The 72089-nt window shown below is 45.5% G+C and overlaps 1 long non-coding RNA gene across 1 annotated transcript; it reads right to left on the bottom strand.

The window, feature by feature from the left end:
• Positions 1-38343: 38343 nt before the first annotated feature.
• Positions 38344-68695, bottom strand: LOC119399449 (uncharacterized). Its single transcript, XR_005184865.2, has 4 exons — positions 68602-68695; positions 66856-66956; positions 45017-45143; positions 38344-38609 (listed from the first exon to the last, which is right to left on the bottom strand). It is a non-coding gene; the product is annotated as an uncharacterized LOC119399449 (long non-coding RNA).
• Between the last annotated feature and the right edge of the window lie 3394 nt (positions 68696-72089).

Here is a 72089-nt window from a genome sequence, read left to right as displayed (position 1 = left end):
TTGTATGGTCGCCCATTTGATGTCGTCGCCGACCATCATGCACTATGCTGGCTGTCGTCATTGAAGGATCTCTCAGGCCGTCTCGCCCGCTGGGCACTTCGCCTGCAGGACTACGACATCCGCGTGCTGTACCGCAATGGACGCCAGCATGCTGGCGTCCATTGCGGTACAGCCCCCTGCTCAGTATCTCACATAGCTGTTGCTTCAATCAGCGTTCACACCATCGCTACCGAACAGCGCAAGGATAAATGGATCGCCTCGCTGATCGACTTGCTCACTGATCCGACGGCAACACCATCCACTCGCGCGTTACGTCGTCAAGCCCACCATTTCGCTGTTCGTGACGACCTCCTGCACCGACGCAATTACAACGCCGACGGCCGCCAGTGGCTACTTGTGATACCCCGCAGTCTGCGTTCTGATATATGCGAGGCCTTCCACTCCGACCCGCAATGCGCGCACTCTGGGGTTTCCAAAACTTACCACCGCATTCGACAACGATACTTCTGGCGAGGGATGTACCGCTACGTGCAGAAGTTCGTTCGCTCCTGCCTCGATTGCCAACGCCGAAAGCCTGCAACGCACGTGTCGCCAGCAGGTCTACAACCATTACCTTGCCCTAACCGTCCGTTTGGACGCGTGGGCATCGATTTGTATGGACCACTTCCTCTGAGTTCGGCTGGTAACCGCTGGGTCATCGTCGCTGTTGACCATCTAACGCGATACGCCGAAACCGCCGCCCTCCCAGCGGCTACAGCGGGCGATGTTGCCTCCTTCCTACTACACCGATTCATACTGCGTCACGGTCCACCCCAAGAGCTTCTCAGCGACCGAGGCCGTGTCTTCTTATCGGAAGTCGTGGAAGCCGTTCTGAAAGAGTGCCATGCTGTTCACCGCAAAACTACTGCTTACCACCCGCAGACGAATGGCCTAACCGAACGCTTTAACCGCACGCTCGGTGACATGCTGTCTATGTACGTCGCCGCCGATCACACCAATTGGGATGTCATTCTGCCCTTCGTCACCTACGCCTATAACACCGCCCCTCAGAGCACTACTGGTTTTTCACCGTTCTTCTTACTGTACGGAAGGCACCCGTCGCGCACCATCGACATGATACTTCCATACAAGCCGGATTCATCTGAGTGTGCGCCTATTTCTGACACAGCCAGGCTCGCTGAAGAGTGTCGCGAGCTTGCCAAGACATTTACGACGCAGGAACAAGAGCTGCAGAAGAGCATTCGCGATGGCACCACCACTTCTGAACCCATGTTCCTTCCTGGAGCGCTCGTATGGCTCTCGGTCCCTACCACTGCAAGTGGCCTTTCTTCAAAACTGCTGCCGAAATACGAAGGCCCATACCGGGTCGTCGAGCGCACATCCCCGGTCAACTACTTGATCGAACCCATCGAAACCAGCTTCGGACATGCGCCGTCGAGGGCGCGACATTGTCAACGTGGAGCGCCTCAAGGCCTACTATGACCCACTCATAGTGACGAGCTGTTAGGTCGCCGGACGGCTACCTTTTCGTACCCGGGGTAATTGTAGAGAAGCCTTGGGATATGGTAATGAGTTACCCTCTCCAGCGCCTTCTAGTGGGTCATCCTCTTTGGTTGCTTGAAGAAAGAACGCCGCTCGCGCAGGGAGTTCGTGCCTTGCCGTGACTGTCGCCATTACTCATTGTCGTTGAGTGCTGTCTACTAAACACCTTAACACTGCACCCACATTTCTCTGTGTTTTCTCAAAAATACCGTAAAACATTTCTTCTCTGGGTTGCAAATGGTCCTGGCAAAATATGATTATACGCACTGTTTATGTTAGCACTATGATAGGAAGTAATTCTGACAGGAATGCAACTGTTCGATCAAACGATATGGATGTACAGACGCCCAAAAAGAACTATTGCGCTGCTAGAGCCCCATACAGATTATAATGATAGTGGGTGCACATAAAATGCTATAATGTAGGATCGTCAACTGCCCAAGTATTGCAATTGCCGTTAGGCACCGTTATCCGAAACATTAAAGAAAAACAGCAGTGACTAAGATAAAAAAAAATGCTCCCACCTCCCCGAAGGGAATCGTGAGGAAATGCGAATGCATTTCTTGCGCCGAGAGTACACGGCGTAGTAATTTTAATGGCGTAAAGCTGGACACATGGACGCGCTCAAGTGTCTCCCTTTTGGGCGCCTCTTTCAACGAACGCTTCCTACGTGCGTTCGTAACCACCTCAGGGATGTTGCCACCGCCTTCAATGCAGCGCAAACGCGTTTAGAACGCGCTGTTTTCAGGCTGTGCCAAGACAGCACAAACGCTACAAACGCGTTTCAAACGCACTGCATTGAGGCGGTGGCGCAGGGAGGAGAGAGAGCGAACGGCGAGAGAAGGAGCGGCGAAGCGCTGCACCTACCCTCTCCTACACTTTCTCCACACACGCCAGAGCGCGCTCTTCCTCTCCACTCACTCTCCGCTACTCCGCCCGCACCACCTGCTCCGGTTGCTAGGGGCGGGGATAAGTGCGCGAGCCCGCAGCTGTTGCTATGGGAGAGGGAGTGAGAGCGCAGAGGCGCGCGGACAACGCCGGATGCCTTATATAGCCCAACTAAGAAATGCGTTCGCATTTAAAATTTGTAGGAGACATGGGCGTAGAGCCTATATGCCTACATTTTTCACTATTTCAAGCACATTTCACATACGCGAGTTTCCAAATATATACCTTTACTCTCTTGACAAAGGAACCATATTGAAGAGTAAGTATTTTCGGCAGAGGTAGGAATGTTGTTGCTTTGTACAGAATGTGTAAATCTATGACGTGCGAATAATTCCTGTAAGATAATTATGAATTCCAAGTGGTGCTCCAGGAAATGTACTTCCGTTTCACTTCTGCTTCGAGGAATTTCTGTTCTTTAGGCGTGTTTTCTGTTTTCGGCTTGAGCAAAAAGTGAACTGTGGAACGGTTTTTTAGATCATCTGAGTGCGTCATTTGATTCTCTAGAAGCAAAATGAAATATTCGTCTTGTTTTCTCTGGAATAAATTACAGACACTTCACTTGTTTATTTTCCTGTCGAGAGGCTCTAAATAATAAACACGGAAGTTATTGCTTGCTGGCCTTTGGTTTGCCATTTTGGCTTTCGTGCTGCGGGAATCATAACTAAGCGTCTACCTGTTTTCTTTCATATTTTTGTGTCTTCCACTCCTTCTAGGATATCTTGAGACTAAACAATTCAGGTTACCAGAATATTCGAATAATCTTGAAGCGGAATTAATGGGAATCATTAAAGCATTGGAGTTTATTATTACATAAAGCGAAACAAAATATATCAAATCATTCCAGATAGTTTATTTGCATTACAAGCTATCAGCAACTCTGGCAACTTAAACCCATTGCTTGATAAATAAAAAAGGTTTAATTAAAGAAATAAACATAGGTCATAAACTAATTCTCACCCACGTTAAAGGACATAATGGGATTTCCGCGAATGAATTGGCTGACGAATTGGCAGCAAAGACGGGGACATGTGGAGATAAAATTTTGTATCAACAGAATCAGAGAAGGAAGCTAAAAGAAGAAAGATTAACGATTGGAGTAACAATAGAACAAATTCTGGTAGCTCATCTTACTTGGATTCGAACATTAGTGGGACAACCAAAAGGATATATCGCGAACCATTTTAGTTCGCAGTTTTTCAGCGATCACCGCCGATCCCCCCACTACCTCCACTGGTTCAAAATTGGAAACAACAATGTGTATGCATGCCAGCAACCGGCCACATCATTCGACCACTATTTAACCGGCTGAACCCGAAAGAAAAAATACCAAGACAAATTGAAAGTAAAGTTTGCAAACAAGTTTACTGAAAAGACACATATGCTCAACAACGAAAACGCAATTAAAGTATTGGAGGAAATGGTAGAAGCAATAATACCAAAATATAAATCACGTACCATTTCAAAAGCCAATTAATACAACTGCATTCGGCCAACTTACTTTCTCCTGGGGAGGATTTCGTCGCAAGAGGGGGGTGGTTGTCAGTGGTGGACACACCACTGAAACACTGGACACACCCCAAAGAGTGAGGAATTCTCAAGTGAAACCAATATGGACTTGCACCCAGCATAACAGAGAAGAATGTCCTTCCCACAAAATAAATAGAGTAGTGGCCGATAACTCCATCCTTTCTCTATTACCACTTTCCCACAACAGGGATACGGCATGGCGCAACAGGAAGGAGAATGGATAGCACATCAATCCTCTACCAGGTAAAGTTCACATAAGGAGTCATTCATGAAAGACAGTCGGAAGAATTCCTCAGCAGTAGGGGCACACCGTTATCGGTGAGAGAGGAACCTTGCTAAAAGGTTAAAAGAACTCTGACTTTGATGAGCCAGACAGATGCAGAGAGTCCTGGGAGTCCTTGCTACTCAACGAAGAGGAAAATGCTCAACGGCAAGTCATCGGTCTCGCCCTAACTGCCACCACGTCCCAAGGGATCCCGGTCGACGGTTAGGGAGGATGAGGGTGGGTTTAGGCTGACGCCTCTACCCCGTCATCTATTTGACGGGTGCCAATAAAGTTACTTCTCTCTCTCTCTCTCAAAATCGTCTCCCAGCAAAGGCATGTTCGCACTTTGGAGAAGCTATGAATATTTGGGAATAAAATTTTTTTGACCAACGTAAATTCATCCACCATATCCTCTTTTAAACAAAATGTCGAAACATGGTTATTTTCATAGACAAAATGACGATTTTAACAATTATAGTTTCAATTCATATCAGCCCTATAATGTATTAATCTATATACTATAAAAGAGAGAGAGAAAAAAAAGAAAGAAGAGAAAAAAATAAAAAAGGATATGAAAAGAGAGAACAGAAAATAATACAGAAAATATTGAGAGAGAGAGAGAAGAAAAAACAGAAAAACAGAAAAGAGGCAAAAATTAAGGAAAGATAGCAAGGAAGGAAAAATAAACAAACATGAAAATGAAAAGAAACATAACAAATGAAACATATACTGAGCGTATTGTTCCCAATCATTACCATCAATACGAGATGGTCAATTTGGCTAGAATTAAACGATTGAATTTGTGTAATTTTATTGTATGTACTTGTTGATGTAATTTGAGGCCGATACAGGGTTATATTTATTGCGTTATGATATTTATATAATCTCTCAATATCTTTGCAAGACCCGGTGTAGTTATAAAGGAGCAGGGGTTGTAATGAAAATTCATACGAATGAAAAATACAACGAGTGGCTTGTGTACAATAAAATCATGTTCAGTCACTAATCAATTTTATGAGTTTGATAGTAAGCCTCAAATGGACAGACTGAATGACAAGCAGTACGCAGACCCGTCTCCACAGCAGTGGTACCCAACAAAGTGAAGAACGGAAAGCCTACACAAAAGCCAAGAGGAAAAGAAAAGAATGGAACGCTTGTTAGTCAAGACGAGCTCATCGAGGTTCATTGTATAAAAACAGCTGTAAGTGAACATGAAGAGCAACCGTTGTATGTATCCTAGAAAATGTTTCTACGTATACAAAAGGATAAATCCCCTTTGATGTCCGTTCGCTTGGAGGTTGTTTCGCTAGGTGGTGGAGTCAAACTGTTTAAAACCGAAATTTTAGTATATTTCGTTCTTTTGTTAATTTATCGATTTTAGCCTGCGATACTTAGCTGGTGGAGGCAGGGCTTATTTATTTTAATTTAAATTTCACTTATTTGTCGCCCAACTGCACTTTCATGTCCGACTAGGATGTGTGTGCTTCACAGAGAGGAAACTCGAACAATACAGAATGCTTGTTCTAGGGAGCTTGATCAACCAGTATTATATGCTTACTGCAATAATAGAAACGGGCTCACGTCTTCATGATAATTGTCCGATCAACAGAATGAACTCGTTTGGCGCGCTTTACACAGTTTATCAAAACCCGCTCTGCTGTCATATTTGCCATAGATCAGCACAGTCTTGCAAAAAATGAAGGCCCGGATGCTTGACCGTGCACTTTCAAAGTTAGCTCTCTAATATAGCCTGTAGCATATATCAAAATAATAAACATTGAGGGAAATTACTGATATGAAAATTATATGCATGAGAAATGTAATCCATAACTGGCTCAATATGCTTCAAATAATATTTGAATTATATCTTTTACGGTATATATGCCAAGCTGCAAATAATAATGTAGTGAGTTCAGAGTACACGTCCACTTAGAATCTTGGAACAAGCAAAAGTGTACAGAACAACTTTCGGAAACGCCTGTAAATTCTTCAATCCGATCTTAATGCTGTGTCCGTTGAGTGTAAAACTTGTTACATTTATATACTGTACGGTACGACACATTTTATTGAAAGCAACCTGAGCAGTGCCACCTCTTCGGGCCACACCGCGGGTCGCTCCTACGTGGGGATAGCCTGTTTCACATGACAGCGATTTTAACGCGATAGCGTTAGAGAGCTCGTGTCGCAGAAATTCCGGTGTCGGTGTCGGCACCGTTGGTTGTGAGCGAAAAATCGTCCGTGAGCGAAAAATCGAGAAAGAAGCAAATAGAATAAAGAATAAAATTTTCGGTCCCATTGAGGATCGAACCCGGGCCGTTCGCGTGGCAAGCAGGTGTCCTACCACAAAGCCAGGATGTTACTTGCAGCTGCTTCAGCAAAAAACACTACATAAATGTCATGCACTGAAGGAGTCTCCTTAGCGCATTTTGTTTGGCAGGTGTCACGACAAAAACGAGCCCACTCGGCGATTTGTAGGCGCATTGGCGAGACCATCAAACTACGTGGAAAAGGCCGGGATAGTGCAGCCATCGCCGCTAAAAACACACACGAACTTTCAAACAGCTCTAAAATGGACAACTATGTCCATCTAGCGGAAAACATATCAAGCCAACGCTGGCTTTCTAGAGGAGGCGTTGATCAAGCAAACAGCAAACGCTAGATAATGTGCTGCCATCTGTGAGGAGGAGGAGAAGACTTTATTTATCCCAAGAGGGAAGGGTGCGGAGGTGGAGGGAACAGAAGAGCCTACCCGGCGTAGGTGTCCGCTACCCTCTTGGCCCTTGTGAGAAATATGTCTCGACTCTTTATGGCCTCCGAGATGGCGAGCGCGCGGCGTGCATCTTGGAAGCCATGCGATTCTTGTTTTAGATCGAAAACCTCTACCATTTGCGCGCGCGCGCGCATGTGTATCTGTGTGCCTGTGTGTGTAACAATGCAGATTATTAAGTATGCACTTAGTGGTTGAAGTGCGCACTAGGGGCCGGATTTCGCTATCGCGTTCAACTCTTAAAGGCGAAGCTTAAGGGTCCTTCAATTTTTTTGCTCCAAGAGCGGAGCAGCTGCCGTCGCGGGAGCCCAAAAACAGGTTTTCAAGTGAATGCTGGTCGATGCGATCTTCTTCACAACAGTTGGAAAAATTCGCTCGCGGTAGAGCGTCTGCCCAAGGTCACCCAATGGGAGAGCAGTGATGTGGGAAGCACGTGATTGCAGGGGCGGAGTCGAGGAGCGGACGCGTGCGCCAGGAGGAACTCGGTTTCGTAGCAGACGATATTCGCTGTAACGAGCTGGCATTGTAGAAACGTCGTTCTTTTCCTTTTTTGTTCTCTACTGCGCTCCCATCAAAGCAGACAAATCGTTTGCACGTGTCATTTTGTTCTTTTATATCATTATCGAATCGTGGCACCAACATAGGTCCGTACAGGGGGACCCTACGGCACTGCGCACTTGTTGGTCGCAGGACATGTTTCAGTTTTTTTTTTACTACTCTGGCCCAGCACGTTCGAATAGTTTACTGTTTCATTTTTTTTTCAATGGTCACGTACCCCGAAGACGACAAATGCGAGCCCCCCAGACGACGACATTGTGGGTTTGCAATGGTTGCCGGCCCAGACGGTGACCAACGCCTTGGGGCATTCGAGAGCAAAAGCCACCGAAAGCACTGCGAAAGCTTAAAACCACAAAAACCAATTCTTTCTTTTGCTTTTCTATATCCAAGTGTATGAGCGTGCAAGAAGACTTGCGTGATAAAAAAAGAAAGCTGGAACAGAAATAAACGTGACTACGGAAGTTGTTTAATTGCACTCTGATACACTGTACATTTTCATCATTCAAGGTTTAGGCGCGTGAAAATCGAGCACCGAAGTTGAAGGCTGGTGAAACTCGCAACCCAAGTGCACCAAAACAAGCGAACTCGGAAAAAGGAAACCCGCGGGTAACGGGCGCTTTCCACAACCATCACTGCGCCACGCAAAAGCGGTGCATGTGAAACGAAGCCGCATCCGCGCGTCCTGTCGCCGCTAAATCGCCGCGATCCCCGCCTCTCAGTCGCTCGCATGTGAAACAGGCTTTAGACCTAGCCTCACTGCCGCATCGCAGGCTCTCTGGGTATCCCAATGTTGATAAAGACTATAAGTGCAAAGTCAAGCGCCTAACTCAATCTCCCAACACGATAGCCTCATATATCGATGATTCTCCTTCTGGAAGTTGTATCATCATACAGATATCTTGGCGTAAGCATATCGTCGAGACTAACCTGAGAAGAACACAGTGAATCCATAGTCACTCGCACTGTCAAGACACTCACATATCGTGAAGAAATTTTTCACGTGCCTCTAGTGGTATAATACTTCAACTTTACAAAACGCTAATTTGCTCGAAGGTAAAATACGCCGCCTCGGTCCTGGATCATTTTCACGTTCATTTACCAAGCTTAAGTGGTTTAGACTAACTTTTACCGTTTCAGGCTATTCCACAGCATATTCCATTATCGTTCAATACGTTATTGCTCCATCTCTTTTCCCGGGTATGTATCGTGAAGTATTCATCACCGACATCAGGTTCCTTTTGGCATACTCGAGGACAACTTTTCTTGGCAATCAGGGGAAGGTTACAGGGTCAACCTACGCGTTTGCTACCGCTGAAGAACATAGTCCCACAGTTGCGTACGTGTTTTCTGCAAAAAAAAAAGCCATTACTTGATTTTCGACGGGACGCTGTTTTAAAAGAGAGTCAGCAGGCACCAAGGAGATAGTTATATTTGTTTTACTTTATGCAGTTTCATTCCGCATTTTTGCGCGTATGAAAACGTCGCACCTTTTACGTGCACCTCAAAGTCAAAATGGCGTCTTCGTCTTCAGGTGAGCATTCGTCACCCTCTAGCTTTTCCGACGGCTCAATGAAGGAGCTTGTGACGAATATCACTAACAAATGGCTGTCTTAGCCTGTGACAGCCGCTCGAATAATCAAACGGCCGTCACAGGAGATACGGAAGGTTCACAAACCGAAACTCAACTCGAAACGCACGCCGAACTTGACTGCTTCGTGGAGCAGTACATGTGCAGTAGCTCCGCCCCCGTAGCCTTTCCTTGATTGCCAAGAAAAGTCGTCCGCGAGTATACAACTTTCACTTCCCATAACACATTTTGCTTAGGACACGTAAGTATTGGAACCACCTTCCTGCTCTCACTGCCGACATTACCGATCACACACGTTTCCGGACAACACTAACTAATATTACCTAAATAGTTTACCGTGTGTTTTATTTTTGCTGTTCTTTATTTCCTTATGTTTAAATGTATTGTATTAATATTTCTACCCCGACGGTCTATAATGATTTGCCCCTGAGAATAAAACAAATGAATTGAAAAATACACTGTTGTACTGTCACTGAAAAAACATGCTGTTTTAGGCACTCAAGGACAAAAACCAGGCTATCTTATCGCGTGCTTCCCGAACCCATAACGCCGAAATGGCGTCAACCTTATCGATTCGTTCGAAATGAATGCGCCTCAAAAACTCATCTGCTGGTATTCGCAAAGTGAAAATGAGCCATCTGATAACGTGTTTTAAAGCTGAGCAGTGAAGTTGTGGAGGTTATTTTATAAATAGGTAGATACAACACATACAGACAGGGGATAAAAGTGAAAACAAGGCACACAGAGTGCTCCCAATTACCCGTATTATATTGTCACGTGGTCGTGACCACGACGAAGACAGCAGTCGGCGTTTGTAGGATGAAACTTTATTTGGCCGAACTTGTGGCCGGAAAATGAGAATTAGAACTACAGCAATGCACGCTGTACAATGATAGCGGCGAACAGGGCGTCGTCCGTCGATCAACTGACAAGCGATCAAGCGCGTCGGCTTTTACACAGGCGCTATCGAACTTTCCAGCAATATCGCTGGTGGCGGCGTTATCTCTAGACAAAACTGGAACATTCGCGTGCGGGGCGCAATCTTAACAAACCGATCTACTACAATCGCGACGCTTCTAGAACACTACTTCGCGGAGAGCGTCGAGCGTTGATAACCGCCCCTGCCGGTCAAACCCGAATACATCAAAACAAGACAAGAAGTGGGCGTGGCATTGCCCCCCTCTGAAAAAGCATCGTCCCGATGCTTATGAAAGAACATAGAATAGAAAAAAGAAACAAAACAAGTGCATACACACATAAATTACAATAACGAAGGAAAAAATAGAGTCCCTAGGCTAGCTAACGCGCAAAAAACGGCTTAAGGCGCACGACATGGACGACTTCAGGTCGCGCACGGCCCCGCTGAGAGTTCGTAATGCCGTCAGGGGCAACCTCATAGTCGAGTGCGCCGAGGCGTCGAAGTACCCTGTACTGTCCGAAGTATCGTCGAGAAGCTTCTCACTAAGTCCTCGTCGGCGTATTGGCGTCCATACCCATACACGGTCACCGGGTTGGTATTCCATGTGGCGTCGTCGAAGGTTGTAGCGGCGGCTGTCAGTCGTCTGCTTGTTCTTGATCCGTAAGCGGGCGAGCTGTCGTGCTTCTTCGGCGCGCTGTAGGTAAGTGGTCATGTCGATGTTTTCCTCGTCGGTTACGTTTGGTAGCATGGCGTCGAGCGTCGTTGCCGGGCTCCGTCCGTCGACCAACTTGTATGGCGTCATCTGCGTCGTTTCCTGTACGGCCGTGTTGTACGCGAAGGTCACGTACGGAAGGATGGCGTCCCACGTCTTGTGTTCGACGTCGACGTACATGGCCAGCATGTCGGCGATGGTCTTATTTAGACGCTCGGTGAGGCCGTTGGTCTGTGGGTGGTACGCGGTGGTGCGGCGGTGGCTTGTGTGGCTGTATTCCAAGATCGCCTGAGTCAGGTCAGCCGTGAACGCCGTACCTCTGTCGGTGATGAGAACCTCTTGGGCGCCGTGTCGAAGGACGATGTTCTCAACGAAGAACTTGGCTACCTCAGCGGCACTGCCTTTGGGCAGGGCTTTTGTTTCGGCGTAGCGGGTGAGGTAGTCGGTAGCCACGACGATCCATTTATTTCCGCAAGTCGACGTTGGGAACGGCCCCAGGAGGTCCATCCCGATCTGCTGGAATGGTCACCGAGGAGGCTCAATCGGCTGAAGGAAGCCTGCTGGTCTTGTGGGCGGTGTCTTCCTTCGCTGACAGTCTCGGCACGTCCTTACGTAGCGAGTGACGTCGGCGGCAAGGCGCGGCCAGTAGTACTTTTCTTGTACTCGTGCGAGCGTTCGGGAAAGTCCGAGGTGTCCAGCCGTTGGGTCGTCGTGCAGGGCATGCAAAATTTCTGGTCGCAGTCCCAAAGGTACAACGATAAGGTAGCTGGCTCGGGCCGGAGTGAAGTTCTTCTTTACGAGGACGTTGTTTTTCAAGGAAAATGATGCCAATCCTCGCCTGAATACTTTTGGGACAACGACGGTCCTGCCCTCCAGGTATTCCACTAGATCCTTCAGTTCCGGGTCGGCTCGCTGTCGTTCGGCGAAGTCTTCGGTACTTATGGCTCCCAAGAAGCTGTCATCATCCTGGTCGTCGGGCGTTCGTGGGTCGACGGGGGCACGAGACAAGCAGTCGGCGTCGGAGTGTTTCCTTCCGGACTTGTAGACGACAGTAATGTCAAATTCTTGAAGTCTTAGGCTCCACCGTGCGAGGCGACCTGAAGGGCACTTCAAGTTAGCTAGCCAACACAAGGCGTGATGGTCGCTCACAACTTTGAAGGGCCTGCCGTAGAGGTAGGGACGAAACTTTGACGTAGCCCAGATGATGGCGAGGCACTCCTTTTCTGTTGTGGAATAGTTGACCTCTGCTTTAGACAGCGACCGGCTAGCATAACTGATAACCCTTTCCAGTCCGCCCGTCCGCTGCACAAGGACGGCGCCGAGTCCTATGCTGCTTGCATCGGTGTGAATCTCCGTATCGGCGTATTCGTCGAAATGCGCAAGTATCGGAGGTGTCTGCAGGCGTCGTTTCAGTTCATGAAATGCTTCGACTTGCGCTGTTTGCCACCTGAATTCGACGTCGGTCTTCGTGAGCTGCGTTAGTGGCTCGGCGATCCGTGAAAAGTCTTTGACAAAGCGTCTGTAATAGGCGCACAAGCCGAGAAATCGGCGCACGGCCTTCTTGTCGGTGGGTGGCGGGAAAGCGGCGATGGCAGCTGTTTTCTGTGGGTCTGGGAGCACTCCAGTCTTGCTGATCACGTGACCCAAAAACAAGAGCTCCTTGTACGCGAAGCGGCACTTTTCTGGCTTCAGGGTGAGCCCGGAGTTCTTGATTGCTTGAAGTACGGATTGAAGTCGCTGGAGGTGTTCGTCGAAGTTCGAGGAATACACAACGACGTCGTCCAAGTAAACAAGGCAAGTCTGCCACTTCAAGCCAGCTAACACACTATCCATGACTCGTTGGAAAGTCGCAGGCGCCGAGCAAAGACCGAAAGGCATGACCTTGAACTCGAACAGGCCGTCCGGTGTTATAAAGGCGGTCTTTTCTCGGTCTCTCTCGTCGACTTCAATTTGCCAGTAGCCGGTCTTGAGGTCCATCGACGAAAAGTAATTCGCGTTGTGGAGTCGATCCAGGGTGTTGTCTATCCGTGGGAGAGGGTACACGTCCTTCTTTGTGATTTTGTTCAGGCGACGATAATCGACGCAGAAACGTAGGGTCCCATCCTTCTTCTTCACTAACACCACGGGAGACGCCCACGGGCTGTTGGACGGCTGGATGATGTCGTCGCGTAGCATTTCATCGACTTGTTTCTTAACGGCCTCCCGTTCCCGCGTCGAAACCCGGTAGGGACTCTGACGGAGTGGTCGAGCATTTTCTTCTGTTATGATGCGGTGCTTAGCAAGGGGCGTTTGTCGGACCCGCGATGACGACGAGAAACAGTCCCTGTATTCCTGCAGAAGGCGTCGGAGCTGTTGCTGTTGGCGAGCGGGAAGACTTGGGTTTACGTCGAAGGGTGGCTCAGGGATCGTCGTCGTAGCTTCGTCAGAATCTGAAAAGGCAAACGCATCGCTGACGGCCAAGATTTCTTCGATGTATGCAATCGTCGTGCCCCTGCTCAGGTGTCTGTATTCCTGGCTGAAGTTCGTTAGCATCACGCTTCCTTTTCCTTCATGCAACCGAGCAATGCCCCTTGCGACGCAAATGTCACGGTCTAGCAGCAAACGCTGATCGCTCTCGATGACACCTTCGATGTCTTCAGCTTTTTCGGTGCCGACGGAAATAAAGACGCTGGAACGCGGCGGAATGTACACCTGCTCTTCTATCACATTCAATGCATGGTTCCCTGGCGTCGCGCGGGGCGGGAGCACTTGATCTGAGGTTAGTGTTATCGACTCGGACCTCAGGTCGATGACGGCGCCGTGTTCACTTAGGAAGTCCATTCCAAGTATTGCATCCCTGGAGCAGTTTTGTAGGATTACAAAGCTCGCAGGATAAGTCCGGTTATTGATGGTGACTCTCGCCGTGCAGACACCAATCGGCGTTATCAGATGGCCTCCAGCGGTGCGGATTTCGGGGCCTTCCCAAGCGGTCTTAACTTTCTTCAACTTCGTGGCGAAGGGCCCACTGATGACGCAATAGTCGGCTCCAGTATCGACGAGAGCGGTGACGTTGTGGCCGTCGATGAGAACGTCGAGGTCGCTAGTTCGTCGTCTTGCGTTGCGGTTGGGTCTCGGCGTCGGGTCACGGCTGCGTCGGTTTGTTCCGCTGCTTCCATGTTGCGTCGTCGGGTCTTATTTGGTCCGCAAGATCTCGTCGTCAGGGTTCTGTCTGGTTCGCGTCGTGTTCTGAAGGTTTCGTCGCGACGTCGTCGTCGTCGGCGGAGGATCTCCGGTAGTTCGTCGTACAGCAACCGCACCTCCATCGGTAGCTGCCCTTAGTTTCCGGATACGGGCTAGGCGACCGGCCCCGGTTTGGGCCAGTGTACGGCCGGCGGTGCGGTGACATGTAGCGGCCGGGCGACGGCGAGCGTGAAGGACGTCGTTCTTGCCACTGCGTTCCGGTTAGGTAGTCGTCGATGTCGCGAGGCCGTTCGCCTGGCTGCGGTCGCGGCACGTTGATGGCGAATCCTCGTAATCCCATCTGTCGGTACTGGCAGCGGCGGTACGTGTGGCCGGCCTCCCCGCAATGGTAGCAGAGCGGGCGGTTGTCAGGGGCGCGCCAGACATCGGTCTTCCTCGGGGTGTAGCGCTGGCCGACAGGTGGGCGGTAGGGCGTCGGTGGCGGCGGCGGCGTATGGCCGACAGGTGGACGGTAGGGCATCGGTGGCGGCGGCGGCGTCTGGCGACGGTACTGCGGCGGTGTATCGTCTTGGCCTGGGCGTGGAGGAGGAGCATGACGGCGGGCTGCAGCAGCATAGCTCGTAGCTTGCGGCTGCGGCTCTACTAGCTGAGGCGCACGGAGTGAATGCTGGATCTCCTGGCGCACGAGGTCGGCGATGGAATCTGCTTGAGGTTGCGACGAAGGTAGAAGTTTTCGCAGCTCCTCTTGCACGATTGCTCGAATCGTCTCACGCAGGTCGGCGGATCCTAGCGCTTGAACGTCGGCGTAGCTTGTGGTCGAGAGGCTGCGGTTGTATTGCCGTGTTCGCATCTCAAGCGTTTTTTCGATTGTTGTTGCTGCGGAGACAAATTCTTGGACGGTATTCGGCGGATTCCTCATAAGGCCAGCGAAGAACTGTTCCCTTACTCCTCGCATGAGGAAACGAACCTTCTTTTCTTCAGGCATGTTCGGGTGAGCGTGGCGGAACAGCCGGGTCATTTCTTCCGCGAAGATGCTCACGTTTTCGTTCGGGAGCTGAACCCGTGTCTTCAGCAAGGATACGGCCCTTTCCTTTCGAACGACGCTCGTGAACGTCTCCAAAAAAGCACTACGAAAGAGATCCCAGGTTCGAAGCGTGGACTCCCGGTTCTCGAGCCATGTCCTTGCTGCTTCTTCCAGGTAGAAGTACACGTGGCGCAGCTTGTCGTCGGCGTTCCAGTTGTTAAATGTTGCGACCCTTTCGAACGTCTCCAGCCAGGTTTCGGGGCCTTCACATGGCGAACCACGAAATGTCGGCGGCTCCCTGGGCGGCTGCATCACTATCGCGGCAGGGTTCGCTGTGGCCGTCATCGTGCCTGTTGTTCTTGTCGCCGTGGCTTTTGGCTTATCCGGTAGGAGTCCGTGTTGGGGCGGTAGTCCTTTCTGCCGGCGGCTGGTTCGAGGATCCGGGTTGTCCTTAGAGTCGTCCAGGGGCGTAGCCAGAAATTTTTTTCGTGGGGGGGTTCAACCATACTTTATGTATGTTCGTGCGTGCGTTTGTATGTGTGCGTGCCTATATACGCAAGCAAAAGTGAAAATTTTCGGGGGGGGTTTGAACCCTCCCAACCCCCCCCTTGGCTACGCCCCTGGCTCAGTCGTCTTCTTCGCGGCTTGGGCTTGGGTCAGCGCTCCGCGGTGGCGTCGGGATCATGAAGCAGCACCTCCACCAGACGTCACGTGGTCGTGACGTCGACGAAGACAGCAGTCGGCGTTTGTAGGATGAAACTGTTTATTTGGCCGAACTTGTGGCTGGAAAATGAGAATTAGAACTACAGCAATGCACGCTGTACAATGATAGCGGCGAACAGGGCGTCGTCCCTCGATCAACTGACAAGCGATCAAGCGCGTCGGCTTTTATACAGGCGCTATCGAACTTTCCAGCAGTATCGCTGGTGGCGGCGTTATCTCTAGACAAAACGGGAACATTCGCGTGCGGGGCGCAATCTTAACAAACCGATCTACTACAATCGCGACGCTTCTAGAACACTACTTCGCGGACAGCGTCGAGCGTTGATAACCGTCCCTGCCGGTCAAACCCGAATACACCAAAACAAGACAAGAAGTGGGCATGGCATTATGTTAAAAATTAACTTGCCCGAAACTTCGTTTTACTTGACTGTTTATTCACTTGGACTTCATTACTTCTTTCCGATAGACCTAAGTCTACATATCAATGCGTTTTGGTGTTTTCATTTATCTCTAGCTCCACCTGACTGAATTACATTTTATGAATTCATTAGTTTGAAACTGCTCAAGTCAATGTAACATTTTATATTGCGCACACAAAGAGGTGCTTGTTCAGTATTCGACCATGTCACCTCCTTGTGTATATCTTGACCACTAAAATATTTTGTGGACTAATAAACAGCGGTCGGCAACTAATCGCTACATACTTTTGTTTCCATTTTTAGAAATTTGCTGCCCGTATAGTCCACCTTCATTAAAAGAATTGCTCTTTTGCCACGAGTGATTTTGTTAAGAATTTCTGATTATTCGTTCCGACAACACTCGTAGATGCTTCACGTATCGAATATTCCGTAGAGCTACCCTACATTTCAAAAATATGTTCGGACTGATATTCTTAGTAAATCTCGTACGAATAGACAGTGAAACTGTCGAAACATTGGGAAACAGACCACAAGATGTAAGGCAGGCTGCAGTTGCAGCTAGCTGTTACAAAGCGATTGCAAAGTTTTGTGCCACCTATCCGCAGAAGAGCCTTTCAGGCTTCTTGGACACTGGGAACTCCCCCCTCCCTTCACTGCGAAGAACGTGTTTGTCAGCCACAGCTGCCGTTCTCCTCTGGACCGGGTGCTCCTACCTGCAGGTGCGGCAGCGACGCAGTGATGCCCGGAAATAGTCCATCCTTGTCTTTTAGGTGTGTGAACAATGCGGTTTTGCACAAAAAAATGATCATCAATTGAGTGCTTCTGCTGTGGTCTATCTCGCGGGACCTGTGTTTGCGAATAGTGGTCTTCGGATATGCACTAATGCCAATGTTCGTGAACATTTCACCGCTTCAAGAATAAAGAATCCCCCCTCCCTTCACTCGTGGCAGATATGGAGAGAATTTTAAATTGACACCCTCTTGGAGGCGCTGATCGTGGGCGATGGAGAGACGTTCCCTTCAGACGGACGCTCGTACTGGGAATGGACCTTTCTAATTAGGGCATTTCCCCATATCGGGACATCAACTGCATATAACGAGCCATCGAGTTCCCACTCGGTACGATTCGGTCGTCAGGCGATTCTGTCGTGTTACAAGATGTAAATAAACTTCTGTTAAGTTTCGTCATCACCAGTCTCTCTCTGCTCCCGGCGTCCATGGCTTGCGGTCCTAATTCTCCACTCAGCACATCGCTACCCTCTTGTCGGCTTTCGCAGCAGCCCAATCGCAACACCTAGCATGTGCAATAGCAGCACAACCAGCACAAACCTCACATGAAACGTTTAACAAGGAATGGAACCTAAGCGGAGAGCGTAACAGCCTAGTTTGCACAAGAACACACCAGTTGGTTTAACATTTACTGCGACCACCTAAAGTGTTCGAAAATGGTCCTCACCTCACCGCGCGTCCAGTTTGGTGACGACTATCATGATCGCTTTCGCCACTGGACTCCAACTTGTGTCGTCAATAGAGCACCTCGTCGCCACGAGTTTCGTGATTGCACTAGCGAGAGAAAAAAGAGAGCCTCTTTGTTGCTGTTTTCCCCACCAGTGAAAATAGATTAAGAAATCATGCCGGTAATGAAATGCCCACTTGGGTGTCAAGCGCATTGCCTACTGAGGCTCTCCGCTGTATGTTTTCCTGTTGCATGAAAATATCGTCAGTAGTACTGGTCGCATATTGTTTACAATAAATGTTGACACATCTGCACGAATGTACAATATTTCAGAATCTAATTAACCTTCGAAATTCGGACAAAGAGAATCGCCCAGAAGTATAAGCCACTGCACACGACTGGTGACCCTGATGTTCACCTAAGCAGCCTCTTCTCGGAAGCGCATCTGGTTGAATGTGGTTACTCAGAGTAACTATCGAACATTTGGTTGCACCACAACGAATAAAATCATAATTACGTAGGGAACTTATATGTTATTTCTTTGTTTGTCTCATTGAAATTGATAAACCACATTCTGTCGGAGTGAAGTTCTTTCTGCATACTTTGCTTCAAGTTATTTCTGAGTGAAATATATCAAAGAAACAATAAAACAAAGCTTCATAGTTTTGTGTTGTTTTGGGTCATTATAGCAATCATCGCGTTCACCACACACTATGAGAGCATCGGCGTGATCGCGGGCTTATATGGTGTAACGCAGTGGACGAGGATCACGTTTCGTACATGGCAGATCATACTTAAAAAGAGATAGTATCGTAGTTCCGTATAATTCCTCATTTAAATGGTCGTGAAAAGCAATGGTGAAAATAGCGTCAAGGGCACGAAGGCATACATTGTATAACACTCTTATCGAGAACGTTTACACGGCACGGTCTTGACTGTCCATGGGACATCTGTTTATACCCCCTGACTGAGGCAAGGCCAGGTTTCAGCATGCATTATGGTTCTGCATGTACGCTGAAATGTCCCTTTTATTAAACAGCATGCTATTCGTAAATGACGCTCCTGACGGCTCCATAAAATTTATGATGTTTGCTCCATAAAGTTTTGCAAACGACACGCATTCCCGGAACCAATGCATGGTTCTTTGCTGCATTTTTTGGCATTGACGGAAGCGTTACGAGATGGATCGATGTGTTTTTGTAAATTGTAGAGTTGTGTGCACATCGTGGGCTTACCAGGCACGCCGACTACACTGACGTTTAAATGGTAACTTGTTGTCTGACGTAGCATCGATACTCATGTTTGAGCACAGATGTCTGTATTATCAACACAAAGTGCACCCTACGGTGCGATGATGTGAATATTATACATAACTTTCCATAGCGTATCCCTCCTGGGTCGAGCAACGTTTCAATATAGCTTGCTGAATCGTAGGAATACAAATGTAATGTTTATTAAACTGCCACAAAAGCGGATCGAACACTGGAACCAAAATTGACGTTGATTGACGTTGATCGCAACGCAGTGGGCGCTACGGTGTGATGATGTAACATATCGCAAGAAGAGTTCCGCGCCTATTCTAGCAGCACTGACTTCAGTTTGCTGACACATGGGTGTATTGTCGGCGTCAAATGAAACCTGAACAGCGGCAAGCATTCGTAGTGGTATAGTGCGCGCCGTCCAGTTATCACCATGGACAGGTGCGCATAGGCGCAGTGCTGCCATACGGGATACGCGCGCATGTTTATGGTGATGACTGGGCGGTGCGCACTATACCAGTGCGAATGCTTGCCGCTGTTCGGGTTTCATTTGACGCCGATAGTACATATGCAGTGTTCGTTAAATTGTTATAAGTGCAGAACCCTGCAGCTATAATTCTTGTTGTTCTGACATGACACTTGTATAGGGTTGCTTGTTCTGGAGCAGTTTGAAGCAGTGGCGTGTCTCTGTGGTAGAATACGTGAGAGTCATGCGGAATACCAGCTTCTATTTCGGCTCGAGCCATCTTTTATATTGTTTGCTTCCATGGGGAATTTTCGCTTATCGCTGACGCCGGTAGCTGATTTCCCGCGACACGTTCCCCTTGACGTTATCGCCTTAAGGTTTCTCGTCTGGGGTTGATGTATACTGGAAACAACCTGTGAAGCATACCCGCATACCACAGACTGTGGAATACAGGTATGTGCCACACGTGCCTGATGGAAACGATATCGTGATCCACGCGATAGATGTCATGTAATTCATGTCAAGACCTGTGAATCGTGTTCGTCATACTCTCATGACCTAATAGGCCCATTTACGTACATGCCAAGTTAAGGAGACAACCAAGGGAGGGTTGAGAGGCAGGCGAGTAGACAGATCGATGAACTCTACTAAAATGCCCTTGGTTCGCAAAGAAATGCTTTGCATTTGAGATTTGATGGTAAGGATATTACATGCTACACATTGGTCATATCAGGATGTTCCAATACGCACACGTTCGATGCAAGACTACGTCTGAGCACGGTCATCATTTACGGTGGGGCAACATCCGAAGAACCATGAACGGGTACTTTGCTATATATTAACGCGATAGCGTTAGAGAGCTCGTGTCGCAGAAATTCCGCCGTCGGCGTCGGCACCGTTGGTTGTGAGCGAAAAATCGAACGTGAGCGAAAAATCGAGAAAGAAGCAAATAAAATAAAAGAATTAAAATTTCGGTCCCATTGAGGATCGAACCCGGGCCGTTCGCGTGGCAAGCAGGTGTCCTACCACAAAGCCACGACGTTACTTGCAGCTGCTTCGGAAAAAAACACTACATAAATGCCATGTAGTGGAAGGAGTCTCCTTAAAGCATTTTGTTGGACAGGTGTCGCGACGAAAACGAGCCCATTCGGCGATTTGTAGGCGCATTTGGGAGGCCATCAAACTATGTCGAAAAAGGCCGGGATAGTGCAGCCATCGCCGCTAAAAACACACACGAACTTTCAAACAGCTCTAAATATGGACAACTATGTCTATCTAGCGGAAAACATATCAACAAGCAAACAGCAAACGCTAGATAATGTGCTGCCATCTGTGAGGCATTGTGAAATTCTTCATGGCCTCCGAGATGGCGAGCGCGCGGCGTGTATCTTGGAGGCCATGCGACTCTTGCTTTAGATCAAAAACCTGTACGATTTGCGCGCGCACGCGTGTTTGTGCAACAATACACATTAATAAGTAAGCACTTAGTGGTTGAAGTGTGCACTAGGGGCCGGATTTCGCTGTTGCGTTCAACTCTTAAAGGCGAAGCTTAAGGGTCCCCCAATTTTTTAGTGTTTGGTAGGTGTATATAGAAAATACACTAACCGATGCATTTAGTATGTTCTAATGCGTACACGTTGGTGTATATGATATAATACACTGAATATGTATGTTAAACTGATGTGCTGTGTTGCCAAATAGACGAACGGCACTGCAACGTTTTGGGTGTGATATAAACTAAATGAGATGTAGGCTCTTCGGTGGATTATTCCAAATTCATATCATCATAATAAAATATTTAGGCCGAAAGGAAACGTGCTTCATTGAAGTTAAAAATAGTAGTATCTGGGACAGGCATTCTCCAGCTGGAGCCTTTAACAGAACTCGTCGAGGCTCTAAAAGCGGGCGGCGTTTAACAAGCAGGCCTTCCTAGAATGCGAACGTGATGTGAAGGTTAGGCACGAGATAGAAACATTGCTAAGGTTTGGAAGAAAGCCGACGAGAAAAATATCAGCTACGAACCATAGCGCCCTCATAATATGATCTTCACTTTTCGAGAATGCCGCCGTCAGTATTTTAGCGTTAATATAGTTTGAGAGTAACACTAGTTTTTAAATGCGGATTGTTTCATAGCGAACTTCTGCGACTTTGACCGTATCTATCTATCTATCTATCTATCTATCTATCTATCTATCTATCTATCTATCTATCTATCTATCTATCTATCTATCTATCTATCTATCTATCTATCTATCTATCTATCTAGTAGCCTACGACTGCGCTCTCCTGGCCGTTTCGTTCATGGGATGCATACAAAAATTGGTATGGCACGACATGACTGTAAGACGAACATACATGACAGGTAATAACATGAAAATCATGATATGCCTGTCATCAACGACATGATTTTCATGCCAAGGTGTTGGGTTTCGTTAGCTTGATATATGCCAAAATTTAATGGCGTGACAAGAATGCATGGCAAATATAAGCGACAGGTCTTCTCCTGCAAATCATGACACGCATGTCATGTCATTAAATGGCACTCACAGCCGTTTAATTACATAGATATATAACAAAATTGGTACGACGTGACATTTCTGTATGGCGAACATAAAATACAGGTGGTAACATCAAAATCATGACATGCATGTCATGTACGCCGTGACATACATGCCTTGCTCATGATGCGCTTGGGGTCGTTTCGCTATCTTGGCGTGTACCAAAGTTAGTATTGAATGATGTGACTGTATGAATCGCATAAACCTAAGGTGGCAACATGAGAATCATCTGCTTATGGTGCACTCGCGGCCGTTTCGCTAGCTTGATATACACCAAACTGGCATTGCCTCACGTGACCGTATGTCGAACATAAATGAATGGTCCTAACACGCAAATCATAACATGCACGTCATGTACGGCATGATTTACATGACACATTCTTGGTGCGCTTCTGGTCGTTCTGTTAACTGGATATACCGCAAAATTGGTATGGCATGACAAGAGTGCGTGATGAACATAAATGACGGGTAATAATACACTGTTAATACCAGACTATACGTTTTATTATATAAAAATGTTGCAGTGCATTAGCTCGACTATGTTAGGATAACGTAGCGTTAGCAAAGGTTCAGCTAATTATTCTTAGCTTTCCTGATTGTCTAGGATTAGCTTGATTATCATGCTTACTGCTGCTCCAATGACACACATGGTATACGTATTATGTGCAGTGGCGTAACTAACGGGACGCAGGGGGGTACAAGTGCCCCAGCCGCCACTTCCGAGGGGGCGCCGAGCCGAGACCGCCCGACATGCGCTCGGTGACTTCCTGAGGACACATCGAGGCGGTAGCGCCCCGCGCCACGTGGAAAGGTTGCCTCTACAGGTTCGAAACCAGTGGGGGATGCCCCCACACTGTTCCAACATCCCCTTCCTCGCCTTCTTCTCCCCTTGTACCACACGTGAGGCTAGAGACTCCTCTGACTAGTTAAATGGTACTCCTTTCCTTCAACAAACGCAACACAATCTTCTGGAAGCCTGTCGCTTCCGACATTTAATTTGTCAGCGCTTTGTCTGGGTAAGCAGCACTGCCTTTTTTCATCTGGTCCAGCGTATCGTCTGTATTGAAATTGTTCTCGAGGAGGTGGCGGCTTGCGCTATATTCTGTAGCCCTTGCATGAGAATGTCCCTGCGCCACGACTTCCGAATGCCTCTCGTTCGCCCCCCCCCCCCAACCTTTTTTTTTGTTCTTACCCAAGCCCATGAAAACTAATAAGGTAAAAAATTCGGCAGATCCCACGTACCATGGGAGTCGAAGTTATGCAAAGCATGCGGCGGGAAGGTGACTGTGGCGTAATGTTTTTCGCTGAGCGAAACGATACAAAATGACGCTAAAGATTTGTATAAATTTTATACGCACACATATATCTTGAAGAGCTGCATATGTGATATATAACCAGTTGTTTACAGTTGGGCAGCGCTGCCAACGGCAACGTCGGTATTATACCAATACCAGAAGCGGTAAGCTGATATGTTGTGCTTATACTTGTTGCTTATAATGGAGAACGCACGCGCGTTTCACGAACCCGTGCGCATGTGTGGGAGGGGTTCTTGAAAGTTACATTCTTGAACAAGGTCATCATCCCCGTGATCAGGGAGCACCAGCAGCTGGTCATGACTGTGTTATCGGATCAGGTCGTGATCGCGGTGACGAGGGGTCCATGTGTAGTGAAGTATGAGGTATAGTACAGCTGTTGTAAATCGCGGATGCCTCGGTCATTTCGTCGACAAATTGTCTGTCGATAGAGCCGGCCACATCTCGAAACCTGAAGTCACTCTTCCCGTTGGTGATGTGTATAGGCCGTCGAGGCTGGTAGGCCTGGATATTGCTACGTAGACCAACATCAGTGGATGGCGCTTGTATTCGTAGACAACCTGGGCGTATGTGGCCAAGTAGCCTAGTCTACAAAGCGGCTGTCAATCAATCTTGCATCATCCTCGGTCATCATGAGGCCATCGTCCAACCTCGTAAGAAATGAAGAGTACACTGCGTCCTTCTGGCGGACTAAGAGCATTTTACGGTGCGATGATGTGAATATCGCACGTAACTTTCGTCAATGTATTCCTCCGGGGTCGAGCAATGCTTCAATATTGCTTGTTGAATCATAGGAATACAAATGTAATGTTTATTAGACTGCTATAAAAGCGGAGCCAACACTGGAACCACAGCCGTTAATCTGATATGACGCCTGTATCGTAGGAGTATACACATCGTAGGAGTATCATGTAGTGTTTATTGCTTTCTTGTAAAATTAGATAGCAAGCACCACAACCACAATTGACGTTGCACCGTCATTACGCCTGCATAGGCTGTTTTTCCAAGCCAGTTTCTAGACCTCGTGTGGCTCTGTGGTAGAATACCTGATTGCCATGCAGAATACTTCGGTTCGATTCCTGCTGGGATCTTAATTTTCATTCTTTCCATTCGTCGAGTCAATGCTGCCGATGTTGGTATTCCTTAACGCTCTCCCATTTAAGTTACGAATGTCTGTTCTCGCCGTTCCTGGGCAGGTATAAACAGTCAATTACCTGTGGCACATACCCGTGCAGCGCGGCCCATGGTAAACGGGTATGTGCCACACGTGTCTGGAGGAAAGGGTTTGACGACGTACGCGAAAGCATTTTCACGTTATTCATGTCATGAACCGACAGTGATATTCGTCAAATCCTCTTGCCATCCCATGCCAATTTTGGTGTACACCAAGTTAAGGAGGCGATCATGAGAGCCCCCAGACGTAGGCGGCTAGATAGATAGAGAGATAGATAGATAGATACGTAGATAGAAACGCCCAAAGTGCCAAAGGTTCGCTAAGAAATGCTTCGCATTTAAAAGGTCGGTTAAGCCCGTTTCCACATAAGCAAGATTTTAACCATGAACGTACCTATCCCGGGTCGCAGACAAAAAGTTTTGTTTCTGGGGTTCTGACTTCCCTTTATGTGTGATCTGGCATGTTTTTGTATGTGTGCGCATAAACATACAGATAGAAAATGTAATATTATCGGGGCGGTGGGAGGCTGGTCCTCCCAAACCTCCTTCTAGCTTCGCCATGGAACTTACCGCTTGAAATGTTCGTTTTCTTCTGGTTCGGCCCAAACCACCTTGGTTTTTCCACACGTAATAACCGTTGTGAAAATCGGAAAGGGAAATCGCTGCCCATGGTCTTGTTGCTTAAGGGTTGCGATCGAGCAGCTCTTTACGAACACATCAGACATGTCAGCCTCTAAGCTTACGGCAAGCTTTCATGGGTAGACGTCGGGATGAAATAACAAAATAAAAAAAGTATTGGCTTTCCTGCAAGGTTTCTTTCTTTTCTTTTTCAAATAAGAAACTCGTTCACAGACTGCTTTCTGCCGTCAAATTGCGCACCCCTCCTCATTTTTCTCTGTGTATTGGTACCTTCCCCACGACATTTTCCCCGACCAGCGTGCGTAGGATGGGGTGGATTGTGAGGAATGACGTCTCCGAAGTAATTTTTGAGAAGACTTCGTGGTGTGGGCGTCTTCACGTGAAGAGGGAGGTGTCACGTGTGAACTCACTGTCGCTCACCAAATTGACATTTGCGTTCCAAGTCTGCAGACAAGGTCGCCTTCTCGGAAGTACTTGCTGCAAACACGTGCGCGGGACATCATCACATTGCCCCTTCTCAGCTAGCTTTATCAGCCATGCGTCGTTGTGTTCGTTATCCATGAAGTAAAACCGTAAATGTGGAATTGCACCCTGCTCTTTTTGCACGCGCGGTGCACTAATTTAGTCACAAAACATCACCGAAAACATTGATCACGCTTTCCAAGCTCTTGTTGTTTCTAGATGCCAGAGCACATGAATGCATCATTAGCGTTGTTAAAAAAACGTAGGCATAGTATGCAGATTTGATGTACGCAATAAATAATTTTGAACAATAAATTTCATGGTGATGTAGCCAAAAACGATAAGAGCCAATTACACGCCTACTTCGTCGATCTCTTTTGTGTGGTTCTATTGTAATTTACGAACTTTTCATGCAAAGCGAGACGACAGCGGCAAGGTCTATTTCTTCTTTCACATTTTTTCTACCCTTGTGGACTTCTGGTGTGTCGTACGATGCGTGGATTTGCAAGGCGGCTTTAGTCTACTGTAGTGAACAATCAATCAAGAAACCGCTCATTCGCTTGACCAGAACAGCCAGATGTTTTTTTGCACAAATCAATCAATCAATCAATCAATCAATCAATCAATCAATCAATCAATCAATCAATCAATGATTTATTTAACGTGCCCAGGAACAACCGTAAGGTCTTTGTGCTGGCGCACGCAAAAAAAACAATAAAAATAAACAATACAATACAGACAGTTTTCAGAAAAAAAAGAGCAAAAACACGTAGACAAAGAGAAATGAACACAAAAGGGGAGGAGTAAAATAAGACAACACGAGAAATATTGACGGGGCATAAAATATTAGATTGCATATATACAACTATGTGGAATGACTGAGAAGGGAAGACTTTGTACATTGTGCCACACTATGTCAAAACAGTGCAAAGCTCGGATAAAAACAATGATTGTGGGCTATGAAAAACGTCAAGATCAAGAAAATTAACATTATAGAGACTTTGTATTCTGTGAACGGTAGAGTGTTGGAAGAAGCAGGCGGGTACATGAAACGGTCTGTTCTCTCTGGTTAACTTACGCGGAATTCGAAAATTTACACAATTGAGAAGTACAGGGCAGGATATGATACCGTGGACTAGCTTGTAAAGAAATAAGAGATCAGAGCGATTTCGTCGGCAGTGAAGTGATGGCAGTGATAATAATTCAGCAGTACTTGAACGAGATCCAGAGTCATTTTTAGCAAAGCGATGGTTATATATGCTGAGGAATTTTTTCTGGACTCGTTCAGTGGTGTTACCGCTGGATTGAGCAATGCCATTCCATATCACGGACGCATACTCAATTTGCGGAAGACATATTGCCGTGTACAATTTGTGTAGTGCCATGGGAGACATGAATTCTCGAGATATTCTACAAACACATCCGAGAGAACGAAGGCCCCGCATAGCAGCACGCTTAACGTGACAAGAAAAGTTTAACGCGCTGTCAACAACAACACCAAGATCACTGATTTCATAAACCTTGCATAACGGCACAGAATTGACGGAGTATTGAAATGACACGCTAGATGTTTTGCGAGTGATAGACGTGAATTTTGTCTTCGAGGTATTCAGAGAAAGGTTATTACCGTTGCACGATTCGGAAAAAGAGCGCAAGTCTGACTGCAGCAAGCGACAGTCGTTAACTGATTGAATTTCCTTAAAAATCTTGATGTCATCGGCATACAAGAGGAAAGAAGAACTACAAATGGCAAAAGAAACATCATTAACGCAAATTAAAAATAGGAGTGGGCCTAATACCGACCCTTGAGGGACCCCACTAGTCACTTTATTAAAAGAAGAGGTTTGGCCATTTACGGCTACATAACAATATCTATTGAGCAGATAGCTCTGCAGGAGATTCACAACTGACAAGTCAACATCAAAGTGCGCAAGTTTAACCATAATCAGTGTGTGGCTGACTACGTCAACAGCCTTGCTCAGGTCACAGTAAATTACGTCAACCTGTCCTCTATGAGAAATAGGTGTGGAGATCTGCGTCATGAAACTAGCAAGATTTGTGGTAGTTGAGCGGCCAGCGAGAAAACCATGTTGATTAGGAATCAATTAGTTTTTCACACTAAAAGACAATATTTTGCGAGTTCGAGAACCTTTGATGTGGCACATAGTAGAGAAATAGGGCGATAATTAGAAGCATCTGCTTTAGAGCCCGACTTAAATACTGGAAAAACACGAGCAGTTTTCCACATGCTTGGAAATGTGGAAGTGTCCAGGCAGTTATTAAATATCGTAGTTAGTACTGGGACAAATATACTACCATAAGCTTTTAGTATGGCGGAGGGGATGCCATCTGGCCCACATGATAAGGATGGTTTTAAGCGCTTAATGCATTCGCAGATAAGATTTTCATCCAGCGACAAAGCACTGGATGAGCTAACCGCCTTGGGCTGTTGTCTGATATCAGTGCTAGAGTCTGAGGCCTTATAAACGGACGAGAAATGCGTGGCAAAACAGTCAGCGACGGCATGCAGTTCTACCCCATTTGAGTCCAGTAGTCTGAAGGGCTCTCCGCTTTTGCTGGACCGTTTACGTACATACTTCCAAAACTCAGCCGGCCTGTCAGAGCCGCTTTTTTCTAAGAATTCAATATACAAACTATGATCCCGTTTATATAGGCGTTTAGAGAGAGTTCGAAGGAAGCTGAATTAATAATAATAATAATAATAATAATAATAATAATAATAATAATAATAATAATAATAATAATAATAATAATAATAATAATAATAATAATAATAATAATAATCAATCAATCAATCATTTATTTAACCGTGCCCAGGAACAACCGTAAGGTCTTTGTGCAGGCGCACGCAAAAAAAAACAATAAAAATAAACTATACAATACAGACAGTCTTCAGAAATAAAAAGAGCAAATACACGTAGACAAAGAGAAATGAACACAAAAGGGGAGGAGTAAAATAAGACAACACGAGAAATATTGAAGGGGAATGAAAAATTAGATTGCATATATACAACAATGCGGAAAGACGGAGAAGGGAAGACTTTGTGCATTGTGCCATACTATGTCAAAACAGTACAAAGCTCGGATAGAAACAATGATTGTGGACTATGAAAAATGTCAAGATCAAGAAAATTAACATTATAGAGACTTTGTATTCTGTGAACGGTAGAGTGTTGGAAGAAGCAGGCGGGTACATGAAACGGTCTGTTCTCTCTGGTTAACTTACGCGGAATTCGAAAATTAACACAATTGAGAAGTACAGGGCAGGATATGATACCGTGGACTAGCTTGTAAAGAAACAAGAGATCAGAACGATTTCGTCGGCAGTGAAGTGATGGCAATGATAATAATTCAGCAGTATTTGAACGAGATTTTTTAGCAAAGCGATGGTTATATATGCTAAGGAATTTTTTCTGGACTCGTTCAATGGTGTTACCGCTGGATTGAGCAATGCCATTCCATATCACGGACGCATACTCCAGTTGAGGAAGACATAGCGCGGTGTACAATTTTCGGAAGGGCATAGGAGAACGGAATTCTCTAGACAATCTGCAAACACAGCCTAGGGTGCGAAGACCCCGCAAAGCAACACGCTTAGCGTGAGCAGAAAAGTTTAACGTGCTATCAACAACACCACCAAGATCACTGATCTCATAAACCTTGCATAAGGACACAGAATTGGCAAAGTATTGAAATGACACGCTAGATGTTTTGCGAGTGATAGACATGAATTTTGTCTTCGAGGCATTCAGAGAAAGGTTATTAGCGTTGCACCATTCGGAAAAAGAGCGCAAATCTGACTGCAGCAAAAGACAGTCGTTAACTGAATGAATTTCCTTAAAAATCTTGATGTCATCGACATACAAGAGGAAAGAAGAATTACGAATGGCAAAAGAAACATCATTAACGTAAATTAAAAATAGGAGTGGGCCTAATACTGACCCTTGAGGGACCCCACTAGTCACTTTATACAAAGAAGACGTTTGGCCATTTACCGCTACATAACAATATCTATTGAGCAGATAGCTCTGCAGGAGATTCACAACCGACAAGTCAACATCAACTTGCGCAAGTTTAACCATAAGCAGTGTGTGGCTGACTACGTCAAAAGCCTTGCTCAGGTCACAGTAGAGTACGTCAACCTGTCCTCTCTGAGAAATAGGTGTGGAGATCTGCGTCATGAAACTAGCAAGATTTGTGGTAGTTGAGCGGCCAGCGAGAAAACCATGTTGATTAGGAATCAGTGAGCTTTTAACACTAAAAGACAATATTTTGTGAAGAGCCAGCTCGAAGATCTTTGATGTGGCACATAGTAGAGAAATCGGGCGATAATTAGAAACATCTGTTTTAGAGCCCGACTTAAATACTGGAAAAACACGAGCAGTTTTCCACATGCTAGGAAATGTGGAAGTGTCCAGGCCGTTATTAAATATCGTAGTCAGTACTGGGACAAATATACTACTATAAGCTTTTAGTATGGCGGAGGGGATGCCATCTGGGCCACATGATAAGGATGGTTTTAAGCACTTAATGCATTCGCAGATAAGATTTTCATCCAGCGACAAAGCACTGGGTGAGCGAACTGCCTTAGGCTGTCTGATATCAGTGCTAGAGTCTGAGGCCTTATAAACGGATGAGAAATGTGCGGCAAAACAGTCAGCGACGGCATGCACTTCTACCCCATTTGAGTCTAGCAGTCTGAAAGACTCTCCGCTTTTGCTGGACCGTTTACGTACATACTTCCAAAACTCAGCTGGCCTGTCAGAAGCGCTTTTTTCTAAGAATTCAATATACGAACTATGATCCCGTTTATATAGGCGTTTAGCGAGAGTTCGAAAAAAGCTGAACTCTTCCTTCCACTCGCTCGATGGAGAACATTTAGATTTCCTGTGTGCGCGATCTTTATGCTTCAGTGCACTGATAAGTTCAGATGAGAACCAGTGGGGATATTTACGTTGTTTATGTGTGTATTGGGGGAATAATAATAATAATAATAATAATAATAATAATAATAATAATAATAATAATAATAATAATAATAATAACAATAATAATAATAATAATAATAACAATAATAATAATAATAATAATAATAATAATAATAATAATAATAATAATAATAATAATCACTATCACTACCATCATGAAGGGCGCGGAAATATATTTGCCATGGGCGCCATCCTATCTAGTTACGCCACTGATTATGTGGCACATGTATACTTATTTTGCCAGGCAACTACTTCGGGATCCCATGAGTTAAGCTTCTCCGCTCTTATGCGTCGTTGAGCAGCATTTGCTCTCTCCTTCTCCATGGCTAAACCACACTGACAAACGCCAGTCAGAGACGCTATCAAGCGGCTCCAGCGCAGTGAAAGACGGCAACTGCACAGCGAAGGCGAATAGCTGCGCCTGCGCCGGCGCCAATACGTCTGCCAAGGCTATGACGTCACTCCTCTGGAAAGTGCAGACCAGCGGCGGCGAGTCGCGCGCGGCGGCGGCGGAGTGCGCGGGAGCTGCCGGCACCGGTGTGTGACAACACTGGTCCTCGCACATGCGCAGCACGGCTCTTTAGGATCCACGCGAAACTGGCTCGGCTAGGCCAGTGTAGCTCACGCTACAAAAATTGTACGTGCATGCATGCATGACAAATATGTGATATATATACTGAACTAGGTGTCATGACATGAATCCCTTCATTTTCCTCAAAGAGAAACAAGCCGATGTATGCAGCACGCTGCAGGCTGCTTCGCATTACATCGACTCCCAGAGTGCGTGAGACTGCCGGAGGTTTCTTCTGTTGCGTTGTGACATCGTCCCGGTACCATAACTGGCAAAATGTTCACGTGTACGAGGAACATGTAAGAAGAACTTGTTTCGCCTCGATCAGTCATCGGCTATGCTGCCACGCTGGGCTTAGAAATGGTCGTTAGCAGTGTAGGTGACTGAGTGAGTGGAAGTTAGCACCAAAAGATTAGAATGACTCGCTGCTTTGTATGTGTACGTTCTGCTTAAAGATGGCATGACAGTCGCGTTGGGCAAAACTATACTGAAGACCTGCAAAAATAGAACAAAGCTGAAATAATTTATTTTATGTGAGATGTGGGACATAAGAGTATATTTGTAGTGTTTGAAATTCTCCAGTGTTTATTTGAAGGAAAAATCTAACCGCTCGCAAGGGTCATTTCAACGCTACTCCTGCAACCGAAGTCGCTCTGTAGTACTGAAGCAATGCACGACGAAACAAAGGGCTAGTTTAATGCACTTTCGGCACTAAGTTCGCGTACTAGCGTCAAAATTGAAAGGCTAACAAATGTGATGCGCGACGAAGATCCTCGCGGGGTCGTGCGAGTGGTGACATTAGCAACGCGACAAAATGCGAGGTTGGCGGGTTCGACGTCATAGGTACTCTTTCTCACTATCGCTTTATGTTTCTGCGAAATGGGCAAATAATTTACTTCGTGTTAAGTTCAGCAAACACAGAACTTTTTAATTGCAAAATAATAACTCAGACACAGGAAGTAGGGAACGGGCTTCAAATTCACGAAACATGAACCTCAGGCCCCACATTGGCGTTTTTCTTCTGCTTCAGCCTTCCTTATATTTCTAAGGGGTGTTCGTTCGGAAGCGTGGCTTTCAAGTTCTGCTACGTGGTGAAAGATCCAATCAACCACTGTGTTTGCACCCCGTCCTCTCACATTCTGAATAGGAGAGGAAACAACTATATTGAGGTCCTGCAAGCAGGCGCCTTAGAGCGCTTGGTCTCGCACGCTTGGAACGCGCAATGCTACTAAGAAATCAAACACCTATGTTTGCGGCTTCTTTGGAAGATAAGAACGTCAAGAATAGCCTCACCGGATAACCGTATTAGCATGCTAGAGTCTGTGCTAAACAGCGCTGAAAGTTATGGCTTCCCTTCCGTTAAGGCAAAATTCAAGTCGCGAGCTAACGTCTCTGACCTTGCACTTTGCCGTAAATGCACCCGTATTTCCTATTACTGCAATTTTTTGAGGTATCTCACTCAACGCTGAACATTTCGCAAGCCACCCACCGCTATAGCCGCACAAACCACGATAATTCCGAGTATGCGCATTCAGTCTGTGCTACTTCCAATTTGTCTTCGTTTTTTGTTCGCATATCGATAAGAAGAATGACCTTCATGTGCCTGTTGTTCATCATGCAAAGTTTTTCATTTCATGCGCATTGTTGGAAAACTCACATATTAACGTTCGCGTGCCTGCACCATCAGACAATCGATTCCTACTTTCATATGCACGGTGTTTCATGTTTAAACGACAGGTTAAAGGAGCATGACTACAACTTAAGGCGAACAATCGCTTGAGATTGTCAACCCAATGTTTGAGAACTGCTGTATTGTAAATAAAAATGGCCATAATCTGACGCGCGAGATAATTGAAGCAGCTGACATTGCGCGCCTGGGCGACGTGTGCGTAAGCATGGCTTTAGTTGATCTCAGTAAAAAAAGACATAGATTTTCCTCGCGTCATAATTAGAAAAAGTGTGCATCATTCATCAGCCTTTCGATTCACGTCAGTGAAATGTTTGTGACTAGGCGGCTTGACATTAGTGGAAAACCACTGCGTCCAATGTCATTTTTTTTCTTTGTTGATGTTCTGTCGCTCGCTTTTTCGCCGCTGATGTTTCTGTATTTATTCTACCGAAAAGAGAATAAAATTGATTGTTGCAAGTTAGCGCTCTGTTGTGTGTGATTCTCTCTCGAGTGCCGTCGAGAAATTGAGCTATTCAATCTACAGTAAAATAAAGTGTAGATACGATGCCTTTAGCTTGTCAAAGCGAGCACGCCGAGAAATATTACCTTTGTACAAAGACACAGAAGATGCCATGTGTTTCCTTGTCCGCATCTCTATGCAAAAATCTGAACTCGCTTACATGCCTACCGTATTATCAACATGCCCGATCATATTCATTCTTCAGCCCTAAACCAGCCAAAAGAATGAAAAGCGAGACCAGTTTGATAGCTTTTGAAAAAAAATCTCGTTCTCGCAGGAAATTTAATACGAATAAAAAGACATGTTCACATTTTGTGAACTGGTCACATTGTGTGGTAACACATGGTCACATTTTGGTCACATTTCTGTCACACTTGACGTGGTCACATGTCGTGTTTTGTATACCGCACTATTCAAAAGTATTTTACGGTAATATCAATTAACGGGGTGACACGCAAGATCGAACAAACGATGGCTGGTCGACCTCTTAAATTTATTTCAAAATTTTATATGTTATTGCCTGATGAGTGGAAATAAGAGATCTGCAATTTGTTTTGCCGCCAAAAATTTTTTCGAAGCACAGGAAATCAATAATGACGAAGAGGTGGAGTGGAGCGCTCATCCGCTCTGCTGTTTTGGCCAACTTTCGTTATGAATTGAACACAATACATTTAATTAGGTAGCTGAAATTTCTTTACCTAAATATATGCGTGTGTTTGCTTCTGGTCAGGTATTTTTCGTTTTTATGTGTCGTGTAGATGTTTTTATAAAAAACCTCAAAATTGGCCCAATTGGCAAAATTTTCTTTACTCTGAAGGTCTTTATCTCAAAAAAGCGTTGTAGCAGAGCGGCAAAAATTCCGCATTACGTTCGTCGCATGCTTATCTACCAAACTGCCGAATCTTATATTTATATAGCTTTTTAGTAAAGAGATATGATCGGGCTAAGTTCAAGAAAACACCGAACAATGGAAACTTCTGACGACAATAAAAAAAAACATTTTTTAAATTTCTTAAACTTTGTACACTTATTCTCCTCCACATCAGCTTTCACAATCATTAAAAACATGTTGCATAATGTCGTTGCACTAATAGTTACGGTCCCTCCAATGAGACTCTTAGGCAAGGATTGGCAATTCCGACTTCTTGCCCAGCAAGTGTATAAAATGCAGGCAGGATTGAATTTCTTTTTATTAAAAGGACAACAGTACCAAGAAAGGTGTCGCCGGCACTGAAGACCTTAATTTTGAAATTATTTGGTCACTGCAGCGGCCACGAGCGCGGGGCTACCGAGCAGGCGCGCGCGCACTCGAGATGCTCGTTGTAAGAGACTGCGCAGTAAGAGCTCGTTCTCGCGTCCGCAGACCGATTGAGTTCGAAACAGCAACACCTCTCGGGTGACTTGAACGCACGTGCACTGGAGCTTCGCTATTCTATCCGCCCTCTGTTCGCATCTAAGCTAGGCGCTGATAACACGGTGGAGATGGAAGCAAGTTGAAAACTCTATGAGGGAGCTATGAGCGCTCGCTTTACGCACGCTGCTGCCACAGAAACTGCGCGGCGCCAGTTGCGATCAGTGGAAAGCATGAACGTGGCGCTCCAGTGGCAAAGCAAAATATGGAATGTGAATGGAAAAAAAAGCAAAATTATCGCTAACCGGATGCGCTTGCCTATATTAGATGTCGGCAGCAGACGTCCTGAACTGGCCGCGCGTTCGGTGAGCTGTTCACACTTCATTCAGCGCGGATAGTTCTTGTGCTTTGCTCTTACTCTACTCCTCCTGTGCGTCTCATGGCGAGAAAGTATAGCTCTGAATGAGTTTATTCTGGAGACTAGCTTTCGAAGCATAAGAAGCTTAAAGGAGTACTGACACGAATTTAAAAAAAATTCGGATTGTTGCTTTAAATAAAAATACTGGTGTCGAGAAACCTAAATTGACTATTGTGGTGCCTGGGAATGCATCCTATATATTTTAATTAGCGCCACCTTAAAAAGACACTTTCGGTTTCGATATCGAGGGGGTGGCTTCTGAGTGTCGTTTCATAGAAGTGTGACGTCACGGAGATACAGAAACTCGCGACGTACTAGCGGCAAATCCGTCATCTGCTCGTGGTGAACATAAACAACGATGAGTGAATTGTCGTCCAGTGACCCTGACAGTGAATTCTACGATTTAGGCTGCACGCAATTTAATAATAATATCTGGGGTTTAACGTCCCAAAACCAAGATATGATTATACGAGACGCCGTAGTGGAGGGCTCCGAAAATTTCGACCACCTGGGTGTCACAAATTAGCGTGTTATAAAGCGCGCGCGCAGCCGCTTTCAAGCAGCTGCGCGACAGAACGGCGCGTCCGCGCGCCCAAGAAGCGCGAAAGACGAAAAAACAAGCATCAAAAGACGCCGGCGCGCCGCATTCTCCTCACCCACTCGAGCCAGACGCAGTCAACATGATCGAACGCCCGGCAAAGCCTGGATCTTTCTAGAAGGGGGGGTGACGCATCCGCGAGCGATGCCGCCGCGATTCGAACCTACGAGAAAGCTCTCGCCCTTTCCCCAGGCTTAGCTGTACTGCACGCAGAAGAAACATCCCGACGCTTCTGGAAACCGGGGAAGAAGGGATAAAAGCGTGCAAACGACGAGAGTCGAGTAGTGCAGACAGGCAGTCGAGACAGGAGTGAGTCAGTCGGCCCGGTGATGGTGAAGTTATGCGAAGTGTGCCAAAGAAGACGTGTTTATGATGGTGTGCGGTCGGCCGATCGTCAATTTGGAAGAATTGGATGACGACGCCATTTGAGCCGTGACAAGTCACGACGACGGTTGAGCTACGACGATCAACGCTGGAGCTGGCGTGAGTGTTTCCTTGAAGAGAAGCATTCGATTACCGTCCAAGTATTGCGGACTGAATACGCCATCGTACATTCAGGACTTTAACGGTCATTGAATAGTTGTAATGCATGCGATTGCATTTGTAGCGTGTGATCTGTTTGTTTAGCTCCCGTTGTGTAAACACCATCTGAATTATATTGTGAAGTTGTAACTGGTACCAGCCGAGTGTGCATGTGTTTGTATTATTTGTATTGCCTTAACTGAGAATATATTTCGTTTTCGTTTGTGTTATCGACTCTCGGCTCTGACTCGGTCTTTGGACCACAACCGGCGTTCGCTGGCGCACCAAAGGACCAACTCTAAATTGTCCGCGCTTTCGTGGTGCGTTTTCGGGGGGCCTTGACGCCAGCCCTTAGAATCCGCCCGGCGATTGCCGTCCCGATTAACGGGATTAGTGACACTGGGGTTCTTTAACGTGCACCTAAATCTATGTACCCGGGCCTCAAACATTTTCGCCTCCATCGAAATTGCAGCCGCCGCGGCCGGGATTCGACCCCGCGAACTCGGGGAAACTGTATTGACTCGTCCGGATAATGCCCTTGCAGTGTGGCTGGCTTGCAGGTGCTCAGCGACGAAAACTTCAAAGTAAAATAAAATATTTTATACTTGTTCTCCGACTCCAGTGTGTGGACAGCGTGGATACTGCATACCAACGAAGCAAAAAATGTCCCTTTTGCGATGTCTCAAAATCATGTCAGTACTCCTTTAATTATTGCAAAGAAGCCAAAATTTCGCAGAGTTACCGACCTAGACATAAATGCTTTAAAGGAACGTTTAACGCCCGGAAAGATCAGTGACTGTCAGTGAGACGGACTACGTGTGCTACGCGTGCTTTTGCTACCACTGCCATGAAAGATCTTCACGGAACGCACAGTTTAACGATGACATTCTTATGCCCCCTGAAAAAGAAATCGACGCCATTAACCAGATCACTCGACTACCGGTGCACGTGCGTTCAAGTCACCCGAGAGGTGTCGCTGTTTCGAACTCAATCAGTCTGAAGACGCGAAAACGAGCTCTCACTGCGCCGTCTCTTACAACGAGCATCTCGGGTGCGCGCGCCTGATCGGTAGCCCCTCGCTCGTGGCCGCTGCAGTGAGCAAATATTTTCAAAATGAACGTCTTCAGTGCCGGCGACACCTTTTTCGGTACCTGCTGGCCTTTTAATAAAGAGAAATTCTATCCTGCCTGCATTTTATACACTTGCTGGGTAAGAAGTCGGCATTGCCAATCCTTGCCTAAGGGTCTCATTGAAGGGGCCGTAACTATTAGTGCAACGACATTATGCAACATGTTTTTCATGATTATGAAAGCTGATGTGGAGTAGAATAAGTGGACAAAGTTTAAGAAATTTAAAAAAATGGGTTTTTTTAATTGTCGTCAGAGGTTTTCATTGTTCGGAGTTTTCTTGAACTTAGCCCGATCGTATTTCTTTACTGAAAAGTTATATAAATATAAGATTCGGCAGTTTTGGTAGATAAGCATGCGAAGAACGTTATGCGGAATTTTTGTCGCTCTGCTACAAGGCTTTTTTGAGATAAAGACCTTCAGAGTAAAGATAATTTTGCCAATTGGGCCAATTTTGAGGTTTTTTATGAAAACATCTACACTACACATAAAAACTAAAAATATGTGAGCAGAAGCAACAACATGCATATATTTAGATAAAGAAATTTCAGCTACCTAACTTTAATTTATTTTGTGCAATTCATAATGAAATTTGGCCAAAACAGCAGAGTGGATGAGCGCTCCACTCCACCTCTCCGTCGTTATTGATTTCCTGTGCTTCGAAAAAATTTTTGGCGGCAAAGCAAATTGCGGATCTCTTCTTTCCACTCATCAAGCAATAATATATAAAATTTTGAAATAAATTTAAGAGGTCGACCAGCCATCGTTTGTTCGATCTTACGTGGAATCACCCAACGACAAACCACGCTGGCACAGTGCCTACGATGCTGTGTGGCTGAGCATCATTTTGGGCTTATTTTGGGCTGCAACAGCCTTCATTGGACGGCGGTGGAATGCAGATATGCCTGCGTGCGGGGCTTTCGCTGTGCGTCGAAGAACAGGAACGATCACGCGTTTTCCTGAGTATTTTGCTACGTCGTTTCTCAATACGCACCGCATGGTTGCCGGAGTTCCCCACTATGGTGTACTTAAAGAAATAATAATTGCGCTGGACGGACTTACAACATGTGCGTTTATTAGTGTAAAAGCCAATAAGAACAGTACTTTAAGTGAGCTGCTTGGAACTTTTTCGGAAACAATGGGTTCTTGCTCATTTGCTGTTCATTTGACTTAGTTCTCTTGTGTCTAAGCAGAAGTGAACACGATTGCTTCTGATAAGCATGAAGTAGCGTATGTGCACTAAGTAGTTTTCTTCTTATAAGTAGGGCAACAGTTCGGCCAGTAGCCATTCGTGTCGTCAGTTGTGTAATTAACCGGAGGCGGACAACTGAAATGAGAAAGACACTTAATAGATAAAGTGTAACTTGTAGTACAACCTTTATAAGCAAAGATGCGCTGTTAGAACTAAATGGCACTTAACATGCAAAACCCGCAAGTATTTGTGCCGAAGTAAAAATCTCAGCACGGCTGCGGTCACGTCTGTGTAGAGCGCGCGAGCAGCCGGTTTTTGCTCTGCCGGGCGACACCTTGAGGCAGTTTCGGGCGCTGACGTGGTCAGCCTGACTACTAGGCCGCGCATGCTCATGACACACACCGTCAGAGCGCGAAACTGTGTCAAGGTGTCGCCCCGAAGAACAACAACCGGCTGCTCGCGCGCTCCACACAGACGTGGCCGCGGCTGTACTAGGATGCCGCTTGCTAAAGCCATAATATTTTCAGGCATGCCTGATGGTGAGGGAATTTGTATTACTGTTGAAAAACTGTGCGTATTTATGTGCACATAAAGCTATGTATGCGGGTGTTTTTCATTTCTCCCTTTTGAACTCCTTCCGCTATGACCGAGAAATTAAGTCGGCTGTCACACAAAGGTTCGTAAACATAGTCAAGGTTCCGTAAAGCTGGAAGTTATTCATGCGCATGATGGTCTTCTCCCAAGTTAACGTAATTTGCTATCTTTATGGTTGCAAGTATGCTTCAAAGTGACAAGGTGATTGACTTATTTTAAACACTCTCTCAACTATATATATATATATATATATATATATATATATATATATATATATATATATATATATATATATATATATATATATATAATTCGAAATAAAGTTCTGAAGGTCCGGTGCACATGTAGTTGAAGAAATGAAGGAGCACACATATGAAAATAGCATATGCTTACTCATTTACGTTCCGGCCGTGCCACGGCCGCAATGTAAATCAGTAAAAATATGCAATTTTCGTAAATGTGCTTCTTCATTTCTTCAAATATATATATATATATATATATATATATATACATATATGTACTGAAGAAGCTTTTCCAATGGGCGAAACGTACTTGGGAAGGGAAGAGGCAACTAAGTGGTTAACTTAATTTTATTTGCCAACAGTTGCGACCGGTGGACCGGTCTTCGTCAGGGCTTATGAGCAAATACGGCGCTATGCGAATATCCCAAATATTCGTGGTCACTCTTAGTTGAAGGAAGGGAAGGAAGAAAATAATAAATAAGTCATGTTGACAGTGGTGTCCTATAGTGTGTCAAACAGTTCCTCTCGGCTCTTTCGCTAGAGCAAGCAAAGAAGAGAATGGGGAAACAAGCGCCGTTTCGGCGGAGTGGAGCAGGTGCCGTAGATACGGGCGGAAAAAAATAATAAAATAAGATAAAGATAAATAAATAAATAAATAAATAAATAAGAATAATAGAATAGAAACGCAACTTTCAAAGGCGCGTCGCGGAAGCCGCGCTATGCGTTTTGTTTACTTTCTGCCATTTCTATTTTATTTTATTTTTGTTTTTATTTTATTATGGACTTGCACGGGTCTTCGTCATCACCTCCGTGCAACAGGCCTCAGGCCTGGCCGACCAACCGACCTTGACCGGTGGATTCGTGGACCTCACCACCACTCATTATTTGACTTCATATACGAAGCAAATTTGTATGTGTATTTTTCAATGAATAATTATTATGCCTATGGGCAGACTTTCGAAAAAATACACAAAATCCTTGCAGACAACATTTAAGAGTTATGTAGGATTAATGAGAGGGTACGTAGCTAGCCTCGTGATAAACTAAACAGGCGATAGAAACTTGACCCACTCGCTGCCGCCCGCCGGGCGCTCGTGCGGGCCTTTCGTGCCGCGCGTTTTTCATGGAAGCGCCCGCGTGCAAAGAGACGCCTTTTCTGGGCGTCGTAATCACCTAGAAAATGTATTTTCTAGAAAAGACAATAAAATACGTTTGTAACATCCCACAAAAATTCACGTTTTCATCTCTGAAGTTGTTTCAGTTCACAGCTGCTTCAAAGTGTCAAGAACTAGAGAGTAATGTGGCATGTTGAGGGCGGCAGTACAATATTCGCACTCCCAGAGGATTTCGCTTTTTTTCTTGGCCTTGCACAATTTTCAATGCGCTGATAGGTTCCTTTTCAGAGGATTAGGAGGAATCGCGTGTGGGAAATGGGTCCATCCAGTCGTTTCAAGGCGCTAGGCGCCGCCATTCCTTCTGCCACTGGACGATAAACGAAGACATAGCCACAGTGCCTTCAAACAACACAAGTAACTACAGCCATATATCGGAAATGTGTGCAAGCATCTTTAGATGAGCCGACAAGTTCTGCCATTCAATAAATAGCTTCATAAAATACTAAGTGCAGGAACCCGGCGATTTGACGGCTTTGGCAACGACTGGCTTAAATTAGTACAGGTGTACGCTAAAACATCCAGTCATGACGATGGAGAAGTACAACAGCTATGCGAGGATATAGAACTAGAGATGAGAAATGGACGTACCCAGTGAGCCATCATAATCTGAGACTAATGCAAAAATAGAAAGAAAAAAAAACTGGGAAAAAGCCGTTGGTAATCATGGTATTGACTCTAGAAATAACAGAAGAAATACGTTAGTAGCATTAGCAGAGAAGAATAGGCACCACATAAGGAACACTGCCTTCCAAAAGTGTACAAGCAAGAAGTGGACATGGAAAAGCCCTAAAGGAAAAAGGAAGAACGAAATAGATTTCATTGTGTGCGACAACCCAGGCATAGTACAGGGTGCTATTGTCATAAGCAAGGTAAAGTTCAGTGACTATGGGTTAGTGAGGACCAAAATTGATCTTAACTTGAGGAGGTCTCAAGCAAGATTGACTACCAAAAGCTAGCCCAACGTAGACCTTGTAAGAATAAAATCAGCAGATTTTATTATTACGATCGAAAAGAAATGCGTAGCTTTAGGAAAAGAGGATAATACTGACATCGACGGAATGAACGAAAGAGTAACTAGACTGATCTGTGAAACACCAATCGAAGTTGCAGGAAAAATGGCAAGACAAGAACTAGGCAAGCTCTCCCGATCCACAAAAGGCTTTATAAATGAACAAGAACACAAAAAGAAGACTAACTGATTATTTTAAAAAATGTTCGCCGAGCTAACAAAGCTGATCAACAACCAGAAAGTTGTTCACATAAGGAATAAAACGTCAAATCTATAGAAGCAGCAGTAAAAAAGGGCACCAGCATGAAAACAGCGAAAACGAAACTCTGTCTACGAAGGAATCAAATGCACGCTCTAAAGGATAAGCGTGCGTGGTAATATTATGAACAATGATAATGACATAGTTCAGGTGGCAGAGGAATGGTATGCCAAACTATGTTGCTCGGAAATAAGTATCCCGCCCTCGAGAGGAACTAACGACAATCAAAATTAGGAATTGCCACATGTAACCACCGACGAGGTTGCAAGGGCCATACGCCACACTCAAAAGCAGCTGGTGATGGCGAAAGGAAGGCATAAATATGGACGCCACGGAAAAGAGACAACTAGACAAGCGCATCGGCGCTCGTCATGTTGATGCTTCACCAACTAGCCCCTGAATATGTACTTCTAAAGTAACGGAATAACGGCCGCTATCATTAAAAAAGGAAGCTGAATATGATCTGAAGAAGCAGTGTTTCGCTGCAATTAATAAAGCCACCCAAGCGCAACAACATGTCGATCTCCTCTCGCAATCTTTCGGCAGGTAGTAATAAAGGAACATGAAAAAATCTGATCGAAATACCAGCCGACGAGTGTGAGCGATTTGCGGCAACAGCGTTTAATGCGGAGAGCGTCTGCAAGCTCCGCCCCACGTATGAGGAGCCACGGTCGACAGAAGAGAGAGAGAGAGTGAACGCCGGCGCAGGCGCAGGGAAGAGGATCTTGCGTTACTTTTATTTCATTCAGGGGCTTTACGGCTTTGATACGCGACGTATCATAAGGGAATGGTCCCGCAGATGCTTCGTAACAGCAGGGTTCTGCACGATGGTTATTCAAAAAGTAAGGGCCGCTTGGTACCCAAACATATTCGTTAGTAAAAGTTTTATCGCCTTGTTTAATAGCCCAAAACTACTTCCCTTTTCTATGGTACCACTGCACGAGTTTCTTTAGTCCCAGTGCATAAAGTTCGCCGGTGAATTCTTTGCTGCTTGACTTGGTCGATAAGCCTTCCTAGTACCCACCTTGCTCACACCCTGTGTGGAAATTCATCCGACATACCACTAGCACTAAGGCGTCGATATAATCGCAATTACCGCTCCACTTGTTTAACAGATTCATTGGTCTGGGTCCTGGCCCTTCCTCTCCGCTTTTCGTCGTGCATATTTGTGCGGCCATTTCTGAACTCTGGACACCTTTTTATGACTTGTTCTTCACTAATCACTTCATGCCCATAAACTAGGCACAACTGCGCATAAATTTGAGAAGCTGATGATCGTTTTGCAAGCAAAAATCAAATTACAGCTCGCACTTCACAACAGGCGCGAGCAACAATTTTCACAGACATTGTCGCTTGCATTCCCCGACAAGCAGACGACTACAGAGTCATAACAGTAACTCCAGTACCTTCGCGAAGAATTAAGATGGTGGTGCGCTATTGAATATTCATTCTGACATGTAAATATGTAAATATTAGCAAACGGCCCTTACCTTTTGAATAGCCCCAATATATATATATATATATATATATATATATATATATATATATATATATATATATATATATATATATATATATATATATATATACATATATATCCCTCAAGAGGAAGGTATATAACAGCTGCATCTTACCGGTACTTACCTACGGAGCAGAAACCTGGAGACTTACCAAGAGGGTTCAACTTAAATTGAGGACGACGCAGCGAGCGATGGAAAGGAAAATGATAGGTGTAACCTTAAGAGACAGGAAGAGAGCAGAGTGGGTCAGGGAACAAACGGGGGTTAAGGACATCATAGTTGAAATCAAGAAGAAATTGATATGGGCCGGGCACGTAGCACGTCGGCAGGATAACCGGTGGTCATTAAGGGTAACTGACTGGATTCCAAGAGATGGCAAACGCGTGAGGGGGAGACAGAAAATTAGGTGGGTAGATGAGATTAAGAAGTTTGCAGGTATTACGTGGCAGCAGAAAGCACAGGACCGGGTTGATTGGCGGAACATGGGAGAGGCCTTTGCCCTGCAGTGGGCGTAGACAGGCTGATGATATATATATATATATATATATATATATATATATATATATATATATATATATATATATATATATATATATATATATATATATATATATCACGTAGTCAAGCCTAGCAAACTGAAAATTGACAGCCTCGTACTGGGATCCAAGAAGTGGCGATTGAATTTTGTATCGTGTCCTGATACTATAGTAAGGTCTTTGTCCAGCCTTTGTTCGTACATCTGGGCAGATCGCTGCACACTGGCCTAGTCAGCGTATCCTGTCGTGTGAAGGCGTGGTCGCGTTTTGATCGGTCAGAATGGAGAGCAGCCTCTTGGACTTACGTTTCAGCAAGGACCAGTAGGGCAAGTGAGGAAGGAAAGAGGGGTAGGCGCCCGGCGCGCTCCTGCGTGGCTATGCCTCTCTATTCCTATTGAAAGCCTGGATTCGTCGGAAATGTCAAAATAGTTTTAATTGGGATATTTTCTCGGGAAAGAATACGTGTGGAATTTAGTCGTCATATCTGTGGCAACAAGTTTGCCCGTAAGGTTGTCGTCATCTTTAAATACTGATCTAGTGTAGCTTTCGGAATGCAATGTCAGCCGCTAAGCAGCGATGGCTCACGAGCTCGAAAAGATCTTTTAAGCATTGACTTAAACCACCGGGGTTACGGTGCTCAGCTACACATCCGAAAGACGCGGATTGGTCTGCCGCAGTGGTCTCATCTCCATGGAGGCGAAATGATAGAGGCATGTGCATACGTTAGGTGCACGTTTAGGAACTCCTGGTTGTAGAAATTTACAGAGCCCTTCATTACAGCGTCCCTTAGAATCATATCATAGTTTTGGCACGTAAAGCCCAGGAGTTTATCATTATAAGAGATCCAGCCAAGGACACTGCAAGCGCCGCACAAACCGAGTGAATGCGAATACAGTGGATTATTCAAGAAGTCACAAATGACGGCAACGCATTAGCAGCGCGAACACGGAAGGTGTCTGGTCGTGTTTACGAGAAGGTTCTCACGCGGATATGGTTCAAATTACCTGGAGGTTTCCAGTAAGGTGTGCTTTATAGTCAAAACGTGAATATGGGAGGTAAAAAATACGAAAAAAATTATTATTAACGATGCGGCGCATGATAATAATTGTGTTATCGCTAACAAGTAAAAAGGCCTAACTTCTGTTGAGAATCACATTGGCGCATGTTTGATGGCATGCGCGGAATAAAAACAATCGCATAAACTCACCCCCACTCTGATACAACTCGACCAGTGGCGTTGCAAAACATGCTCACACAAGGATGTTGCAAGTTCATCTGGCTTTTATCTGGTATACTCAGTGGTTGTGTTTCGTTCAAGTAATAATAGCACGATCCTAGAAGGAAGAAGACACAATTGCATCTTATACTTAAATACATAATATAGCGGAACAAAACAAGGACAAAGAAGCACACAGGACGACCGCTAGACGGTGACGTTTCCATCAGTTTAGATGCTGTTTTTTACACTTTATATGTCACGTGTCCAGAGTAAAACTTTCAGTTGAAGTCTAGCGGTCGTCCTGTGTGCTTCTTTCTCTGACCTTGTTGTGTTCCGCAATATTATGTATTTTGGTAAAGACCTAGTAGCCCAAATTTCAGCTTTAACTGCGTCTTACACACTCGAAGCTGCTGATCTTCTTATGTTACAATACATTTTATTCAAAGAAAAATATACCTTCTGACACGTAATATAAAAAAGCACACACACACTTTATATATATATATATATATATATATATATATATATATATATATATATATATATATATATATATATATATATATATATATATACACACACACACACAATGAAAAGGACGCCTACGTATTGAAAGCTGCAAAGACCAGCAATGACCAGAATTCAGAATTTGCACTCCTTTCTGGTTCTAATGTCTTCATCCCAGCCTCCCCATCACGTAAGTTTGACAGCGAAAGCTGTTATGAGATCACAACAAGGGCTGTTTTTGGCGCTGTAGTTGTCCGGCGCTGCCGATGTTGTCAGTAACGGCTATCGCACGAAGTAAGAAAAAAGAACGACATAAGAACAGCTTTCCAGGAGGGAACGGGTTTCGAACCTGGGCCCTCTGCTTTGGAGCCCAGTATTCTACCTCAGAGCCTTGCCGATGCTTGAAACTGCTTTGCAAAAAGACCCTATACAGGATTCCTGTTGGGAAGGAACCTCATCAACATATGTAATGTAGCGTGGTAGAGCAGTAAAATAACGAACAGGCGTCACACAACGCGAATTCTGTAACCAGGTGTCATACAATGCGCATTGCGCAACGAGTGGGTTGTTTATTGCTTCCAACCCATTAGAAAGGGCTCTGCCATAATTCTTCATCGTCATCAGCCACAGTATCAATAAGGTGTCCATAACGCCTTACAGGTGTTAAGTGGGTACTATGGTTCTCCGCAGAACCATGTATAATGCCATGATGACTGCTTCCATATTTCACAAAAATTATGATTTATAGCGTAGTGTGTTCCTCGCAAGTGCATTTCTAGTGATTGTCAAGGAAGCCCATAAGGCTCCCGTGATCCACTTCCTCAGGGTTTCAATAAAGTTATTTCTTTCTCTGTCTAACTCTTTCTCTCTTTAACGTATATTATATAGCGTTGCGCGAGAGTGAAAAAAAATGCCTGGGCGTCGCACAATGCGACTTACGTAACTAGTGGGTCGCTTAAAGCTTCTAACGCATTACAAAGGGGTCATCCATAATTCTTTTTCGTCATCAGCCATCTCATCAACAAAGTGCACACAATGCCTTAGAGATGGTACGTCGCTTCTCCGCAGAATGAAAAATAATGGCGTAGTGGGTGCTTCCCAACTTCACAAAAATTATTATTTGTGGCGTGGTGGGTACGTTGCTACTGTACTTGCTCCAAGAGAGTTTATAGCGGTCTATAGAAATGCCGCTCTTCCAGGTTTAGCTGTTACTGTGCTGCGCTTTCCGCGCTGGCCTGGCGTTCTTATGTCCAGCATCCACCAATGCTTACACGTTGCATTCTCGCGTCAACCAATTATAAAACACAAAAAAGTTTCGTTGTCGTCATCACCATCACTCCCCACGCCCTCTCTGCCATTTTAAAGACCCGGCAACTGTTTTCTTTGGTGGAGTTCTTACTAAATTAAGAAAATGATAGCACATATTGCTATATATACGGTGGAATACCCAATACTAAATATCACTTAAACCATCCACACTGTTCCCGTAACGATCAGCGCAACTGCCGACCTTATTTACGGGAGCATTTACTTTGTAATGCAGACGACACAAGACACAGCTCGGCATTAACAGTCTTTAGGATGAGCTGCTCTTTTAAATTCGATACTGCAGTTGGTTGCGTTAATGGCGCTATAAGCAACGAACTGTCATTCCCTGCCTCAGTACTGCCTGTACCAGCTGTGCACAGCCTTAGCGACGAATATGCTTCTGCCACTTCATCATACCACCGACCAAAAACTTACTGACGCACGCACTTAGTTTTCTTGTCAGTCTGACGGTGTGTTACTCACTAAAGCTTCTTCGTGGCCACCCCAGAATATATACAAACCTTCACGAATGCTCGCAGACTAATATGAATGAGTGATAAGAATGAATAATAGGATATGAGTGTCCCAGCCAATCTGATAAGATTGTGCATACGAGATGAGGAGCGGAGTTTATACTGGAGCGTACGCGAGCACAAGCGATGATCCTCGAATGTACGATGCCACATTTAATAATGCTGACGCGTTTTGCCCGTTGATTAGATTATCCATGACCGTGCTTGCCGCTATCGTTTTTATCTGAGTGTTGGTTGCTCGTAGTGGGTCATTCCACGCCAAATGACCTAGCCATTTTGGCGACCACCTCAAATTGTGCTGGTGTGTTGCGCTGAAAACAGGAATTCCTTCAATATTTTAGAGCGAAAAAAATTTTTGCTCCCGTGCAACCTCCCAAATTTCTCAGAATGTCGTCGGAGGGATAATAATATAATAATTGTTGGGGTTTAACGTCCAAGACCACGACATGATTATGAGAGACGGTACTCAGAAATTTCGACCACCTGGCGCTCTTTAACGCGCGCCTAAATCGAAGCACACGGGCCTCAAGCATTTTGCCTCTATCGAAAATGCGGCCGCTGCGGCCGGGTTGGCATCCGAGGGATGTTTGTGCCCGAAAATTTTACACTAAAGGAGGTATATTTTGCGTGTAAATATTTTACGACCGCGGGTGTTTTTGAATGTCACGTCGAAAAAAATCGCGAATTTGAGAACATCGTTACTTATATATGCGACGTGGTGCTCTTTTTAGAATTCAGATATGTACCTCAATCAAAAGAGAGCAAACAATTGTTCCGATATAGCATGTTTGGCCGTTATAATTCATAGTGTTACGCGAGAAAATAATTTTACAATTTTCCCATTGGCAGCCATCTTCCTATTTGTTCACACTGCACCGTCTTCATTGAAGTGTTCCATTGCCGTCAATGGGTAATTCCGCCCGCTGCGCTCGTTTTTCGGCGGGATGGTTCTTGACCAATTTCGCCACGAGCGTATTTTTTTATGTATGCGGGTTTGACCGGTAAAGATGGTTAGCAATTCTCGGCGCAGACGGCGCCACAGTGTTTGAGAAGCTTCGCAATTATAGCGCATTATTTTGTTAAGATTGCGCACAGGACGCGAATAGTCAAGCTTATTCCAGAGCTTGCGCGACCACCAGTGATAAGGCTGGTTAGCTCGAAGCGTGATGTATAAAAGACGGCGTCTACCAGCGATGATCAGTTTTTCGACGGATGACGTTCTGTTCGCCGCTATCAGCCATGGCCGTACAAGAAACGACGCAGATGAGGCCATACAAGTTGTTCTACGGAAGGAGCTCCGCAATGACCCTCGACGCCTTGCTACCCAACGTCCCCGACGAGGATAACATCCACGTCAACGTCTACATTCAGCGCGCCGAAAAAGCGCCACAACTCGCCCGTCTACGCATCCAGTGCCAGCAAAAGACCGGCCGCCGTCGGTACAAGCTTCGACGACGCCAAGTAGAATGACAGCCCAGTGACCGCGTCTGGACGCCCATACGCTGACTAGGACTCAGTGAGAATTTTATTCACCGATACTTCGGGCCATAGAAAGTGCTTCAACCACTTGAAAATATTGTGTATCGACGTCTTTTATGCGCGGTTTATATGAACACTATATGAATGTCATGTAGTGGAAGGAGGCTCCTTAACGGTTGTAATATAGCGTGGCAGAAGCGTAGAATCACGCCAGGCGTGGAAACATGTGAATTCCGCATCGAGTGGGTGTCTTAAAAGCCCGCCCTTTACAAAGTGCTCAGACATAATCATCATCACCTTCAAAATCATTAACAAAGTGAGCAGGTGCGTAGGTTCGCATGTTGCCTTACGGACGCGCAGGGGGCCCTTCGGTGATTCGCAAAAGAAAGTGAGCATTTAACAACTGTACTTGCGGTATGCATTCTAGGATAGTTTGAAACGGCCAATGTTATGTGCGCAGTCGTTCGTTCCCTTGCGGCCTAGTTGAGGCACGTACCGAGAACCGAAGCGATCATTTGAGAAGGGGTTGCGCAAGGGCCCCGATTACGCTATCACGTCCTACTCTTGAAGGCGAAGCTGAAGCGTCCTCCAAGTTTGTTTAAAGGGATACTAAAGAACAAAACTATTGTCGTCATAGCAGCAGAGTATGTTTTCGTATACCAAAAACACCACGCTTGCTGCGAGAAGACGCTTAGTAAGCTAAAAAACGCGCAAAAACAAAATGTGGGTGGCAACGCCACCTTGAAGTTTCCGCACCATTCGCCGTGACGTCACATGTTTTGACGGCGCCTGGTAGGGACTACGTAGTTCCTAATTAGTAAAAATGAAGCGGTGTCCTCTGAAGGGGCCATAGATTTAATATACTGAGGTTGGGGTAATTTTGTTCTGCCAATGGCGCCATAATACAATAAATGCACTTTGAAATCCGTGATGTCACGCGGGGAGATTTGGCGCGAAATTTAAAAATGAATCTTTGAACTTGATTTTCTCCGGTTGTATGAATAAACCTACGATGGCAAAATTACTGATATTGGAGTTCTCAGAGCACGCTTTATCGATCTAAACCGAATAATTGGGTCTCTTTAGTGTGCTTTTAAAGCCTCCATCGTCCAATATTTTTTCCGAATCGAGGCTGTGGTTTTTGACTGCTCGGGTTGCTCAGGTGGAAAATGTCTTCCAGTGTTTGTGCTGTAATGCGACATCAATCCGTTAGTGATCATATATGAAAAAGTGCCGTGGCGCAGGTTAGTTTGTTGTTCGAATAACTTCACGACTTCAAAAGCTACGCCTCGCGTAGTGTTTCTGCTTCGTATTAAAATGTCACGTAATCTGTTGCGACTGCAATCAATTGATATCTAGTGGATGACAAAAGGAATGGCCCCAGGAGACCCATTTCTATAACGTGGATTGGTGTCCCATGTGATGCAATTGGTTTCTGTATGCCCGAATTTCCTGACACAAGGTCTTGCAGTGCTGACACATTGGGAAGCCTTTCACAGGTGTGTACGATAATCGATGTTCGGGGTCAATAGTGTAGCTTACTCACTCTGGTGAGAGCGTGCGAGTATCCAAGTTTGGTGACGTGGCCTCGTCGTGGCACGCCAAGACGATGTCACCACGGATGTTAGTAGCCTTTACAAGGACACAGACACGGTCGCCGTCACGGGCAGTTTGCTTTGATGACACCGCTTGTGAGACAAAGGAGGTTAGCTCGCGAGTGCTCTGCCATTCAAGATGAGATTTTCGGTCATCTACGTTATCGACAACATGTCTTAATTGCTTCGGTGTTTGCTGTCCCGATATGAAGTGATAATCGGTAATGGATGGTGACAAAAAAAAAAAAAGACATTGTCAACCTCACAGTCAGGTTGTTCCGCGCATGCACGAGACTGCGCGTTTGACCCTGACAAACATTTTCAGGGCTTGCAAAATATTGAGCTTTTTCCGCTTTGCCTCATCAACCTCAACTCCCAATAGCTCCTTTTAAATCAATGTTGGAAAAATGCATTGTGTACCGGAGCTTGTCTGGAGAGAGCATCAGCGTTGGTAATAATTCGTTACTGGATGAGGAACGTTTGGTGGGCTTAAGATGAAGAGGCGAAGCTGGCGAGGACGACCCATTAGAGAGTTCCAAGTTTTCACTACATCTCTTACATTGTCTTGCACCGCGTGTACAATGCATTGATATCGTTCAAATATATTTAGTTTATCGAAGCCTGGTTCTCTAGCCTAGTCGTTAAGACTCGATTTTGGAGCATGAGGGCCTGGTCAAAAGTTCAGCCCCGCCAACAAAACCCGTTTTGTTGTATACATATGTTTCTTTATTCCGCAGGCGTTTTTCCCTAATGCATTACTTTCTTCTGCCACTCCATGGAGGACGCAAGTCTGCTCCCTAAGTGGCAATGGGATGTTTGGTCTGCGCACACACTGATCTGCTCGAAACTAGCGTATATCATTCGGTGTAAAATTCCGCTGCTTGCGAACAGTGGGCTTCTTCGTCTAACGGCGATATGAGGACACCTCTAGGTCCGTTCGGGAAGCCTTAGTAAGCCGACGATAGTGAACGCAAAAGTGTATTTCTGTTCCGAACTAGGGCAAGTGTTCATGTCTATGGAGCTCGAGAAAGACGGACGACATCCCGTTCGATCATATCGTTCCCCTGATCATAAATAACAAGTCTTTTGCCTGCCAATACACGGTAGTGATTCTTCCGGGAAGTAGCAAGACGGTCAGTACTGATAACACACAAAACAGTCAGTGGGCCGGCCAGTGGCCTTGCTTTGTAGTCACAATAAGAGATGACTTAGTGCAAGCGAGGAAATTACTCCAGCTGCATTAAGATAAGGTCGGTCGCCTTGGATGCGGCAAAATGACGTAGCGATGACTGAAGACATGGTCCTACGAGAGGTACTCTGATCGTTAACCATCACCTCCACAAGTTGCTATGAGTTTTATTTTGGTCATCTCGCAGCACACAACTGTAAAACTAGGACACGGGGTTCTGCAAAAAGGCGAACTGTTTATGAGCTAGGAGATTGCGGCGACGCCTCTGAGCGTTCCTATCTCCTTGCTTACAGTCGCTTTTGAAAGCAGTTCTTCAAAGAAGACTACCTTGAAGACTACGCTGACACGGAATTAGAGAAAGACATGACTGCACCGCTGGAAACGCGTGTCTACCGCCTCGGACTCATCGATGTGCCATAGTGAGCAGTACCGACCATGCGTTCCAAAGTGACGGCTGTACTTGATTTATATTTGTGCCCTGACGCTTAAAGAGCAATGGTTCGTGAGAATTGTGCACTGGTTGAAGAAAGCATTATGAAACTTTCAGAACCAGAATCAGAATCAAATTTTATTGTTACTATGAAATAAAGTTGTTGCAAACAGTATACAGAAGGAGGTCCCGTAGTCGGAGAATGAATTGGGACCTCCTGTACATGATGAACATAAAAACAAATAAGACATAGCTTCGACAGGAAGGGAAAAAAGTACAATAATCATAATGGTATAGGTGATCAAGCACATTTCATACTACAAAGAAAGCATGTAGACACGAGATGTATTTAAAACAAACAAAAAAAGAAAAAAATATGTGACAGCATGCTGTAGGGGCTATGAGAATGAAATGCTGCGTGTTGTTGTATTGGTTGCCAAAGATCTCTTTTGTTTCTTTTGCAAACGAGTGTATATTCATTGATTTTAGGACGGATGGCAGTGAATTCCACATGGAAAGTGAGCTAAAATGAGCGGTTTGTTTGCCATAGCTAGTGCGGACTTTCGGTAAGATGAAGTTTTTGCGGAAAGCAAATCTAGTGTTGTTGGTATTGAGAAGTGAGGAGGATGGGATGATGAAAATGGGAAATACCTCATTGATATGCTTGAATATCCATATTGCTAGATTATACTTAACCATATCGCGCACTGTAAGAACGTTTTAGATATAGAATAGTTGTTTGGAATTGGTGTAATATGAACTAGAAGTGACTATTTAAATTGCCTTGTTTTGAACAGTCTGTAACGGTGCGAGGTGAGTGTTGTAGGTAGCACCCCAGGTAGTAGTTCATGTCAGAATGAATAAATGCGTAGTATAGTGACAAGAGAATGGGACGTGAAAAAAAAGGGCGAGACCGAATGAGGATGCGTATACCATAAGACCAGGGGCGTAGCCAAAAATTTTTTTCGGGGGGGGGGGGGGGGTTCAACCATACTTTATGTATGTTCGTGCGTGCGTTTGTATGTGCGCGTGTATATATGCGCAAAAAAAAACTGAAAATTTTCGGGGGGGGGGGGGGGTTGAAAACCCCAACCTCCCCCCTGGCTACGCCCCTGCATAAGACAGCTTTTTCTTGACATCTAAAATATGGCTGTGGAATTTTAAGTTCCTAGCTAATCTGACGCCCAAGTAAACACCGCCATTACTAGCATGGATCAAATGATTTGGGATACTAATCGTGGGAGCCCGTACTAGCGATCGCTGATGTGATGAAAAGAAAATAAATTGGGTTTTTTGAGGATTGAACTGTAATTTGTTTAATTTACACCAGTGTAATATATTGCGAAGATCAGTGGTTAGCTTATTTATTAAACAGTCTATGCTATTATCGGAACTAAAAATCGTCGTATCATAAGCGTAGAGCAAACATTTACAGTGAATGATAAAATTAGGTAGATCGTTGATTTACAACAAAAACAAAAATGGGCCCAGAATGGAGCCTTGTGGTACTCCTATGTTTGTTGTTGTTTGTTTGGAGTAAGTACCGGAAGTACTGACCGTTTGGTTTAACTACGAATGAATGACAGAGCAAGACCACAGATGCCCATTGCTACCGGTTTTATGACAAGTATCTGATGGTTGCTAGTATCAAATGCTTTTTTAGGTCAACAAAAACAGATCCAGCTAAACAGCCATCGTCAATCGCCTTCTTTAGAAATTCAGTAAGAAATGATAAAGCGAGATCAGTGGAATATCCTGTTCGAAAACCAAACTGAAAATCAGTAAGAATGCTAAACTTGCGAAGGTAATTAGTTAAGCGCTTTTCAAATAATTTTTCAATTACTTTGCTGAGGAACGGGTGCACACATATAGGCCGGTAGTTTGTTACCAATGAACCGTCTCCTTTTTTAAATACTGGGGTAACTTTAGCACGCTTAAGTTCGCGAGGAAAGTCCCGTTTTGAAATATCAGATTAATGACTTCTGCAAGACTATCAGATATATAGAGAGAAATCAGCTTTATGTGTGATGGACTAATGTCGACTAGACCAGCGCTAGTGGTTTTTAGATTCCGAATTACGGCGGTTACTTCGTCGGCAGAAGTGGGGAACCAATAGAAGGACTGGGGTAAGCGAGTAATTTCGTAATCTAAAACTTGGTCCGATGGCACATTGTTGGAAAAAAAAGAAGTCGCTGAATGTATCAGCAATGTCACGTGGATTTGGGTGCACAATGCCATTATGAATTATTGAAGTAATGCTTCCTCGGTCGCCGTTTCTGTTTAGAAAAGAATTTACTAATTTCCATTTTTATCTGAGTTATTCCCACATTCCAATATTTTCTGTGCGAAGTATTTTCTTTTTGCACTTTTTAACTGCGGACAGAGATCGTTACAGTATTTCTTGTGCCTTGCTCTGAGCTTGATATTGAAATGCTGGTTTTTGGTTTTTTTGTAAAGATTCTCGCGTCTGCGCATTGCTTTAACTAGTTTATCAGTTAGCCATGGGTTTTGAGGTGACGCAATGACCTTCTTGCATTTTTTGTATGCGAATGGGAATGGAAGTAATGTAAAAGTAAAGATAAAAAGCGCGAGAATGCTTCTTCAGGGTCATTGGTTTCTATTACAGCGAGCCAGTCTGATTTTGTAATGGTCTCGATAAGTGCTTTCTTATCCAAAACAAGTTTGTGAAAGCATGCAGAACGGCAAAGGGGAGTTGAAATAGTTTTAAGAATAATGGATAATGGTCGGTGATATCACTGGTAAGAATGCCTGCTTCAGGAGGGACCAAAAGGTTAGATAGCGTGTGGAGCACACATAAGAAAACGACTCGACACGTCCGTCTAGCGCCGAAGCCTAAAACCAACTAACTTTTTCTTTATTTTTCTGCGCCCCTCGCGCCAGCCTTGCTGCCGCGCCGCACGAGGTCACCTCCGACCTCTTCTTTCTTCACTGTGCCATCCCGTCGATGTCAGTGGCGCTACAAGCGTATGGTCAATCAGTGAGCTTCCGCCTTCATGAGAAAGACGTGTAGCTTGAGTACTTAGGCATTCGTAACCATAACTGTGATGGCAAGTAGAATATGTTGTGAAGTTAGCGGACGAGGTATAAAGCAGGTTAACATTCATGTCACCAACGATAACTACATTTTTATTTTCTGATGATAGTGATTCAAGCACACTATCTAAGGCGCTGCGAAAATCAGCAATGGAGGTAGAGAGCGAACGATAAATACAACCCAAAATAAAGTTTTTCTTGTCGATGTTAAAGGAGTCCCGACACAAAAATTTTCGCCCCGCGTTTTTTTGCTGCAATGTGTTGCTGGGGGCATGTTAGTCATAACACGGCACATCGTTTGCTGCAGCGCGCGACAGGTAATTAATTATAACCTCCTCATTACCGACACAGCCTCAGTTTCGGTTTGACAGAGCTCCAAAAACGACAAGCCGCCGGGTGCAACTATCACCACCTAGCGAGTGAAACGCTCGGTCACGTGAGCACACAGAACAGTGACGCATTTCCGCGCGGTCTGTCGTCGTCGGGCTCATCGTCGTCTGATGGCGACGATTTTCTTGCGGCGGGGATGGAAGAAATTTTCGACGTGGCGAATCACTTCAGGTTTGACCCGCTGGCGAGGAGCGATTCGTCGGGAAGCGCGTCAAGACAGAAATGGCGGCTACGACGTCATCATAACTTGTACCGGCTGCAACGGTTACGTAGGGGAAGTAGGGGGGTCACCTCGGGTCACCTCCGAGGTTGTCAGTGCACTAGGTGCGGCCTATAATGCTGGATCGCGCTCGCGAACTTCGAAATTCATATAAAATACCTTCCAAGCTTTATTCGCTGTCGATATTTTGCAGATGGTACACGCACGCACATGGGAATCGATCCAGCAGGCTATCTCGGCCGCGAAATTTTGTGTCAGTACCCCTTTAAGCAACGAATGATCGAATTCTACCCATGCGGCTTCACAGTTAGGTAACTTTAGTGCAAGGTCATGCCGTCGTTTCAACGCCAGGTTTGATAATACATAGATGGCCGCTCCACCATGATTGCTTGATGGTCTGTGTGCGTATTCAGATGAGTAGTTGGGGAAGCCGAAAAGATTTTTATCAGCGTCGAAAAAAAGCCAAGTTTCGGTGATACAAATGATAGGAAACGGCTTTGTGAGTGTTGAAAGAAGATTTTGAATGTCGTCATAATGTTTACGTATACTACGTGCATTGAAATGAATAAGTGAACATGAGCTGTTAAAAATTGGGGGACCCTTAAGCCTCGTCTTTAGGAGTTGAACGCGATAGCGAAATCCGGCGCCTAGTGCGCACTTCAACCACTAAGTGCATACTTATTAATGTGTATCGTTACACATACACGCACACAGACACACACACGAGCGCGCGCGCGCGAATGGTACAGGCTTTTTTTTCTAAAGCAAGAGTTGCATGGCCCCCAAGATATACGCCGCGCGCTCGCCATCTCGGAGGCCATGAAGAGTCTCACAATGCCTCACAGATGGCAGCACATTATCTAGAGTTCGCTGTTTGCTTGATCAACGCCTCCGCAAGCCGGCGTTGGCTTGATATGTTTTCCGCTAGATGGACATAGTTGTCCATTTTTAGAGCTGTTTCAAAGTTCTTTAGCGGCGATGGCTGCACTATCCCGGCCTTTTTCGACGTTGTTTGATGGCCTCCCAAATGCGCCTACAAATCGCCGAATGGGCTCGTTTTCGTCGTGACACCTGCCGAACAAAATGCGTTAGGGAGACTCCTTTTACTACATGGCATTTATGTAGGGTTTTTTTTTTCCAAAGCAGCTGCAAGTAACATCGTGGCTTTGTGGTAGGACACCTGCTTGCCACGCGAACGGCCCGGGTTCGATCCTGAATGGGACCGAAGGTTTTATTCTTTATTTGATTTGCTTCTTTCTCGATTTTTCGCTCACAACCAACGGTGCCAACACCCACGCTGACACCGGAATTTCTGCGACCCGAGCTCTCTAACGCTGTCGCGTTAATAGAAATTGATCCAACTCGGAAGTGTTTAGGTACATTGGCATGGTGACTCAGATGCAGCGATGGGGAAAAAACAACAGCGTACGCGTAAACAACAAAAAAATGGATATCTAGATTATAAAAGAGAGGTCAGATTCCTTGGCTATGCGGTTAACCTGACTGTCGGTAGTTTTCCTGGTTTAATTGCACAATTCTCTGTCCATAAGAATTTCCAATTATTGGCTTTCTTTAGAGTTAGAGCCTTGGTGAATAATGATTTATTCGATGGCGGTAGGTGGTCATTCACATACATAGGGCTGTTGATTGCGGAAGAGATACCAAGATTGCCAAGACACAACTTAGCTTTACGTGCCTTAGAAGTGAAATCATTTTTCTTCGAACGCGAGCAAAACCTTGCAATTACATTCTTTTTTTTCCTTGACTTTCGTCGCGACCCGGTACACAATGTCAAGGTCAGAGGGCACAAGAGGGCAACCTAGAGTATTGCCAACTTTTTGCAAGATCGCTACACAGCCTTCCCCTTGCGCGCAGGGAATGCCCTTGATTTCTACGTTGTTGATTCTGGAGTACTGTTCAAGTTCTTGAACCTTTTTTGAGAGCAACTCGTTTTCGTTCAACAGTATTATGTTATCGGCGGCAAGTACCGCTTTTTCTGAGCGCAGTGTCTCAACGATGCCATTCAGGATTTCCATGCTCTGTTTTAAATCGTCAATCTCGTTTTTGAGTTCCTTAACGTCAATTCCTGAAGATTGCATTCTCAAGAAAACTTTACCGAACACATCATGAGCCAGACGGTCGGTCGCGTTGCTGAACTTCGCTTCAATTGCATCAATGCGCTTCGCAAGATCGCCACACATCGGCATCGCCTAACAAGTTTCAGTCTCACCATAAATTGCAAAAAAACAATACTTCTGTGGCAGCAGCAACAGCGAATTGAACAGGATGGTCACCTCCTGTTCAATTCGCTGTTGCTGCAGCCACAGAAGTAGTTTCAGGCTCAGATGGTGTGGTTGAACAAACAGTTCAACTCAATGGTCAGGAGAAAACATATCATACTTTCACATTCTCTTCAATAAATTACAAAGAGCAATGAAAGGCGGAAGCTTCAGATGCCTCAGCAAACGCGAAAATTGACCTTCAGCGGCGTCAACACGAGCGATGCGAAAATCGTCATTACGTGATGATGCCACAATGTGGCGTCATAATGACGTCACAGATCGCCAATATTTGCGCCGTCAAGATGACGTATCATAAAATGGTGTCACATGACGATGTCATCGGATAACTTTGTCGCTTTCTCAAAAATGGGCCGATCACGGAGGCAATGCAAACCAGGGTGACATGCAGAAAGCTCGCAATGCCTCCGATCGTGCAGCCTGCTTACACCACGTAGATTCCACCCTGTGCAACAGTCTTGTCAGATGGAGCGGACAAGTTCTAAACGAGGAAAAAAAATTGGCCGCGTATATGCGTGCTTCGCTGCAAATGTCGTGTAAAGACGATAGAAGAGGCACTGCGTGAGATATGAACGCCATCTGGCAATACGTCGGGAAACGTGAATGCTGTGTTGCGGGCTGGTAGTCCCGGCGCAGCAGCAGGCAAGACCGGCGGTGACCAACGCGACCGGCGGGGACGCCAGCCAGCCCGAACACGCGGGTTGGCGCGAAGCGCCGAAGCAGAAGAAACGTCCGCACTCAACGAGTACTCTCCACACACTCTTTTATATTCACGTCGCCTGGGTAAAGCAGGAATGCCAGAGCGGCGCCCCATGGCACTCGTACAGTGCAATACTGAACTGAAACCGAAACACAACAATGAGCTCGCGCAGAGGGCACGGTGGAAGCCAAGTTTCGGCGCAGTCGCATTTTCAGCGCAGCTTAAGAAACTAGGGTCTCTAGAATTACGTATCTATGTATTTTCTATTAAAGGAACACACCACCTAATACTTATCTAGTGATGTTGGGCCTCAGATATGCGTAATGTTTGCTTTTTGATCAACCATGTAGACAAGTATGAACCTAGTGAGCCGTTCACGATGGCTGGCCCTTGTGCAAGGGGTTCAACTTTGGCCGAGTGGCTGAATCGAGGGACGTGCCGACAAACAGAAAGACAGACAGACCAAAATTTCTGCGTTTAAGTTCCCCAAGAAAGACTATCGTCTTTAAAAATGCTGCAGCCACGCTCTACTGGTGCGAAGACTGCGAAAACAGCGGATGTAGTTGCCTTTCCTTCCTCGTCGGCCTCGCATCCCTTTCCCACCCCTATTCATACTATTCCATACACAGCTGTGCTATGTTTCACCCTCTCCCATCCTTCTTTCCCTCATCCTCCTCACAATAAAAAAGAACATCTTCCAGATATTTTAACACGAAAGTGTTTCATGCCGGTATCCACCAAGTACTTCCGTCACGGTTATGGCGTTGATAAAATGGACGCCAAGGGGTGAGAAAGAAAAGCTAAGAGAAAGACCTGCCACTGGGAATCGAACCCACATCCTTGCGGCCGCGACAGTAAGCGCCCGACGCTCAACCAACTAAGCCAACTTCGCCGATGACGGACACTCCACGAACGCGCCTTATATCTTTCACACATCTTTCGCACGGTGCCCTCTGTTGGCGGTGTAGGTAGGCGGGGCGGTGCGGGGTGGTGCCGCCGTTTGTGAGATGTGAAAAGAAGTGATGCGTCACGATCGACACTAACTAGCGCTTACTCCAAGATTGCGCGCGTTACCGGAGGCCATGGTTAAAGCGTCTGGATACCAGCGAGGGACACTGGCCGCATTGGCGTCGCCGAGGGAAGCTAGACGCAGTTACGTTATTTTGCCTATCGTTTCGTTTTAGCGTGCGCCGGCTAATCGGAGTAGTGCAGCTTCCACATGCACCAACGGGAGTTTTCCGCCGCCGACTACTTCGATTGCGAGAGCACCGACTAACCAAATTGCTGCAATACGCGTTGCAAAAATGACACGATTTCAACGGGCGAGTGTCGTGCCTTGGTGGAGCGAGACGGAGGCCAACGGAACGCACCGGTTTGCGGCTCAAGCTACGAAAGCCTGCCTTCCTTGTTGCTGAAGCGCAGTGTGGTGGTGTATGGATGAACGCAGGCGTCGGTAACCCATTACTAGTAAGCGCACACCGTGCCGCTTCTCTTCTTAATTGGCGACGTTTTGAAGAAGTACATATGGGGTATCAGTGTTGATTACGAGCCTGTTGATGCCATCCTTACGCGGGAGTCACGATTCGCTGTGTCCAAATACATGTTCACAAATTCAGCTACCACAACGGTTTATTTATGATCATGGGCGTTAGTCGTCGCGATTGAGTCATGCCACTAGGCGTCAACATGGGTGCATCGACGTGAAACGGTGTTATAGCTGCCAAACACCAGTAGACATTGTAGAGGCTCTCATATATCACTACACGATAAGCAGAACTTCTGTGAAGACACGTTTCACTTTCGTGTTATACCGATTCCTATGACGGAGGGATCAGCCATGGTTTTTGAAATGTTTGGCGTTTTATCTTGATCGAGAACAAAAATCACCTGCCGGGTTTTTCCTAGAAGCAACCAAAACCATATTTTCTTTACTCACATACAACGTCCGTAACAGATTTAATATTACGTATACCTTGAACAGTAACCTTGCCAAATGTCTTTTGAGATTTCGCACCACTTGACATAAAATTCCAATGTCGAATGAAGATGTTCAGAGCTATTGCATTCAGAATTTCAGTGACGTGCAAACAGCGCACTATAAAACATTCTTTTCATATTACTCACCCTTCTTAACTTACGCTGAAAAGTAGCCCACATTCCAGCGAACGAAAGGGGAATATTAACTTATGGTACTACTTAACAGACACACGAACACAGATGCCGTAACGTTTTCTGCCATTGCAATTTATCATTCGAGCTCCACAGGCACATTTTCTGACGTTTTTAAAGCGCACTTGGATAGTGACAAATATTTTGTATGCATAAATTGTGGAAAAGGCGGTAAGTGGCACGTGAGCTTCATTCTTTGCCATCACATTAGGATTACCTTCGGCTTGCTTATTTTCGGGCAAATGTAAACTTGGTATCTTATTTCGCCCGCGACTGACACCGATGAAAACAATGACGTGCATCATGTTTTGGGAGAATTGGCTGGTAATTTGTTTTGCGTCGATTTATTCCAGAAGCCAATTTACACGTTTAGTTATTCACGAAGCGATGAACTAATATGGCCAAACAATGACAACTAGCATCATTTGCAGGGCAGTTAAAGTTCCCTTCGTCCACACCTAGCTCCCCTCACTCGCGAAACCGTCGGTATTGTTTATACAAAGCTTTCAAGAACGTTTGAATTATGATTTTGTGAGGTACCTGTTGGCAGAGGCTTCTAAAATACTGTGCGCACTTGAGCCATAAAACGACCCGTCCGCTTGCAAGCGCAGACTTTTCCGCATTTTTTGAAAACTTTCCTAATTCTTCTGTAAAACACCGCCTCGATGAGTGCTCAGTAAACGAGGGTATTTAATCTACATAACTTAACCTTTTCAGTAAACTACATAGGGCATAAGTATTCATTCAAAAGACTATAAACAATGCACTTTATTTTCTTAACCGATCACCGGAGGAAAAGTGACTAAGCGGAAGTGTAACCCTTGAATGTGGAGAGAAAGAAGGCATGTTTATTTTCGGAGCAAACGAAATTGGGGCAGTTACGTACTAAGTAATGGTGCGAGGAGTGAGGAAACAACGCAGCTGGTGCCGTTGCCCTTCTTTTTTCCCTTCTCCTCACCTTCACTTCCCTTTCTCACCCCTTTGCTATACTACGCTATGCTCTGCTAGCGTGCCTGGATAGGCCTGCTAACGTGTAGCAATCCCATCTCGCCAAGAACATTTCCGCGCGAAAAAATTATTTTTCTTTCTCTCTCTCTACTTGTTCTCTCGCCCTTCAAAGTCAATGTATGCCAGGCCGGACAAATTAGCACACGTTTTCTGTGGACAAAGCAGAAGATGATTGGCAGTACGAAAGAGCGCGTGCCGGTTCATGATGATGATGACTTCTGTCCGCGACTAAAGGGGCTTATCCGATATTCAACAGCTCGGTTGGTCAATACTACAGGAAGTACGCACAGTTTTCGCTACATGTCCCCAACAGTACACAATGAATGGCCTCAAAGAGAAAACTGCGTCTTCCTTTGGTTGATTCAGGGCAGCTATGAGAGTTTGCAACGGTTTCGTATAACATGTTTACAATGGAGCTAGCGAGGGTGGAGTGATATTGACTCGGATTCCAATATAAATACACACGAAAAAATTGGCCTGACGTCACACATGCGACGTACACAATATCTCCTGGGTGTAAACTCGACAAATTCTCTGTTTTAACAACACATAGTGAAAAGATGCATGCAATCTTTTTAGTGTTTCTAGAAGAACTAACCGCTTGCGCGTGTCATCATTAGACTATATATCAAGAAAATATAAATATCCGGCAGATCCAACGAACTGTGGGAATCGATTCCACGTGAAGCAGACAGCCATTAGCAGCCTATGCCGAATTTTTCGCTTTGATGTCACCGTAACGAGGTGGTTCTAGGTCGTGATGAAACTTGAGTACTTGTTGGCATACCGTGTGCTTAACAGGCACTCGGAGTGTACTGGCGTGTAAACGGTAGTTCATGGTCCGACGTAGCGTCGGCACACACGTTAAGACACAGCCGTCAGTTTCATCGCCAAGAAGTGCACGCTGATGGGTGTTGATGCGCATATCCTACGTAGCGGTTGTAGCAATGTTCGCGTTACGCTTAACTGTGGCTTGAGCAGCCATAGATATCGAATGTCTGTTACATTGATACAAAAGCGGACAGCCGACTCTGCAACCCCGGTCGGCCTTCTACTGACATGATGCTTCATGGGGTATTTTTCCGACACAGTTGGATGCGCTGGCGTGGCTCTGTGGTAGAATACATGAATGTCATGCAGAATGCCTGGGTTCGGTTCCTACTCCAGCCGAAATTTGTATTCTTTGCTTCCATCGGGATATTTAACCCATAGAGAACACGGCCGACCCCGACATCGGATTCTCTGAGACACGGGAGCCTTCACACTATCGCGTGATTTCTAAAGTCTGGGTTGATATGGACTGTGAATCACCTGTGGCGCATACCCACACACTTTGGACAGTGATATGTGCGTATGGAACGCATGTGAGTGGTGGAAAGGATTTCATGACGTACACGACAGCAAGGTCACGTTATGCATGTCACGATCTGCGAACCATGTTTCTCAGACATTCACCTCCTGCTATGCGAATTTTCGCATGTGCAAACCTAGGGAGACCACCACGAGAGTGCCAACACGTAGGCAGATAGATAGATAGATAGATAGATAGATAGATAGATAGATAGATAGATAGATAGATAGATAGATAGATAGATAGATAGATAGATAGATAGATAGATAGATAGATAGATAGATAGATAGATAGATAGATAGATAGATAGATAGATAGATAGATGCCTGTGAATCACTGAGAAGTGCTTCGCATTTAACAGTAGCGTAGATGAGCTGCCAAAAAAGTCTCATTCCTCGACAGCTGACTAAGCGTTTGTGCAAAGTATAGCTCTATAAAATTAAGGACGTGTAAGCCAGAAGCGCAAACTTCGAAAATTAAAATCTTTTCGAAACATCGTAGGGGCCATTTGCACGACCTTTAAAGTGGTCATGAGACACCCCTATGGCTTGGCGAGAAAACACACCCTGCCGATAGCACACTGCTATGAGCAGCTCATACATATCTTGCAGCCGTGCGCAGCAAGGGGAGTTTCGAAACGGGGCGCGAAGCGGCCTTATTCTAAGGCGCCCTCTTTTCATAACGATCCCTGCGCTTACTCGTCGGAGCTTCTGGCGCTTGACATTTGACGGCGAAAAACAGATGGCATGCTATTGGCAAATGGACGACCTAAATCAAGAACGGCGTTTGGATCCGATGCGTTCCTTGCCAAGGGGTGCTGTGCTCACAGTCTGCTAACATTGCACTGTCAGCCACACTCGCGCACACGAATCACAATGTGAGAGAGCGATACCGCTTGATCGCGCGTACTGACGTATGCTCTTTCTGCCACCCCTCCCTGTGCAGATTCCAGCGCGCTTGCCGGGAAGCGAGAACACAGAAAACACATGCTGCGCGCGACCAATTCCTGTAACTAAGCTCTTTCTTGAGGGGTTCGAGAATTTTTTGCGGTAATCGATTCATCAAGGAAAAAACTCCTATAGTGAGGTCATTCGATGAATACTTGGAAAACTGGTTGAGCCTTTAAAGCGCCCTTGGAGGAAGTACTTGAGAACCAACCATGCCAAATATATTATCAGAAGTTCCGTCCTTGTCTTCTTCTCTGCTGCGTAAACGCTTTCGGCACTTTTCGTTCTTAGGGGCCAAGCACCTTAAGACCTCACAATGTCCGTCCGTCCGCTGTAGTTTATAGCCGAAGCGCAGGTGCAAAACAGCTGTCCATAAACCATCTACAGAGCGAGCATAGCAACCATGTGGTTTAAAACCAGGCCGCACCCAGCGCGGGGCCGCTCGAAAGCTGCTCGAAAACATGCGCATCGATTAACAGGTGACAACATGCGCAAAACCTTCTACAGAGCGCGCATGATGCGCAAATGGTCCCAAAATAGGCCGTCCTCGGGCGCGGCACAGCGCGACTTCGTCATTGCCAACTTCAGACTAGATCCGAGTGAAGAACCATTAGCTCTACATTTCACGGACCGTAAAGCAGTAATAATGAAGGCAAAACGGAATCCACAACTGGCACGACATAGCAGTTATGACCAATAAAATACATTACAGTGAAACCTCGGTGATACGAACACAGCTCATACGAATTTCGGGGTGATACGAATTTTTCGTTGGTCCCAGCCAGGGCCCATTGGCCTGCAATGTAATGGAGTACGGTTGTTGCGAACCGGTTTTGACCCAGCGACGTTTGATACAAACGTACGCTGTCGCCCAGGTACGAAAAGGTGCTGTCTGCGCTGTCGCGGAACACCCGCCAAGCACGTGCGAGCGCAGGAACGCAAGCGTGGGCATGTGCGCCGCACCGCCAAACCGTCAGAATCACGGTGTAAGAAAAACACTCTTCTTGCGGTCAAAATAAACCTTCAGAGACGCGTCACGGCTTCCGAAATTGTCTGCGCGAATCTTTGAGGCTCTTATGTGCCTCCGTGTGCCTGCGCGTTTAGAATACATAGGACATTAGCGCCATGCTTCTTTTTCTAACGCATCGACGTGGGCTGCTGTCGTTGTACTGTGTTTACACGTGCCTGCCTCGTGCGTCAGACATCCTATGAAAGGTGGAGGAGGATCGAAAGAAGGCGAGGACTGTGTTGGCGAAGGAGTCAGGCCTCACAACGTCAACATGCGCAACCGTTGAGGTCGCACTTGTGCGGGCATGGCCGTAAGTCTCCCAAAAAGCATCCTCAACATCTCCGCAATAACAAAATCATAAAAATCCGGCCATATACACGAAGTGAATGATGACTGAGGAGCTGGCTGGGAGATAATCGGGTAAACCGTGAATGCTCCGTACAATTACTCTACTGTCATATAAAGACGTCACACGTTGTAATAGTGGCGATTGTGGTCAGGTTGTTGTCGAACCACAAGCGGTCGCAGACCTTGCAGCTGTGGCCGAACGTGTGGTCGAGGAAATCGAGGAAATGTAGTTTTGCCTACGTTAATGTCATCACCAAGGCGCTCGAAGAACAAGAGGAAGAAGACTTCTCTTTGGCGCGAGCTGCGCCTGTAGCGGTCGCCTCTGAAACTAAGGTTACGCTTACGGCGCGGGACTTTGCTCCAGCTTAAGAACTTGGCGAGCCAGCTCCTAGCACAGGACCGTGGTTCTGTAATTTTGTGGCCTTGATCCATCGCGTCAAAGAGCTTCTTTAGTTACTTTCGCTGCAGTGCATTGGCGTAATGCAAAAAAGCATACTACCATTTGGAAAGGGCTACTGCTGTCGCGGGTCACAACGCACCTGGTTCATTAATTAAATACACGCGTACGGGCCGTATATTTAATAGCGCTGGTATGATTGCCGAAATCTAAAAACTTAACTGACAATCATTCAGGGTTCTTTCTGACGTTGCTGCGGCCCTGAAAAACAATAAATGAAAAGGTACCCCAGCTTTCTTTTATCGCATGCAAATTTTCCATGCTTTCTGGTGATACGAATTTCAGATGATACGAATATTTTTGGTGGTCCCGTGAGATTCGTATCACCGAGGTTTCACTGTATATATAACTGTACACATGCTTTGTGACTCACTTAGATGCGCGAGTGGGCAATGTCACGGGGGATTCACGGTTACCGAACGATCGCCAATGCGTCGCCCACTCATCATCATTCACTTCGTGGATATGTGTGGTTTTTTTGTTAAGCTGTTGCTGTTTAACATTAAAGTTTATTGTCTGTCTGTCTGTCTGTTGCTGTTTAATCAGTTACTTTTATGTTATGGTTTGTGTAACGCCTTCATACGCTACACTTTGCTTCTTTAGTATATTTTGCGTTTCTATGTTGGTGTGTTCTTTTACGTCTTCTGTAATGATCAATATTTCACCTATGTATATTTATCTCTATTTTCTACGTCCTGCATTGCCCATCTTAACAATGCCCCACGAGGGCCCTGTAAGGTACTCATAAATGAAATAAATATGAAGAACAGTCGAAAAGGACACAAAATGTACGTATGAGAGCGATAGCTTGTGATTGTTGTGAAATAACTTACCGTTTACGAATTCCAGCTTGCCTATTTTACTGTTCGGATCGAAAGTGTAATATAGTGGGATCATCATGATAAAAGTAGCTAGTTTTATCATCTTCGCAACACTGCCAATGATGAAGGTTACAAGAATGTGTGAAATACAGTTCCTTGCACTTTGCCATGGTTATCGCATTTACATCATATTATGAATATGGTGGTAGTAAATCACGTTAGACATATCAATTTTGAGGTAAACAAAGGTGCAGAAAGGTCTGCGAAAATTCTGCAAAGGCAGAGAGATCAATACGAAAGAGCTAATCGTCAACCACTCATCTGCTGCGCAAAGCTACAGATGGGTGGAAATCCCTATGGATTTCCGAGAATGAAGAGTAGAAAAATTTGGCTTGATCCATTGGAAGGTTTGTTCTATAAACAGGTGGGTGGCTATTCTCCCTCGTATTCCTCTAATACTGAACTATACCTAGCTAAGATTTTAGTTTAAGTACCACCAATTAGTTAACTACTAAGAAAAACAGATGATAAATATACTGTAGCGAAAATCTCAGAAATTTAAATGCGACATGAAGATACTCTTTACGTACGCACCGACAAGCAGTGTCTGCGACTGTAATTATGGACTCTCAGGTTAACATGATGGTTTACGAACACTGTCTTGAAACTCAGTATGTAAATTCTGTTGCGTAAGGAGAATTTTCGACTTGAATAGAGCATTTTTCATGTGGTTAAAGTAATAGGAAGCACCTCAAAGTAGCAACAGATGGTCATATGAGAATTTCGCCACTTTTCAAGCGTGAACATGCTTAGACAATTGCAGCCGCTCTCTATGCCCAACATTGCTTCTAGGACAAGCAAGGGGAGCACAAAGGCATCGAATCGCCGATTAACGTGATAGCGTTAATGAGCTCATTTAGCATAAATTTCGGCGCCGGCGTGATTGGTTGAGAGCGGCAAATCAGCGTTGTCCGTGAGCGACAATTCGAGAGATGCAAATAGATCAATCATAAAAGAAAACTTGCCTCCGAGTAATTCGAACCCAGGCCTCCTGCGTGGTAAGTGGTAAGCAGGTGTTCTATGACTCAGCCACGCCGGTGCTTTCAAGTGCTTCATAAAAATAAGTTACAAGATTGTCATGTAGTGGGAGCCGTCTAACGCATGTAATATAGCGTGGCAGAATCGTAGAATCGCTTCGGGAGCCAAGGATGTGAAATGTGTAAGGAGTGAGAGGTTTAAAGCTGCCCAACCTTTACAAAGTGCGCCGGTGTACGTGGCACCTCACAGACGTGTAGTGGGTACTTCGCAGATTTGCAAAAGAAAGAATTAGGCGTAGTGGGCACTCCGCAGATCTACTTCCAATATGCAATCTGCGATAGTTTGAAACGGCCCTTCTTTATGTGCGCAAACGATCCTTTCCTCGCGGCACGTTTTCAGGGGGTGCTCAAGGGGCTCGATAAAGCTATCGCGTTCTACTCTTGAAGGGGAAGCTCAGGCGTCCTCCAATTGTTTGCTTCCAGTAAAGACATCATCATTACAGGTATTGCATTCGCATGAAGTACTGGCAAACGTTTTCTCGCGAAAAGTAAAATTGAAGGCCAAGTTGCTTGATCACGGAAAGCGAAAATAACCTACAACAGTAACCACCTACAATCTTCGTTCTGAGTGCATATATGGCTCAGAACGAATTTGCCATCGTCATAGAATCGGAAACCAGCTTTGCTGATGTTCCTCGTTTCTTATTTCAAGAATACTTACCCTGATTTCCCTCTCGTTTGATTCTGAAGAATAATGCTGTTCACATCCACTTCTCCTTAGTTCGACTTTCAGTGTGGATATTTATACTCCTGCTGAGAGATAGTGAATAGGGCCTCTCGGAAAATTTCCTATAACGTTTTTCTGGCTATTGTTTACAGCTTGTACGTGAAGGTATCCTAATGGGAAAAAGGTCCACATCTGGGTGACGTGCGTTCGGCCTACGCCATTTTGTTGATGTCGAAATGACTGATGAGGCCATTACCCTGCACTTGACACATTAAAGTCGTGCACTTGAAATCATGGAAGCACAACGGCTTAGCAATGCCTATAAATAACTACCGTATGCCTCATTTTCTAAAGGTGGCACCAGCGGCTGTCACTGGCCCACCTGGTACTACTGAGCCTGTAGGATCGAGTAGTACCAGAGTGATCAAGCTGTAGACAGTGAAGCCAACTGCTCCGCTGAATGAAATGACACAAGTGCAGTCGGCTTTTACAGCGTTGTCCTTAGTTCATAAGCAACAGCGGCTGTACACGAATTGTTGTCTCTGAGCATTGGGCGTTTCCCAGAGGTCTCGAAATTTTTGTAACACTGTAATCATGCGACATGATAAGCTACTTTCCAGAACATCGCTTTGCAGGGACTAATGAAACGATAGTCGGACAACAAAAGCTTTGATGTTTGTGTGGACATACAATGTCTCGCCGCATGAGAGCCATTTGCGGAAATCACCATTGTGCCAACACTCTACGAAAAAAAAGGTGTCATTTGAATCTTCTTTGTTACATACGTGACACTCACATGTATAACTCTCTTTAGAGAGCCACGTTGACACTCTTTAGGAGAGTCGTGGGACGTACGGCTCTCTAAAAGAGAGTTAGCGCGTTTTTTAGAGAATCATACACGCGTGAGTCACATGTGTAGCAGAGTCAAAGGACACCTTTTTTTTTCTTTAAGAGAGAGAGAGAATGAAAAAAGGAAGGCCGGGAGGTTAACCAGATATTAGCATCTGGTTTGCTACCCAGCACTGGGGAGGGGAAATAGGGGCAAGGAAGAGGGTCTAGAGAGAGAGGGGGGAAAAATAGGAGGAAAAAAAAACGCACGTACACACACAAGATAAAAAACAACACACACAGGGACGAAGTTCTTACAATCGTTCAAAAAGGCCGGTCGATCGCAAGAAGCGCAGTAGCGCTTGCATGGCCTTCTTCTGTGACGTTGTGTCTTGTCGGTGGCATAGAATTCTTTCCTCCGACAAAGGTCGTTCGTCCAACTTGTTCAGCGCGTTCCAAAGAGATAGTTGCTGTGCACTGCCTATGACCTTATAATAGGTCTAAGCTCCGCGCACAGCCTCCCTGTCCCTCGCAGAAAAAGTCTATATAAATTCCCCATGCAATCGCATTTACTCTTTTACGTGACGTTGGATGCCATTTGCGTACTTTAGGTGCTGATTTTTCCATACAGACACGAGTTCGTGCCACTGGTTTTCGGTCGAGAACTTGAGCTCGCTGGCCAGTTTCACGAAAGATGCCGATATCATTGCTCAGAGAAACGTAATATTTTAAGTAGAGACGACCAACTGATATATCCGAATAGGCGTAGTATTCACACTGTGGGCGAGAAACTACTGAAGATTAGAACGGAGAATATCCTGCACTTCTCTCTCGCACAGATGAATGGCAGGTGCGCAGCAGACCTGGAGGAGCAGCTCGCACCACTGGTGGGTCTCTTCGTATACCTCCCATAGGAACGCGAAATTGAAACGCTCCGCCGACGCAAGCGCCGAGAGCGGCATTGAGTTACGCCCCTTGAGGAAGGTCGCCAAGCAGTAGCGGCTGTCGTAGCGATTACGTTTCTTACGTCGTCAGGGCAACAGTAAAAACAGCCGCTCGCCTCCACCCCTCTTCCTCCCTCTCCGCCCGCCGTTTTCTTTTTCTTTTTTGTGCTCTTTCTTTTTCTCCTCTTCCATGACGCGCGCCGGGGTTTTTTTTTTGTTCGCGTGCGCTCGCACGCGTGCTGTGCTTGGCCGCGAATTCGTGTTTGCCCGCAGCCAGCATGTGGTAGAGCATAAAGGATGAATCCACCCACAACGTTTCTGTAACCCCTTTTTATTTCTCTGTTTCCAAATCTCAAGATTTGCATGTAATGGGGCACGATACAAGTTCAGGAGAACAGAAAGGAAGAATTCACAGTGTGTGCACGACTAGACACAATAGTTCATTGTAAACTTTAGAAATCAAAAATTAAAAAAATCGAACACACTGAAAAGTGTAGGCCCTTTGACGTACACACATATGAGAAACACGATTTTCATTTGGTGCAATAGCGAGCAAAGTGCAGAGGTAATCATGATGAGAGGTAATCGTGTAGTTTAAAGAAATATCAGTGCATGAGAAAAACATAACGAAGCGCAAAATATGCAAATATAAAATAATAATGCAATGATTTACTTATGAACCGTTGAACTGATACGATGTGAGAATGGCAGACTGGGCTTGTTGGTTACACATATTTGAAGTTTTAAGGCGCGAATAAGACACGGACGAAGAATAGGAACACACACACGGAGCGCCACTTCCAACATAGATTTATTTCGAAAGAGCACAGAACATATATATCCACCACGCGCGCCGTCAACGTGCCTCAATGCGCAGTCGCATTCAAGTAACGTAACTCTTTTGGTGATAATGAAATGGAGGCAACGCTGACGCATAGGTCACCTGATTCGATTATTTTCTTGGCTTCAATAATTAGTCGCACTGATTTATCTGGACTTCGGCCGACTACCGCGCAAGCGCTAAAGTTCGGAACGCAATGACAATCCCGGCAGTGTATCGCGAGGTGGCCCTCTCTGCCATTTCTGACGTTATTATTATGCTGTCTTAGCCTGTCATTCAGGCACTGTTCGGTCTGGCCAACGTAAGTTCTACCACACGACAAGGGGATCTCGTAGACCACGCCCAGGAAAGCTCCGGCCTGCATTATCAACCACAAGAACAAGTATGTAAGCTGTCAGAAGGGCGTGGTCTACGAGATCCCCTTGTCGTGTGGTAGAACTTACGTTGGCCAGACCGAACAGTGCCTGAATGACAGGCTAAGACAGCATAATAATAACGTCAGAAATGGCAGAGAGGGCCACCTCGCGATACACTGCCGGGATTGTCATTGCGTTCCGAACTTTAGCGCTTGCGCGGTAGTCGGCCGAAGTCCAGATAAATCAGTGCGACTAATTATTGAAGCCAAGAAAATAATCTAATCAGGTGACCTATGTGTCAGCGTTGCCTCCATTTCATTATCACCAAAAGAGTTACGTTACTTGAATGCGACTGCGCATTGAGGCACGTTGACGGCGCGCGTGGTGGATATATATGTTCTGTGCTCTTTCGAAATAAATCTATGTTGGAAGTGGCGCTCCGTGTGTGTGTTCCTATTCTTCGTCCGTGTCTTATTCGCGCCTTAAAACTTCAAACTGATACGAAACACAAAA

The sequence above is a fragment of the Rhipicephalus sanguineus genome, chromosome 7 (genome assembly GCF_013339695.2).
Source record: "Rhipicephalus sanguineus isolate Rsan-2018 chromosome 7, BIME_Rsan_1.4, whole genome shotgun sequence".
Taxonomy (NCBI): Eukaryota; Metazoa; Arthropoda; class Arachnida; order Ixodida; family Ixodidae; genus Rhipicephalus; species Rhipicephalus sanguineus.
Note: the sequence above shows the minus strand (reverse complement) of the source record. Positions and strands in the feature narration are given on the sequence as shown.